The sequence below is a fragment of the Argentina anserina genome, chromosome 5, assembly GCF_933775445.1.
Source record: "Argentina anserina chromosome 5, drPotAnse1.1, whole genome shotgun sequence".
Taxonomy (NCBI): Eukaryota; Viridiplantae; Streptophyta; class Magnoliopsida; order Rosales; family Rosaceae; genus Argentina; species Argentina anserina.
In genome coordinates this window covers 15,904,329-15,975,567 of record NC_065876.1, presented here as the reverse complement: position 1 = coordinate 15,975,567, position 71,239 = coordinate 15,904,329, and the positions used below count along the sequence as shown (strand labels likewise).

Sequence of the window (71,239 nt, the reverse complement as noted above, 5' to 3'; positions counted from 1 at the left end):
ATCTCCCGTCACGCGCCGCCCTAGGCGGCGGTACCTCCCTCCTCCATTCCTCCTCCTATCTCCTCCCAAAACCACCCAAATCCATCACAAACAACCATAATCAATCTATAAGCTAACCCTCACCTTGATTGGTTCTCAAAACCGTCGGATTAGTCGCCGGAAACTCTTGAGAGGCCGGCGGTGCTCGATTCCTCGTGGAGGGCGTGTCGCGGCTCGAATCGCGTCTCAATCGCTCGCATGTGGTGTTGGAGGGTGGAGAGGGGTGAAAGTCGAGAGCTTGTGTCGGCGGATGAGCTGCTCGGACGGCGGAGGAATCGCGCGAGCCTCGGGTCATCGCGCGGCTTCACGGCGGCGAGGGGAACCGCGTCGAGTTTCGGGGTTTGGAGAGGAGAGCCGTGCGACGCTTCTGGGCTAGGCGGTGTGGCCCACGATGGGCTGGTCGGCGAGATCACCGATGAAGTTTCTGAGGGAGGGAGGGAGAATCGGGGAGAGAGCCAGAGAGAACAGAGAGAAAGGGGAGGGGGCGGGGGTGAGGGTCCGAAAATAGAAACCCTAATCCGTCAATTTTTCCTTTTATACCATTTTCCAAATCGGAAACTAACTTCCGTCGTTAATAAATTTCACGTACGACGTCCGATTAGAATGCGTGACATGTCCACAAACTCGTATCGACGAGCTCTATAACGTTCATGAAGGATGTTTTCACAAACGAGCGTTTTCGGAAACCCTAATCCGTCAATTTTTCCTTTTATACCATTTTCCAAATCGAAAACTAAATTCTGTCGTTAATAAATTTCACGTACGATGTCTGATTAGAATGCGTGACATATCCACGAACTCGTATCGACGAGCTCTACAACTTTCGTGAAGGAAGTTTTCAAAAACGAGCGACGAAGTAAAAGTCGATTCTCACGTCGTGGAAACGTAACGTTTTTCTAATTCGCATTTCCGATATCAGTTATATTTTCGATTTCCGACGTCGCAAAGCGAAACAAGCACGTTTAATGAATTTTACAAAATTTTCAAATTTTAAAACAATCCAATAAATTGTTTTGAAAAATCGGGTTATTACAATTTACCCCCCTTAAAGGAATTTCGTCCCGAAATTCAAGTTCTTCACTCAACAAACAATTGTGGATATCTTGTCTTCATATCCGACTCTAGTTCCCAAGATGCATCGCCCTCATCATGATGGCTCCACAATACTTTGACTATCTCTACTTCTTTCCTCTGAAGCTTCCTTGTGGACCTATCCAGAATACGAACCGGCTCAATAACAAATGTGGCATTTTCCTTCACCTCTATGGTGCTATAATTAATCACATGCGACCATCGGGTACATACCTCCTCAACATAGAAATGTGGAAGACGTTGTGAATGCCCTACATGCTAGTAGGTAAGGCTAGACAATATGCTAGTTCTCCTACCTTCTAAAGAATCTCAAAGGGGCCAACATACCTCGGAGCCAACTTTCCTTTCTTGCCACATCTCACTACACCCCTCATAGGTGAGACTTTTAAGAACATATGATCACCGATTTCAAATTCCACGTGTCTCCTCTTTAAGTCTGCATAGCTCTTCTGTCTACTCTGTGCGGTCCGAATTCTATCTCGAATGATCGAGATATTCTCTGTGGTTTCCTGAACCACCTCTGGACCCATCAGTGCTTCATCACCAACTTCGGCCCAACAGATAGGTGATCAACATGGTCTACGATAAAGAGCCTCATAAGGTGCCATGCTGATGCTAGAATGGTAACTGTTGTTGTAGGCAAACTCAATCAATCTCAAATGATTCTCCCAGCTACCTTTAAAATCCAGCACACAAGCTCTCAACATATCTTCCATCACCTGATTCACCATTTCTGTCTGTCCATCAGTCTGAGGATGAAAAGCGGTACTCATATCCAAGGTAGTACCCATAGCCTTCTGCAAACCACCCCAGAACTTCGACGTGAAATGTGCATCTCGATCAGAAACAATAGAAACTGGATCTCCATCAAGTCTCACTACCTCATCCACATATAGTTTTCCTAGCACGTCCACATAAAATACTTCATTGACACTGGAAGAAAATGAGCCGACTTCGTCAACCGATCGACAATCACCTAAATTGCATCGTGACCCTTCTTGGATCTAGGCAGTCCAGTCACAAAATCCATAGATATCTGCTCCCACTTTCAAAGAGGAATAGTCAATGGCTTCAACATGCCAGCTGGTTGTTGATGTTCTGCTTTTACTTGCTGACACTTAAGACACTTCGGTACAAACTCAGCTACATCTTTCTTCATCTCGTTCCACCAGAATTGCCTACATAGGTCCTTGTACATCTTGGTGTTCCCTGGATGAACGGTATAACGAGATCGATGTGCCATGCGAAGGACCTCCTCCTTGAGATCATTACAATATGGGACACACAATCTTGCCCCAAACCTCAACCCTCCATCGGGTCCAACTCTCCACTATGAAGGACATTCATCAAGCGTATCTACTACAAGGTCTGCCAACTTAGCTTGTGAGAATTTATCTTGTGCCTGACTTTGTATGATTCTTGAGATTAATGTAGGTTGCATAGTGACACTACCAAGAAAGACCTTTGGTTCTCCTCCCGATGGTACCAAGTCAAACTCTGATGCCGTTTCGAGCATAAACCATTCTTGAACCAAAAGAGAAGCTATCACACCTCTCGGTTTCCTGCTCAAGGCATCAGCCACCACATTTGCTTTCCCAGGGTGATACTCTAATGTGAAGTCATAATCCTTGAGGAGTTTCATCCATCTCCTCTGCCTCATATTCAATTCTTATGATCAGAAAAGAGTTGAAATTTCTCACCATACAAGTAATGTCTCTAAATCTTCAGGGCAAAGACAACCGCGAGCTCTAGATCGTGAGTGGGGTACTTCTTCTCGTGGATCTTTAATTGTCTAGAGCCATATGCAACAACTCCTCCGTGCTGCATCAACACACATCCCAAGCCTTGGAGCAAAAAATCACTGTAAATGACATAACTGCCCCCACTAGAGGGAATCGTCAAACTGGTCTTTAGTTTGTTGAATGTCTCCTCACATGCTTCTCTCCACACAAACGGAGCATCTTTCTTGGTCAACTTGGTCAATGACGATGCAATACTAGAATACTCTTCGATAAACCTCCTGTAGTAACCTGCCAAACCAAGGAAACTACGAATCTCTGTAGGGTTCTTTGGACGACTCCAACTCTTTACTTCCTCCACCTTTGACGGGTCTACTAGTACTCCATCTTTTGAGACGACATGACCGAGGAACTTGACCTCTTCTTTCCAGAACTCACACTTCTCGAGTTTGGCGTATAATCTTGCTTCCTTCAAGGTCTGCAACACCGTTCTTAGATGCACCACATGCTCTTCTTGACACTTGAAGTATATCAGAATGTCATCCACAAACACCACAACAAACTCATCCAAGTACGGGCTAAAGATTTGGTTCATCAAACTCATAAAGATAGCTGGTGCATTTGTTAGACCAAAGGGCATGACCATAAACTCATAGTGTCCATACTGGAACCTGAAGGCTGTCTTCAATATATCTTCTTCTTTCACCCTGAGTTGATGGTAACCAGATCTCAAATCAATCTTAGAGAACATCGTAGCTCTTTTAAGATGATCGAACAAATCATCAATTCTAGGCAAGGGGTACCTATTCTTGATTGTCACCTTGTTCAGTTCCCTATAGTCCACACATAACCGCAGAAACCATCTTTCTTTTTCACGAACAGAACCGGTGCTCCCCAAGGTGAAACGCTAGGTCTAATGAACCCATGGTCCAATAGTTCATCGATCTACACCTTCAACTCTTTAAGTTCGTTTTCTCCCATTCTATAAGGCACCTTTGACACAGGTGCCGTACCAGGTACCACATCAATGCAGAAATATACCACTCTTCGAGGAGGTAACCCTGGTATCTCTTGGAATACCTGACTATACTCAGATACTACCATAATATCTGCAATAGTTACTTTCTGATTTACTGATTCCACATGTGCCAAAACTCCGGTTCTCATGGCATTATCTGACTTGAGGCAACGATAACGAAACACTGGTTCCCCGGGTCAATGAAAGAACACCACCATGTCAAAACAATCAATCACCGTGTGTTGCGGCCTCAACCAATCGATTCCTAGGATCACATCATAGGTGTCGTCCGGAATCACTATCAAAGAAGCAGAGAACTCTCTACTTCCAATCACAATATGACAAGTCTTGCAGATTGTCTCCAATTGGAGGGACACTCCAAGGGGTGATGTGACACATAAAGAGTTTCCGAGGTGTAGGAATCAATCCTAACATCTCCACTACCGAACTAGCAATAAATGAATGTGATGCTCCCGTATCAAACAATACTCTAGCAAGGTAGTCAAAAATAGATAAGGTACATTCCACTCCTGTGTCTCGCTGACCCACTGCAAACACCCTACCTTGGCCCGCTAGTAACTGTCTCTACTAATGTTCTTGTCTATCCTGAGGGGGTCAGGTGCAGTCTCTAGCCTTATGTCCCACTTGCCCACACCTATAGCAGCATGTTCTCTTTGGTTTCGAACATGTCGTGGTGTAGTGCTCCATTTCGTTGCAAACGAAGCACCTCACTGATGCCAACGGTCTAATAGGTGCAGTCCTAGCAGATGGAGACGCTACCTTAGCCGGAATCTGTTAATAGGGTATTGGCCTCTTCCAAGATCCACCCTTCGGTCCTAAGGCCCCGCTGCCTAAACTAATTGCCTTGCCTTTTCCTCTAGTATCTCTATCTTTCACGTCTCTTCCGCGAGTCTTATCTGCCTGTTCGAAATGCATGGCACTCTCATACATCAACTCCTTGGTAGACAGACAAAGCGTTGATATGATGGTCTTGTATTCTTGTTTAAGCCCCCGTAGAAACTTTTGGGCTAAAGAGGTTACACCCATTGGCCTGACATACCGGTACAACTGTGCAAATCGACCTCATACTCCCGGACAGTCATATCCCCCTGTGCTAGCTCAAGGAACTCAAGTTCTAAATTCTCCTGCATTATAGCTGGAAAGTACTTCTCTCGGAAGAGTGCCGTGAAACCATCCCAGGTTAAGGTAGACACATCTATCGTCCGCCTCGCACTCTTCCACCAATCTAGTGCATCATCTTTCAGAAATAATGTGGCTATCATCCTCTTCTCTATCTCAGAGCACTCCATCATCTCAAAGTAGGTTTCCCTGCTCTCGATCCAGTGGTCCGCTACCATATGATCCAGGCCTCCATGAAATGACGGCGCTGACAGACCACTGATGTCCCTAATCAGCTTTAGCACACGACCATCGTCTCTAACGACAGTAGCGGGGTCAACCTGTTCTTCTTGTGGTGCCACCTCCTCGTAAAGGTTCTCCACATTACGGACTCGGCCTGCAGCCCTACCTCGGCCCTGTGCACGGCCCTTCTCCAAATTCATCACCTTGAAACATTTAAATACTTAGTCAATACATGTGAAGTCTTGAATATGAACAAAATAGATCCAATATATATTGACATGAATTTTCAGAAGAAGGTGAATCATCGAAGTATCGTCACAATACTCACTAGAGGACCAAACCTTAAGGTGTGGCTCCTAACACTCTTGCGTACCTCGCGTCATATCAATACCAAAGAGCATGTGATGGGGGCCTGCTGCAATCGGGTCATTGCTCCTGGATGATATTGATAATCGCCAAATACACACTGAGGCTCTGATACCAACTTTCACGACCCCAAAATTTCGAGTATGAAACTCAAATTTCAAAGTCATGAAAAACTCTAAACCAATCTCAATAAATCGAAATCATTTTAATGTTACAGGGGATCATTACTGAGTTTAAAGTACAATTCAGCCAAATCGATTATTACAAACCAAATATATAATTCAACATTACATCAAATGGAAATGTAAAAATCCTCTCAAATTTTCACCACAAGATAGAAATAAACAACTTCAAGTCTTCAGAGTTATCCGTCGATTTCTGCTAATCCACACATGCAGAATTATCCCCTACACCATCAAATAGGTGCACCGGGATTGTAAACACAAACCCGGTAAGCTTTGCAACTCGTATGAGTAAAACAACAATACAACTCGCATAAAAATATATAAGAAAATCCACAAAACATCAATTATAAATGCACTCATGACTCATTAGACGACCCATCTAGTTGTCTAATAAAGTGAAAATATATGTGTTCATGAGAAATTGGGCAACCCCTCTGTTTACCCAAATGCATTTATAATACGAGTACTCGTGAGCGCTGATACACCTCTGTTACCCCTCATGATGGTACGCCGCCGACATTGGGCAACCACCTGCTACCCAATATCCAAAATATGGGTACTCATAAGCCAATAACCCATTTGTTACCTCTTATACAGTACCCCGGTAGACAGACTAGAGCTCTAACTGTATCGTAACTTTTGCCTGGCCAAGGCTAGGTTCTGACATGCCAACACGTCCGAAGACTGGTCCGAAGACAAATCACACGTTCGAAGACATATCAACGTCCGAAGACAGAAACACGTCCGAACACATAACACACGTCCGAAGACATAAAATGTCTTAACAAAACTCAATGTTAAAACCACGTATCAATAATCATTACATGATATGGTACAAATCAAATCAACATGCTCAATAAATAAATCTCAACACCAAAATGAACTTATTCGCAATGGAAAGTATGACTGTATATAATATAGCAAACCATATATATGTACCTATTTTACCATTTATAAACATACACAATCCACTATATCATATACATATCATAGTTCATTCTTTAAAATTTAGCATATTCCTGAATCTCCGCAAAGGTAGATTCGTCACTGTGAGATTTTACTCACCTTATAATCCTGAGCGTAATTTCCCCGATTTCGAATGTGAATCATTTACTTGAAGTATCGATCACCTATAATAGATAAGAAGTAAATTTAGAATCGTTACGTAAATCCTTAAATGCTGAAACAGTAATAATATTTTACTGTTAAGCAATTTCGGGTTTTTACGAAATTACTGTTCACGTAGTAGTATTCACATATTACTGTACAAATACATATTAATTACGTATTCTTGTACGAGTACATACTGTTTACGTATTTCTATACATATGGATACTATTCAATTGTAAATACTATCTCAGTAAATAATAATTACGATTTACCTTTCCGAAATTACTTTTACATTTACTGCACGTAATTTACATTTACATTTACTGTATGTAAAACAAATTCACATTTACTGTACCTAAATCACTTTTTACATTCACCGTACGTAAAAATAAATTTTAGAAAATTACTGTTTCAAAACACTATTCACGCGCCGCCGCACGTGGCGGCGCATGGGGTACACGCGCCACCTCCGGCGACCGCGCGTGGCGCTCATGCAACACTCACTCTGGCAGCGTGTGGGGCCCACACGCCGACTCTAAAACCGCACACCACTGCCGCCCTACAACTCTTCCTTTCTTCTTCCTCCACCCTCCTACGGCCTCAAGCCGCCTCATAACCACCCCATCTCCCCACACGCTCCGCCCTAGGGGGCGGTACCTCCCTCCTCCATTCCTCCTCCGATCTACTCCCAAAACCACCCAAATCCATCACAAACAACCATAATCAATCTATAAGCTAACCCTCACCTTGATTGGATCTCAAAACCGTCGGATTAGTCGCCGGAAACGCTTGAGAGGCCGGCGGTGCTCGATTCCTTGGGGAGGGTGTGTCGCGGCTCGAATCGCGTCGGCAGAGGAGCTGCTCGGACGGCAGTGGAATCGCGTGAGCCTCGGGTCGTTGCGCGGCTTCACGGCGGCGAGGGGGACTGCGTCGAGTTCGGGGTTTGGAGAGGAGAGCCGTGTGACGCTTCTGGGCTAGGCGGTGTGGCCCACGGTGGGCTGGTCGGCGAGATCGCCGGTAAGTTTCTGAGGGAGGGAGGGAGAATCGGGGAGAGAGCGAGAGAGAAGAGAGAGAAAGGGGAGGGAGGTGGGGGTGAGGGGTTTCCGAAAATGGAAACCCTAATCCCTCAATTTTCCCTTTTATACCCTTTTCTAAATCGGAAACTAACTTCCGTCGATAATAACTTTCACGTACGACGTCCGATTAGAACGCGTTACGTGTCCACGAACTCGTATCGACGAGCTCTACAACTTTCGTGAAGGAAGTTTCACAAACGAGCAACGGAGTAAAAGTCGATTCTCACGTCGCGGAAACGTAACGTTTTTCTAATTCACATTTCCGATATCGGTTCCGTTTTCGATTTCCTACATCGCAAAGCGAAACAAGCACGTTTAATGAATTTTACAAACTTTTCAAATATTAAAACAATCCAATAAATTGTTTCGAAAAATCGGGTTATTACATTAATTGGTAAAAAGGGCATGATAATTTTTACCCCAGATAATCCAATGGTGAGAGTCACTTCACCGCATATGCGTGGAAATGTGGAATCAAGCATGATCGTGGAATCAAGCAAGAGCAACTTATATGCTGCATATTTATTTGGTAAACAACCAAGTATGCTTTAATTAATGTTGTTGCTTTCATGTAATTTCAATTATTCTGAATTTTGTCTTTCATTGGGGACTTTCAACATCCCTTTCCTTTTCAACCTAATTTTTTCGCTTCTCGGGTGGTATAGAAGGATATGATTCCCCTTGTAACAAGTTTTAGGGGTGGCTGGGAGTGCCGCCAATACCATCCGTAGCCGTTGTGTGTAGCTACAAGTTTGAAAAAAAAAAAGAAACATTGGTTTGCGACGGGGTAATTGTCGCTTACACCATTGATTTGTGACTAAAATTGTCACTTATACCATTGTAACAAAATTTGTCAAGATTTATTGAATTGAGTTACTATACTTTGGGGTTTAACCTACAATTCAGTACTTGGAAGTTGTATCGGATATTGATACTAATGAATCTTCCCTCTTGTTGACCGCAACATATGCCTGAAATTTGGCATATTTATGTTAGATGTGTTTATGCACCTAGTCCAGATTAATTTCTTTTGGTGTAAGATCATTTCATTGAAAGACAGAAACATTATGATAAAAAATCTACAAGAGTTAAACATGAGAAGTTCTTAAAATAAAACACTCACTATATGGAAGAACATGAGAATATCTTCTCACAATTACATATCACAAAAGCATAAATGCTTCGGTTAATTGTCTGAATGACTAGAAATCCATTTAATCTCAAGTTCAATGTGACTAATGTTACTTAGTCAATACATTTTTAAATTGATTCATAGTCAAGATCTCAATCTAATTGTTGGCTATACAATTCTCATGTAGTTCAAGTAAATGAACATATGAGAATGTTTTGATGCAAATATGATTTGATACGTTAAATGTATATAATATGCAATGTATTGCCATGTGCACTTTATATTCCACCGATTCAAAATATGGTGATATTTTTCTCAACGTTTGAATTCAACTAACGCTCGTACAAGATTAGATGAGTGGCAAACTATAACAGGTTCGCGAGTTACTGTCTTGGTAATGTCGCAGAGATGTTTCGTCCGCCACCCAGTTTTACCCCTTATGGCATCAAAAATTGGCTGATCTCTTGTCTCGGCCCCTAGGCATCCAGAAACCCCCCCTGCGCCCCCCCCCCCCCCCCCCCCCGCAACCCCCCCTTGCAGCCCCTCTGAGGCCCCCTGCACGGCCCCATGCACGCCCTTGCACGCCCCCCCACCCCACAGGACCCCTGCACGGCCTGTTTACGAACTCCTAGCCTTTTTGGCTCTATTTCTTTGACGCCGGCAACCCTTTTTTGGGTATGCTTAGGTAACACCGACCTTTGTATTTAGATCTATGGTGTATATGCATGATATTTACATGTCAAAAACACTCGTGAATGACGTTTGAGGGTCCAAAAACCCTTAAGTAACGTTAGGCGGTCATTCGAGACTTCATTATTGCACTTTCCGAGCTTTATATTATGATGTTTATATGTCTTAACATAAGACTACTTGTCTCTATATTCTTATTTATGAATATGTTCAACAGACATTGAGTGCAAAGCTAGAAGAACTTAAAACTATTAATGGATTTAGTTTTTAATCCATTGTGACTACGATGACTCGATCATCACATAGAATCACGAACGGTTTAAATGCTCAAGTTTAAATGCCTTATAGTATTATGATTCAAATCACACGCTTTTTTGCATCAAAAGAGCAATTGAACCTCTGAAATGGTTTTTGTCATAGTAGTTGTCTACATTGATGAATTAACAACGGAACCATGAAATTGGTGAGACGATAAACGAATTGAAAGCAATATTTATGCCAACGTGTATTACCTAGAAACTCATTTTGAAATAAGTTCTTATGTATTTCTTCTAATGAGGAGCACATCTCATGAGTTGACATAGTGCGAATTGTATTCTTTCACGTTACTATGATTCATAATAATGAATCGATGACTCATATAGGCAATTATTTTTAGCAAAGATGTTATACGGATAAATATAATTCCTCCAAAGTAATGGAGATGTAATCTATACGTTAACAAGTGCATAAGCCCCTCCATGATCCTTCATTGACTATGCTCAATCTCCAAACATATTCTTTAGTAAAATTAAAATTTAAGAGTGACATACACCCTCATATACTAAAAAAAAAAAGAGATATAAGATGAAAACCTAGATTGGCTTATCATGATTCACTTTGAGGATAAAATATATTGTGGTAATACATATACCATGGTTAAACTCAAGCCATAACACTTAAATGTTAAGGAGCACCCAAACAATGACAAAAGTTGTAAAAGCCTAAAATTTCAGGATTTACATATTGCATACTTGTCATTGTGAGGGCCGGTTCACATACGTTTAGGTGGGATATTGAGGTGCTACTTGCGGTCGCTGATTCCTAACATCCAAGGCTACATACTCATAAAAGTTGAGCCCATTTGGAGACCTGTAACATGGTGAACCACTCGACACAAGTGGTTACTGATCTCCGGCGAGTATTCCGGCCGGTTCGGTGCTTTTCTGATTGGTTCCGGCAGTGAGGCCGATAGCATTGGATTCTTAACACCCATGTTTACTTTCTTATATAATTTTGTAATATTCAGGGTTAGGAAAGTCGTGAACCATTCAAGGAAGTATAAAACATGGATTTAGTATTGGTTGTTGACGAAAACATGTTTCCAACGATAAACCAACGATTCGAACCATAAGGTACAGCTTGTAGCGTGTCTTTTTTACAGTATCCATCTATACCAAGCAATTTACTAGTAAATTGAAGCATCCAAATGGTGCTAACTTATATTTATGAACTCAAAGTACACTGAGGTTTATACTATTTAATATTGTAAGGATTGACTTTGCTCATGATAATCTTTCCCAATATTTGATGTTTTTTTTTTCAGGTAGAATTAATTGAACCAGCTGTTAAGGGGACACTTAATGTACTTAAAGCATCTCTTGAAGCGAAAGTCAAGCGAGTTGTTTTTGTGTCCTCTGTTCCTGCTGTTGCGCTGAATCCCAGCTTGGCTGAAGGTCAAGTGTTGGATGAGACTTGTTGATCGGATAAGGAATACTGCAGAAAAACTGAGGTATCTGTTGAAAAAGTTTATATCGTACAATGACCTTTGTGGTAGACAAAAAATATAGGGCATAAATACACAACTCTTCAGTAGAAGTTAGGATCTGTTGATTTTTTGATGATGATACACGGAACATGCTTACGGATTTTAGTTTTTTCAAGAACTCACAAGACAATAGAATAAGATAGTGAATACTATGTTGTTTTATGATATTTGAAGCTTCTACCAGCATCGGTATTGATAAATCCGAAATTGGAATCATGATAATAAAAGAAGTATGAAACTACCCAATGGGACCATTTTTGTATCGCTAACCTTCATGAAATTGAATCCACATTTTGCAGTCATATTTCTCAACTTCTTCGGAATGCAGAAGTTGAATTACCTGTATTGTAAAATCTAATCTGTTGTTGTCTGAGCACTGCAATTCTGTTTCATGTCCATGTAAACTACGTATTCAGATGTTTCCAATTTAGATACAACTCAGCTGTTTCAACTCGGCAACATTTGGTCTCCACTGTGTGTTATATAGCACCCCTTTTTCTTATCTGTGTGGCGATAAACTATGCAGGCTATCAATCTCGTTACTAGTTTGCTCCATAAGTTATTTTTTGTAGTTATACTTAGGGACAAAAGTATCATTTAGTAACATACAGTATGCAGTTCAGTTTAACGCAAGAAATTTACGTCTGTCTGTGATTGATTTTGCCAGAACTGGTACTGCCTTTCAAAAACTGAAGCAGAATATGAGGCTCTGCATTTTGCAAAAACAAACGGGATTGATCTTGTGAATGTTTGTCCTACACTTATTCTTGGCCCAATTCTGCAGTCGACTGTAAATGCAAGTAGCTTTGTCCTCATCAAGCTTTTGAAGGGTATTACTTTTGCCGTAATGATACTGCATTCAAAGCTATTGAACTTTTCATACCTATAAAAAAAACATCTAGTTAGTAGAAAGGTTATATCTTAATTTATAGTTTGTGCTGTTTGTTTCTGTGGAGCTAAATCTAGGTGTAGCCCCATTCATGACTGGATGGAGCTTGTATTTCTCATAATGTTGGTAGATGTATTAATTGCTTTTTAACAATGTCCCCATGCAGAAGGGAAGGAGTTCACTGGAAAACAGACCCCGGTTGATAGATGACGTGCGGGATCTAGCTGAAGCACTTCTTATGGTATATGAGAAGCCGGAGGCTGAAGGAAGATGCTTATGCACATCCCACAATGTTAAGAATAGGGATCTAGTTGAGAAGCTAAGACTCCTTTTTCCTAATTACAAATATCCTGACAAGTTAGGGTCTCCATTATATTTGTAGTTAGAGTGGTGGGATCTACCTGATTCATCATCATACTAAAATGGTCATGAATTCCTGTTATTGTGGTTTGCTCTCTTTACTAATGTGACTATTGTTTGTTTGCAGCTTTGTTGAAGTAGGTGGAGAGAAACAGGTGAGCTCAGAGAAACTGCAAAGGCTAGGGTGGAGTTACCGGTCACTGGATGATACTCTAATGGACTCTGTTGAAAGCTACCAGGCGGCTGGACTATTGAATTGATACATTGCAGATCGTAATTTGTCTTTGCTGCATCATTCATATCAATAAACTTGAAGGAGGAAAGTTCGGGCTGTTGCAATGCCAATAAGATTTGGTAAAACCGAAACCTACATATTAGTGTCTAGTACCAGTTGGTTTGATAGCACAAGTCTCCCATTCATACTTATAGTGAGGTTATGAGTTGTATTCATGGAATTGGAACACCAGTTGTATCTCTCAGAGTTGGTGTGATGTCAGTAATGAATGAATGAAACACATAATAAGTTCTAATGACATCGTAGTGGAGAAAATCAACCAAGAGGTGTAAGTTGTGGGACTATCTATGAATGGGAGATTATGGTATGGAATGGGAATCTGTCACATTTGAGTTCCTACACGCACTGGAGTTGAAAATTCACTTTATTGTTCCTCATAATATCTGTTACCGGTAGTTTCACCACATATGATTTTTAATTGAGAAAATTAGAGTTAAACCCAATAATGGAGCACATTTTTAGATCTAAACCCACATCCATTTTTTCTTTCATTCTACATCCAAAATTATTTATTATTATTAATTTTTATTTTTGTATAAGTCTAATCTACCCTTCTAACATATAAAAGGTTATATTAAATTATTTTCCTAATCTTAGGTTTTAAAATTAATTTTGAATGTAAAACTCGTCAATTGTATCCATAATTATTTTATTGTATTTAATTCATACTGCTAACATCAATGTGTATATATATTCACAAATTTCCGTTTTGCAACTTCTTATTCTTCTTCTATCAATTCCATTTTGTAAAATTTTACACTAATTATTATTTTTCAAACAATAGGAGCTAGTCATATGAAGATTATATGAGAAATTCTTATGAAGGTATATAATGTACCAAACGATCTTGATTCAGTAAGTGTTTCTCATCGTGAGGTATATTTTGTTTTTGTTGAATTATCTTTTTTTCCTTATTGTTAGGTATATTGTCACATTAATCCATTGTAAGAGGTATTAAACAATATTCTGAACAAGAATCATAGGTATATACATACACTATAACATCTAATAAAGAGGTATATGAAACTTCCCTTATATATTGTCTTCCTCAATAATAGGTAGATTTTTATAGATGAGACATATATATCAATGAACTAGGAATTCTACATGAACCTTCTAAATATATATGCTTCTCATTCTCAGGTTGTAATTAAAGAGACACCTACTAACTAGATTAAACACTTAAAGTCACACATACCTTTAATTTAAGTTATTTAATAGATGAATAAAACTTAAAAAATCAGAAAAAAGACTATGATATAACAAAGTTCTTCAAGTTAACAACCCGATCGAAATCTTAAATCACCAAAATATAAGTTTTACATTTATTATCTTAAGGTATTTTAATATAATCTATTGATAATAATGATGAGTTAAAAAGGAAACTTGCAAAATCGTATTCAATCTATAATTAAGGTAAAAATAATAATAATACCAAAGTTGACTAATTAGAGTTAAATAGTGGCAATATGTAATTTTTGTTAAAACGAAAGACAATTTAGTATCTTATTTGACAATATTTGAGTAAAAATTATAATTAAATATAGGTGGGTTTATTTTAAAAGCATGCACCAAAAATAGGTATGAAATGAAATACCCCTTTTTAATTTCTAATATTTACTTTGATTGGTATTTAGGAAATATACTGGTCTCAGGTCTTCGATTCCTCCAAACACTATCCATAACGTTCCAGTCAACCAAGCAAATTCCGGGACTTGTATTTCCTTATCAAATAAGGAAAATGCCAGTGTTGACCATTTGAACCAGAGAAAGCGTTTTAGTACAAGGAAAGCCCCCAAGTGCTCAACCAGGCCTGTCCATGGCACAAACTTGGCACTCATCTATTCAATCTTCTACTGTCAAGAATTTTAACTAATGCAAGTAATTAAATGCAGTCTTTGGTAGTTCTTTCCTTTGTTGTCTATATTAATTGTACTTTAGACCAGCTGTATTCATGTAATCTGGGAAATAAGACTCTTGTGTGTTGTTAGAGGGAAGTTGTAACGATCCCAAAATTTCGAGCTTAAAACTCAAAATTTTAAAGTCGCTAAACACCAAAACAATCTCAATGAAAATCAAGATCATTTAAAATGTCACAGCGGATCATTACTGAGTTCTCAATACAACTCAGACAAACCAATTATTACAACCCAAATTTATAATTTAACATTACATAAGATGGAAATGTAATAATTCTCACAATCTCTCACAAAACTCACAAATAAATTCTCACAAGGTCTCACACACAAATCTGTAATAAATCCCTCACCACAAGCATGAAGATGAACGACTTCGAGTCTCCGGAGAAGTCCTTCGATTTCCCTCTAATCGACACCTGCAGTAGTATCCCCTACACCATTGAATTGGTGCACCGGAATTGTAAACACAAACCCAGTAAGCTTTACAGCCCGTATGAGTAAAATAAAACAAATATAACTCGCATATCAATATATATGTCAATCCAAAATCAACAAATATAAATGCACTCATGAGTCAATGGACGGCCCATCTGATTGTCCCGAAAATATGAAAACGAAAGTACTCATGAGAAATTGGGCAACCCCTCTGTTTGCCCAAATGCATTTATAATACGTGTACTAATGAGCGTTGGTACGCCTCTGTTACCCCTCATATAGTACACCGCCGACGTTGGGTAACCTCCTCGCTACCCAACGCCCGGCATAGGGCAACCTCCTCGCTACCCTACGACCGACATAGGGCAACCTCCTCGCTACCCTACGCCCGACATAGGGTAACCTCCTCGCTACCCTATGTCCAACATCGGGCAACCTCCTCGCTACCCGATGTCCGGCAGACAGACTAGAGCTCTAACTGTATCGTAACTTTCGCCCGGCCAAAGGCTAAGTTCCGACTTGCCAAACACGTACAATAATCTCACATATATTGTACCAAACATCAGGTCCGAAGACGAATCACATTTTAACAATCTCCATGTTAAATCACGTACAATAATCTCACATCATATTGTACAAATCAAAATCACATGCTCGATAAAATCTTGTCATCAATATGACATCATCACGATAAAATCATAACAGTATATTATATAGCAGACTATATATATATGTATTTATTTACCATTATTACAATACATATATACTCCACTATATCATATACACGTCATAATTTATAAACACGTCCGAAGACAAAACGTTTCACAAACTTCATATTAAAGTCATGTACAACTAATTCACATACTCGTCATCGAAATGACCAATTTCAAATGAATTCATAACAGTATATAATATAACAAACTATATATATATATACTTATTACCATTTATACAATATATATGTAATCCACTATATCGTATACATGTCGTATTTCAATATCTAATCTCTTGCAAAAATCTTGAAATCACCACAAGGGTGGATTCATAAATATGTGAGATTTTACTCACCTTATCGACTCGAGCGTAATTCCACAATTTCCGAAGGTAATTCCTTTCTTTGCTTTATCGATCACCTTGAAAAGATAAGAAAAGAATTTAGAAACGTTTCGTAAACCTTTAAATGCCGAAATAGTAATAATCGGTTACTGTTAAGCAATTTTCGATTTTACGAATTTACTGTTCACGGTTACTATTCACGTATTAATGTACAAATACATATCCAATACGTATCGTTGTACGAGTGCATACTGTTTACGTATTTCTGTATGTATAAATACTATTCAAATATACGTACTGTCTCAGTAAATAAAAATTACCGTATTACCCTTCCAAAATTACTTTTTACCTTTAGTAAAAGTAATTTAAATTTACAATTACCGTTCGTAAATAAAATTTACATTTACCGAACGTAAATAAAATTTACATTTACATTTACCGTACGTAAAAATAAATTACAAAATTACCCTTCTCGGAATCACTGTTCACGCCGCCGCACGTGGCGGCGCGTGGGGTACACGCGCCACCCGCCGGCAGGCCGCGCGTGGGGCACACGCGCCACTCACTGTGGCAGCGCGTGGAGCCCACGCGCCGACACCCACCAAGGCGCGTATGACGCCACCGCCACTCCAAAACCATCCTCCTTTCTTCCTCCGCCCTTCCCACGGCCTTAGGCCACCCCTACACTACCTCACCCTCTCACACGCGCCGCCTAAGGCAGCGGTGCTCAACCCTCGCCACCTACACCTCCGATTCTCCCCAATCCTTCTCCAATCGATCTAGAAATCTCCCAAATCAATCCCAAACATCCAACAATCACAAACCACAATTCAATTACATCAATTTTTACCTAATTCGAACGATGGAAGCTCGATTTGTCGTCGGTGATTGCGTGAGAAGCCGGCGAGGTCGATTCGAGCAGCGGTGAACTTGAGGGTTGCTGCGGAGGTCACGCGGTGCTCCAGGGACCGGCTGTGAGGAACGCGACGGCTTGGAGGCGGAGGTCGCGACGAGATGCAGAAGGCTCGGAGAGAGGGGGGAGACTCTTGGAGGCGAAACGGGGCGGCGCGAGCTCGGGGTTTGGTGCGGAGGGCCTCGTGATGCCGTAGGGAGCGGCGGTGCACGACACGGAGGTCCAGGGAGGCAGATCGTACGGAGGCGATTTTCTGAGGAGAGGGAGAGGGTTTTCGGGGAGAGAGAAAGAGGGAGGGAGGCGGAGAGAAGAGAGAGAATGGGTTTTCCTGAAATGGAAACCCTAATCACTAAAACATCCTATTTATACTCGTTTCCAAAATCGGAAACTAACTTCCGACGTTAATATCTTCCATGTACGACGTCCGATTCGAACGCGTCACATACTCACGAACTCGTATCGACGAGCTCTACAACTTTCGTGAAGAAAGTTTTCGCAAACGATCGACGGAATAAAAGTCGATATATACGTTGCGGAAATGTAACGTTTTCTAATTAACGTTCCGAGATCATTTCCGTTTCTTGTTTTATAACGTCGCTACCAATCACATTCATTCTAATTAAAATTCGCCATTTCATAGAATCCAAATCAAACTAATATTGTTTGAAATTTTAGGGTTATTACAGAAGTTCTAGGATATAAGGAGTCTAACAACTCTGGGAACAATAATCCATCTCAGATTCGTCTAACAATGGAAGGAAAGGGAGGAGAGAAAGAAATAGTTTGTGTTACAGGTGCTGGGGGCTTTGTGGCATCTTGGCTCGTCAAGTTGCTGCTTTCTCAGGGTTATAGAGTTCATGGCACTGTTAGAGACCCATGTAAGTACTCCCCTTTTCATTTCTACTGATTAAATATAACTTACATGTTTGTGCTTAATCATCAACAAATTTTTCTGGTCATGCCAGTTTAAATTCCAATAGTTTATTTTTGTCTGAGTGGATATGGATTTGTTTGATGGTGCATTTAGGGGATGACAAGAACTCTCACTTGAAAAAGCTTGAGAATGCATCTGAGAATCTGAAACTATTCAAAGCGAATTTAATGGATTATGGCTCCCTTCGAACTGCCATTGAAGGGTGCAGCGGAGTCTTTCATGCTGCCAGTCCAGTTCTCTCCACAACTGTGCAGAATCCGGAGGCAAGAGTCTCAATCTCATTATTTATAGTTAAAATGCTAGATGAATTATATTGCTCTTATGATAGTTCATTAGTTCATACTGTTACTTCACATAAGAATGGTTCTGGTTAATAATGTAACTGTTGAATGTGCATAACTATCTGTAATCAGTCTATTTCGCGAGTCAATGATGAAAGCAGAATGCATTTTCTTACCAATAAGAGTGCTAATTAATATGATATATAATTATATATGCTTGTCATCAAATGTTGATTTTATGTAACATGTGATTTATTTTTCTGCAGGTAGAGGTGATTGAACCTGCTGTGAAGGGGACAATAAATGTACTTGAAGCATCTCTTGATGCAAAAGTCAAGCGAGTTGTTTTTGTGTCATCTCTTGCTGCTGTAACCTTCAATCCGAAGTGGGCAGATGGACAAGTATTGGATGAAACTTGTTGGTCAGATAAGGAATACTGCAGAAAGGTTCAGGTAATGAGAGAAAATTCATGTTAAAATCCAGGTAAAGCTGTAACGACCCCGAAATTTCGAGCATAAAAACTCAAAATTTCAAAGTCGTGAAACATCAAAACAATCTCAATGAGTCAAAATCATTTTAAATGCCAGCGGATCATCTCTGAGTTCAAAATACAACTCAGTCAAACCGATTATTACAAACCAAATTATAATTCGACATTATAACAAATGGGAATGTATAATCCTCACAAAAACCTCATAAGAAAGTCACACAAAATCCTCACACAAGCTGGAACTAAATATCTTCAAGTCCTCTGAGCGGTCCGTCAATTCCCGCTAATCCACACCTGCGGAGTATCCACTACACCATCGAATTGGTGCACCGGGATTGTAAACACAAACCTGGTAAGCTTTACAGCTCGTATGAGTAAAATGAAAATATAACTCGCATATCAATATATATACGAAAATCCACAAATCAACAAACATAAATGCACTCATGAGTCAATGGACGGCCCATCTGGTTGTCCCAAAAATATATGAATGAAAGTGCTCATGAGAAATCGGGCAACCCTTCTGGTTACCCAAATACATTTATAATACGGGTACTAATGAACGCTGGTACACATTTGTTACCCCTCACGTAATACACCGCCGATATTGGGCAATCACCTGTTACCCAACATCCAAAAATATGAGTACTCATGCGCCGATAACCACCTGTTACCTCACATGCAGTACTCTGACAGACATACTAGAGCTCTAACTGTATCGTAACTTTCGCCCGGCCAAAGGCTAGGTTCCGACTTGCAAAACACGTACAATAATCTCACATCATATTGTACAAAAATCAAGTACGAAGACAAATCAACATTTTAACAATCTCCATGTTAAAATCACGTACAATAATCTCACATCATATTGTACAAAAATCAAGTCCGAAGACAAATCAACATTTTAACAATCTCCATGTTAAAATCACGTACAATAATCTCACATCATATTGTACAAAAATCAAGTCCGAAGACAAATCAACATTTTAACAATCTCCATGTTAAAATCACGTACAATAATCTCATCTCATATTGTACCAATTAAATCACTTGCTCAATATATAATTATCGTCATCGAAATGACCAATTCATATTGAATTCATAACAGTATATAATATAGCGAACTATATATATATATGTACTTATTACCATTTATACAGTATATATGTAATCCACTATATCGTATACATGTCGTAATTCAATATTAAAAACTCTTGCAAAAATCTTGAATCTCCGCAAGGGTGGATTCGTAAATATGTGAGATTTTACTCACCTTCCTTCATGCGTGCAACTTCCACGACACTGAAAGTAATTTATTCACTTGTTTCGTCAGTCACCTAATAGCATGATAAATGCTTAGAAAATGATACTAAAAATACCAGGTGACGATTCCAGTACAACTAAATGTTGTTCATAAAATATTGTCCACAGAACACTGTTCATGATTTACTAATAACAGTTTTTTTTTCTAAAACACTGTTCACAGTTACTGGTTTACCAAAACACTGTTCACAGTTACTGTTTGTCATGGGAATGTTCGATGCTACTGTTTTACCAAAACATTGTTCACATTTACTGTACAGAACACTATTCACAGTACTATTCATACGGCGTCACTGTTCACCTACCGCCATCAATCATCACCAAATTTCACCACCACAACCCAAACAACATTTCCAACAATTTTCTAGTTGACACCAAGGTCTAAATCCAAACCTAAACAGTCCAAACGACGAAGAACATAAATTCGGCACTATTCACATACCCTAGAAATTGAAATTCTTGATTCGGGTACTTACACTTCGATTTGGCTCGATTCCTTTTGTTGGAATGTTGCTGGGACTGAGACAAGCAAAACCCCCCAAGAATCTCGAGCTATGGTGGCCGGAGGAGGCGGCGCAGACACAGCAGAAACTTCCTGCAGTTGCTGCACCGTGTGTGGTTGTCGCCGGATTGCAAAGCGTAGCCCAAAAGATGGAGATTGTCGAGCCGTCAGTTTGATATGTGGCACGACACGAGGCGACGTCGGATGGTGGAGAAATCGGCCGGAGAAGATTTTTGAGTCGGGTGAACAGTACCCGAGCTCGGGTGAACAGTTCCCGAGCTGTTTTTTTGGAAAAAAAAAACTGATTTTCTGATTTTTAATCTCCTCTCCTTCCTTTTATACTATTTCCAAAATCGGAAACCAAACTTCCTTTACTAACAACTTCCACATACAACATCCGATTAAAGAGTGCTGCGCGTCAACTAATTCGTATCGACGAGCTCTACGACTTTCGTGAATGAAGTTTTCACAAATGATCGACGAATAAAAATCGATATTCACGTCGCGGAAACGTAACGTTTTCTAAATAAACGTTCCGAGAACGTTTCCGTTCTTGTTTCGTAATGTCGCAAACAATCAAATTTCTTTTTAAATGAATTTCACAACTTATAGAAATTAATCCAACCCAAACATCGTCCTGAAAAAATCGGGTTATTACAAGAGCTAAGCTTATGCATATCTGAAATCATGGGCGTGTTAGTTATGCTGCTTATGCACACTGCACTGCTACTTATCAAGTTGTTCATGTGATTTTATAGTATCCTTCTTCAATTATACGTACAGTCCAACAGTAATTTGCCTCCAACGCTAGATTTTTTAAAATTTATATGTTGACTGTCTAGTTCTTTCTTTTTCCAGCACTGGTATCGCCTTTCAAAAACTGAAGCAGAATCTGAGGCCCTTGAGTTTGCAAAAAGGAATGGACTTGACCTGGTAACTGTTTGTCCTACACTTATTTGGGGGCCAGTTCTACATTCTACTGTAAATGCAAGTACCTTGATCCTCATCAAGATTTTAAAGGGTACTTAATTAATTTAAACCGCACATTCAACTGCTTTTAGAGTACTCTACATGCTAAAAACATATATGAAATAATCGATTGTAGATTCATTTAATCGTCTACACATGGTATCTTCAGTCAAACTTACATACTACTTACTTGCTACGGCTACCAATATCTACATGCACCAGGGAGTGCTTCAATGGAATACAGGCCACAGAGATTAGTTGATGTGCGGGATTTAGCTCAAGCAGTCCTTCTGACCTATGAGAAGCCTGAGGCTGAAGGAAGATACCTCTGTGTGTCTCACCATTTTAAGACACAGGAGCTGATCGAGAAGCTGAGGAGCTTTTACCCCAAGTACAATCATCCTACAAAGTAAGTTTTTACCTGATGGCTATAATGTAATCACAGACTCACAGTGAATAATATTACCTGATTGACCAGCATACAAATGCAAATTTACTTTGGACTGGATTTTGTTGGAATGATTTTCTCTTTTCAATATTTTGATTAATCATGTGTCTATATAGTGCCTGCTTCGTTGAAGCGGAAAGAGGTTTAAAGGTGAGCTCAGCGAAACTGGAAAAGCTAGGTTGGGGTTACCGTGGATTGGAAGAGACTCTCATAGACTCTGTTGAAAGCTGCCTTGAGGCTGGACTATTGGAATAAAATGATGATCTTGGAGCTTGCTCCGTGTTGCTGTATCGTTCCAATGTAATAACATGAAACTGGAAATTTTGATGAAGCCAGTATTTCATCTTGAATAAATGCACTTTTGTGCTTAATCTGGCATTAGCTTTGAATTTGTTACTATTTTCTGTTTCTTTCACCTTGTCTAGCTTGATGAATGTCCTACTCTAGTTATCATCAGTACATACAGATATGGATGCTGATCTGCAAGGGAAAATGACCAAAGCTTTTCATCATATTTTAATTTGAGTGTTCAATTTCTTGTACACTAGCCTTCATCTTCATCCTTTATTTCTATCTTCTTCTTTTTTCTAGAAGAGAAGACATACGGTGAAATAATTAACAGTACACCACCGATGACCATCATGGCTAGCTCTTCTGTTTCTCTCAAATCATAATCGTTCTATGGTTATGATGTGATAATTGATGTCAGCTAAACCATTTCTTTGATATCTTCTGGAAGAATACTACGAGTTAAGTGGACTAGTAGCTAATTAATTAATCTGTTAGTCTAGTCTCTCAATATTTATTCCCATAGTGTCGTTATTTTATTCGGTTGTTTCTATTGTCACATAATTCAAGCTGCCAATGTTGATTTATGGAAACACCGTTAATGAACCTTTGTCCTACCCCAAGAAAAGTCCTAGCTACATGACCTGCATACTCTTAATAGTTTATACGTAAGATCTGAAACCCAGTATATTATAGAGTAATCAAGTCAAGAGAATCAAACTAGAGGCTCTTTCTTAATAAAAAAAATTGAATAAATATAACACGAGGAAAAGAGGGCAATATCTTTGGTAGAAAGAAAGGGAGTCAGTGAGTGAAGTGAAACATAGACGCACAAAATGGAGGGTGAGAGTGGACATGTGTGCGTAACTGGAGCTGGAGGATTTGCTGCTTCTTGGGTAGTCAAGCTTCTTCTCTCTCAGGGCTATATTGTACATGGAACCATCAGACAACCAGGTCAAGCTTTATTTGCTGTATTATTATCTATAATTCCGAGTTAAATGTTTTCTGGCTATGATCAGGAATTCAGCATATAAAGTTCGGTGAAATGACTCAAGAAATGGTGAATTGCATGATATGACGTTCTTGTATTTGCTTGATGTATATGTTATATAGCTGGTAAATCAATTTTATAGGCTCTCATAGTATGTGTATTAATTGTGCAAGCAGGTGATAGCAAGTACGAGCACTTGAACAAGCTTGAGAAAGCATCAGAGAATCTGAAACTGTTCAAGGCAGATTTGCTGGACTATGATTCTCTATGTTCGGCGATTTCGGGTTGCAGTGGTGTGTTCCATGTTGCCAGTCCTGTATTAACAACCGAGGTAAAAGACCCCAAAGCAGAAGTACTTGAACCGGCCGTGAGGGGAACACTTAATGTGCTGAAAGCTAGCTTAGTGGCCAAGGTGAAGAGAGTTGTTCTTGTGTCCTCTACAGCTGCTGTTGTGATGAACCCGAACTGGCCCAAGGACCAAGTCAAGGACGAGAGCTGTTGGTCTGATGTTGAATATATTAAGAGTCTAGAATCCATGAAAACGTCTAAGAAATGGTATTATGTTTCGAAAACACAGGCAGAGAGTGAGGCGCTGGAGTTCGGGAAAAGAACTGGCCTTGAGGTTGTTACAGTTTGTTCTTCTGCCATTTTGGGGCCAGTTTTGCAGTCCACCCTAATTTCCAGTAGCTGGCTCCTGCCTATGGGTCTCAAAGGTACAAAACATTCTTGAATGTAGATATATAAACTATATTCTTGTAACAATCTGCAACATACTAGTGTTAAACTGTCTAGCATGAGAACACTATCCGATGGACGAAGTTTGTGAACTAATCGAGAGAAATGTGTTTGTGACAATGAAAGGTGGATTTGGATCGTTCGGATACAATTACTGGACAGTGGTGGATGTTCGCGACTTAGCTGAAGCACTGCTTCTGGCATACAAGAAAGCTGAGGCTGGAGAAAGATATATATGCACATCACATGCAATGGGGGTGGAGGAAGTGGTGGAGAAATACTTGAAGGTTTCACATCCCAAGTACAACTATTCCGACAAGTAAGTACTTCTATGAGTTTAATTTATAGTTTTATACCAACCCAGCAATGATTGCATAGAGTCAGTGATCTGTTTGTCGAATTGTATGATTTTGTGTAAATTTTTTGTTTAATTTCGTGAGATTGTGAATTGGTGGATTAGTACTGAGATGAAGTAACACACCTCACTATACGTTGTAATCGGCAGGCTTAGTCACACAGATGAAGAAGAAGAAGAAGAGAAAGTGAGTTCGGAAAAATTGCAGAAGTTGGGTTGGAGTTACCGGCCATTTGAGGAAACTCTTGCTGATTCCATTGAATGCTGCCGGAAAATCGGGGTCCTGGACTAGACAAACTAGGCATCTTATGACCAGTATTGATGCTAGTTTCACCTATGATAATCCTTCTAGTCCTCAATTTAGTGGTCCTTATTACATTGGCTCCTATCTATGTGTACTTCTATTATACAAAACAAAACTTTTAAGTGTTTTCTCTTCCCATGTCTTGGTAAAAGCTCATATAGAGTTAATTTTCCTTCTCTTTGGTGATTTTCATTCAAATTGTATCATCCATTGGACGTAAGAACATTTTTGCCTAATTGCGATTAACTGAAGCAAAGTAGCAAACAAAGGGAACTAATTCAAATGGCCTGGGCACACATAAAATCCCATCAGGCACCATTCTATAATTGTTTGGATCAAAACTTAAATTAAAGAGAATTTTCTGGCCATTGCCAAGCATTCCTCCCACTTATCATTTATTATTTCAATTACTCCATGCATTAACCTACACCTATAGTGATATTATAGTGATTACTTTGTTTATCTACATTAATCATGTGCAAACGATTATACTGAAGTACATTCAAACAATTTTTTATATCATATGATACTATGCATCATCCATGAGAAACAGAGAATGCCCCGCACATCCATCCACACAAGATGAAGTGGTATTTACATGTATATGTGCAGTCCTAAAGAGTTCCTGCCCTCATTCCAGGGCTGCTGTAACAGAATCGATCTAGTGAAACCTGATTGTGTTCTAAGTCCTAACTAGTAACAAAAGCGTAAATCAGATGATCGAGGGAAAACATGAACATAGAGCACAGCTAGAATTTCCAGAATATGAAGGATGATACTAACCACTGTCTTTATTTCAGCCGGTATGTTACTGTGCAGATTCCAACAGTTCTACTTAAAAGAGGAGATTGTTGAAACGAGTTTGCCAAATATAGTTAATATACTATAATGAAGCATCCTCCCTTGAGTCTTTACCAACGTTGGCTAGATTCTTCGTAAGAATAGCTTGGTCTCAATGGTAGCAGGTTACATGATTAACCTGTCCCGCAGAATCAAACAACTCATTAGAAGCACAGTTGAGAGCAATTTTAAGTCTTAGGAACATAATGAAACCATATACAATTGCATAAGAAAAATACCTTTTACGTGATCCCACTGGTGGTCCTCTTCAACATACTTGAAGCTCCTTGGATGCCAGTTTGGCAGCAAATTTCTGAACTTTATGAATGTTCTCAATTGTGAAGGACTGTGCAACTTTAGTTTTATACCGAAATGGCAGAAAAAAGAAAAGACTGTTACAGATACAAAAACTAAAAAGGATATCTTGGCTTCATAGATGGGATGGTTAAGCATCAGTAGATTATTGTTGTTCACAACAGCCCTTACTAGTATTGCTTTGGCTTCCTCATGTTTCTTTCTCAGCATATATCTGCATGGGAGAGAACGAGAGACCACTTCAGCACATAATTGTTCGCTGTTTTACATTAGTAAACATTACTATATACTGGACTGATGACCCCTGCATAAACATTCTGAATGCTACCAAACCAAGATGCATATGGTTAAAAGTTTGGAAAGAGCAATCAACAGATGCCTCTATTTTCTCCCTCATAACATGACATACAATCATACCTTTGATCAATATGCCTTTAAATGACATAACAGAACTCAACTGTATCAAATTATATGGTTGACTATTCCATAATGTAACATATATTATGTAAATCAAATAAGAGTTGTACTTGTACGGAATCTTTTGTTTCTCAGTATATTATGTAAATCATCTCTATTCCCTTTATTAATGCTCCTATCCCAACTAGGTCTATGAATTTCTCTATCAATTCGATTATCTTCTGCTCACCAATGAGGTACCAGCATTTGATTATTAACTGATATGTTATGTATATATTAGACACTTGCGATGCCTTTTCAATATTTAACAGCAAGTATATAGAGCTTAAGTTTCTCTTTCCCACTAGGTTTGGAAGTCGTGACGCAGTGCAATCCATTATTTTTCGGTAAGTTGACTGAAGTTATTTTCAAGTGTTAGAATCCTCTGTTTTATGTTAAAAAAGCAAGCTAGTGCACTAGATGTACTAGTGTTACTCACATCTTCAAGCTCCTTGGTATATGCTTCAGCCTTTTCAACATTTTCATCAGTTTCCATTGTTGAAGGAAGTTCAAGTTCCATTACATTCACCATGTTAGCCTTGTTCTCCAAATGGTGCTCTTGAGGACAAACCTATGTAAAAAAAAAAAGATTGTATTAAAACAGTTTGGATAAAACTTCCACTTACAAAACTTGTAGGTATTTAGCAGTCAATATGAAACAATAATTCAACAAAGTGATTAGAGATTAACCTGTTCAATAGTTCCTTCTGAAGGTTCTGCGGAATTTGTGCATGTGTTTTGGGATAAATAATGTGATAAGTCAACAAATCACTGCTACATTAGTAATGTGTCTCTTTTTAAAGAAAAGAAAAATAGCAGTAACATATTTTTCTACAGCTATTGAAATTACAAAAGTAATTTGCCAATATAAGGACCAGTAGAAGACAACCTGCTTTCTCTTGGTGACAGTGAGAGGCGTTTGAGAGGCTTCAAGAATGCTAAACCTGAGTTCAATTGCAGCACATTAGCTTTACATAAGATATTTGGAAAAAGCAGTAAAATTATTCATGAAACTTTTTCACAGAATAGGCTAAAGCTCCAATTTGAAATGTTATGGTCATGATATCTGAGACAACACCCTAAGTTGAGCATATAATTTTAAACAATATGTAACTCAAATGCTTTTCGTTTCAGGGGAAGGTTTTGTGGTACTTTCTCAATGCCATCAACAATCTTCCTGGATTCCGATTCCACATTGTGTTGCAGCCCCTTGTTTTGCTCTGAAATCATCTGGGTTTTAGCTTCTTTTTGAGGTGCAGCACTCAAAGAACTTTTATTACCACCAATATTCCTAAATATAAATTCATGAAGTTTCAAAATGACAATCGAAACATTTTCCAGAGAAACAATGATAGAAGCATCATTTATGAAAAAAAAAACAATGATAGAAGCATCATACTTGGATAATTTCCATGTTGAAAAGTCGGTTTTCTTCTGTGCAGCTTTGTCAGGACCATCTTTTCTCCACGCTTGGGAGCTTGATCTTGGGTTTTACACTGTCTACTATCTTTTCTTGTCTTATCAATTGAGCTAGAAGAACTCACTTGAACCCTGCAAGAAGTAACACGCGGCCAGAGAGCTTATGTCACCAATCGGATGGTTTTGTTGAAGGTTCTGTGGACAATCATGTTGCAGTAAACATAGTAAAAGAAAAAAATGTCATAAGATGAAGATAATCTCATCTTTGAATGATGTTACTCTTCTTTTCAATTGAAAATAAAAAGTAGAGAGAGAGAGAGAGAGAGAGAGAGACTTCAAGACCAAGTATAAAGATATGGCAGTATCATACCCGTCTCAAAGAGACTATGGTAAGTGGAACATGCAAAAAAAATCCCTTCTTAAAATATGTCGTCAAACTGTAAAAAGACTCAGTTTAAACTATTTGGCAATAATAAAATCACAATTGATCATACATCATATCGAAAACCTTGCACATAAATAACTATTGCAGTTCAAATTGAAACAGTAACAACAAATTGTAAGATGGAAGAGGATCATATTCAGATACCCCACCTGATATCTTTAAGAATTTTTCTTTGCTCCCTTCCTGCTCCGGGTTCCGTTTCTGTTACTTCTTTGTCAAACACTTGCAAATCCCCAACTAGTTTGGTCTCATTTGATTTACCGTCTGAATCAGAGCTCTGCCTATTGATGATCATGAGGACACAGTGAGCATTAACAATGAACTCATTCTAGTTTCTAATCGTAATGAGACTACCTTTCTGTGTAATTCACTTTCTGTAGAATGTGAAAGGTTAAAAACTCTAGATATTTTTTTTTTTTTTTGAGAAAAAACTCCAGAATGTTTTTCTTATAATCTGAGCCTCAAGCTCAAATGATATATTATTAATATTACTTTAATTAACATTCTTTACCTTCCATCTATTACATGTCTGACTTTCGTTTCTTTATCTATCAACACTGGGGCAGTGAGTGATTTGCTTCCATGTTGTACAGCATCAGCATTAACACTCACCCTGTCAAAGACTCAAATGTAACTGGAACAATTTATAGCCCTAAACATCGACTTCTGTGATTATTATAAAAGAACATCACTCACCCTTTCTCAATTTCATGCTTTAGATACATGGAGCCAATTTTTTTGTTTCCAGACAAGAGAGATTTTGCTCCTATTAATGGCGATTGACACAACTGAGGTTGTCTTCCAATCTCTTAGAAATCTTCAAGCTGAGTTCTTCAGCTCCACTTTCCTTTGTCAGCGTAACTTTATCAACAGCGAATTTACTGCAACAATCAAAATTGGAAAAATATAAAGATTTTCTTTGATGCTGAACTCATATATGATGTTCAATGAAGAGTTGATTACATAGTTCATGAACATACTTGCTGCATGCAATAAAGAATTTCTTCCTCGTAAGTTTTTAAAGAAAAAAACATAGTTCTACATGGACACACTCACAATTGAAAAGACCACGCAATCATTACCCGGATATAAAAGACTACGAATTCAAATTACTTTTTTTTCTCATCGTTTTAATTGGTTTAAGTAACAGAACCAAAATTTAAAAAGCTGGCAATTGGTAGAGGTTTAGGGATTTCTCTAACCTAGCCTCTGTGGACAAAGGACGCGTTATGGTTGAGTTTTGGCTTCCCTTGATCCTGTTGATGTCATGTGGTGTCTTCCTGGACACCACTGTAGCTAAAGTGTCTCCATTATCCAAATCAACTTTGGCTGGTTCATCATTTTCCATCAAAGTATCACTGTCTGACATTATCCTATCACCGTAACTGCTCCCCAATCTACCAATATCTAATGGATATGAATTGTCAAGAGACAAGTCCTCATTATTGGGACCATCATCTATCAGCATTTTGTCATTAGCAGCTTCATTTCCACTAGAACTTGTATTTACTTTTTTTATCTGACAGTCGCCATTGTTTCCATCTACACCAGCATACCCGTTTGAATCAATTCTTCCTACGAGTTCAGCAGGCAGATCAAGTAAATCCTGTTCAGCATATGGTTCTATAGACACTTCCTTCTCAGGTACAAGACTTTGTTGATTTGACACTTCTATGTTCTTAGACATTATACTTTCTTGACATCTTGGACCAGGTATCAATTCAAAGTTTCCAGAGCTCTCAGACTTTGCTGCACAATCGTCTGTAGAGTTAGTATTCCCCCGATCAACTGTCTCAAATTCACCGTCAAGTGTACCCTTTCGTTCAGCAGCTTGATCTTTAGAGCCTTCACACCCAGCTCCATCAGAGAGAACCTCTTTGCTGCTGTCTTGGTTCTTAGAACTCTTCTCTCTTCTTGACAAAGTTGCATCAAGATCAAAGCTATCTAATCTATTAACAAGAAGTAACAGGTCAGGTAACTTGTTGTGATTCAGAGTAAATAACATTTAACTTAAAGTAACTACAATTAGGGAGATCCAAAGCTTACTCATTAAAATCAAAAGAGAATTTAAAATGATCTTGTTTCCCTTGACAGCTTCTAATGGATGGTTCTTCTTCGGAGCTTTCCTCGGTTTTTGCAGCTTTTTTGGGAGGGCTTGATAAATCAGGGTCAGACAGCTAAATTTCCTTGGATTCTGCATCCTTCTTCGGAGGGCTTAATAAATCGAGGGCTGCCATGTCGACTTCCTTGGTTTCTGCATCCTTCTTGGGAGGGCTTGAGAAGTCAAAATCAGACATGTCCAACTTGAACGATGATATCTTGTCCAAGTCACCATCTAGATTGAAATCCATATCCCTGAATAAAGATATTGTGAGCAGCGTCTGGATCTTGGACTTGCACCCATGTACATAATAGGGGGGATTATAAAACAGTTGCTAAAAGAATTATTATATCTCAGATTTGTATAACCCTTTTCAATGCAGGGTTCAAGGATAAAATCAGATACACCATATATTCAAAGCTACACAGCAGAAGAAATGAAACTCACATAAAAATGTATCGATTTAGGGCACTTACAGCTTATCAAAGTCCAACACCCTTTTTCTTGCTTTTGGACCCTTTATCAAAGCTGAAATCCATCCCGTCATCTTTCATTACTGACATTGATTTCCAGGAGCCAAGGAAATCATCACCAATTTCATCATCTGTAATCAAAAGGAACCAAGGGATTAGACTCTACCGTTAATTTCTAATGAAAAACTCAACGCTGGTTACTTCTACTTCCACATACTAGTAGCATCCAATGACTGATACAGCAAAGGGGTAAGGAAAACCAATAGACTACCTAAAAATGAGCTCTTCTTCTTTTGATCAGCCGAGGATGGTTTCCCCTTTGATGGTTCTGCCATTTGCACAGCCAAGTAGATATTACTAATCTCTCATATAGACAGCAACTTGTCATTGTAGATCCGAAAAGAAAAAACTTACAGTTTTCTTCTACATTACAAATTTTCCATTGCTATCCATATCGCCAACAATAACCTTATGTTTGAAATCATTTACGTCTTCAACACACACACACACACACACACACACACATAGATCTAACCATTTCTGAGCTTAACTAATATAACTAGAGATAAAGTCAGCACCCAAAATTCATATATGTGATCAATGATGACAAATTTTAGAAATAAATTACATGATAAATCCTATTAGACAACCTAATGAGGAACAGGAAATTGGAACCAAGAATTGGAAAACCTAAATCCCAGGCTTCATATCAAACTAGTATAAAAATTCTTATAAAACCATTACGCACTTAATCATTATATTACAAAAGAAGCCAGAAAAAACAAAATTCAAAGCAAGATTTGAGTCAATAACAAATCAGGCAAACTGAATACAATACCACACCAACCAACAAGGATGATGCAGGTGGAAAACAAAGACAGCACTATCAATCATGTCACCTCAGATATTATACAGTGGAAACGGTGCGAAAGAAAAAGACATTGAGATGTGCAAACAAAAACAAAATTGAAGGATGATATGCTTATATATAGAAAGATTAAGTAAGAATGCGGGTGTATACACTAACCTCCAAGGGAAGACTCAACACTTTAATAAATTACAGATGGTGTCCCCAAAGAAAGATCCCCATCAGGACATCCAGTCTGGCTCTTATGTGTCCTCTCAAGAATTCAGATTTGTCAGAATTCCACACGCACTCCATAGTGATGAAATCCTCTTGTGTAGGGTAAAACTCCCTACAGACCTCAACTCCTTCATGATTGATTTTAACTAATTGCTTCTTTTCGGAGAGAAAAGAAACCATGTTGAATACTGAAACTACATCAAGCAAAATCTGTAGAATATAATCCATTAAAGAGAAGTTCAGCAAATCAGTCCCGGAATTTTGGAAAATTTAGACAAAGAGCAGCACTGCACAGTAAAGGGTCATGGGATCACCTGTTGAACCAAAACTCGAAGTCAAGCTAGCAAAGCTAAGATAGCCAAAGAGAATCCCATGAAAAAAGTTTGAGCCAGCAATGTAGATATCTTACTATAGAAAAGTTAAGTGTAACAAATCCACATAAAGCATTGATTCATGCTAGAAGACCTATATATTAGTGTGGAAAGAAGTGTCTGGCATTGTCACACTTCTTTGCATACTCATGAAAGAATTTATTGGCTCGGAAACAGTGCAAGATTATCAAGGTCTTGGTCAATTATTTTCAAGAATTTTACACATGGCTCTTCTCTTCTAAGATATACCTAGCTTTTAACTCTACTCAAATTCCTTCAGGTCAAAGGGCCAGTAGAGAATTGAAAATCCAAGTATGGATACGAGTCATATGACAGAGGCAAAGCAAGAAATTATGATGGGAAAAAGGAAACATGAGGCCGTAAAAAAGATACTATATCAACAGCTTAATATCATCCAAAACTCTTACAGCGTTCCGGAAAGCAGTCTTTAGATGTAGATTATTAGTCCAAGATTACCAGGTAATAACCTAGAGAAGACTGTCATTATTAAACTAATGTCATAGATGAGAATCATGAGATCTGGAAGCCTAAAAAATATGGAATTCTGTAGTCCGTTGGATAGCCACATTAGTCAAACCATTAGTCCATTACATCAACTTTCAAATCTTCTCTTCCATCTTACAGTACTAGACATTTACCATATGTGACCAATAACAGAAAAGGATACATAGCTGCCTTCAACATTGGTTCAACCATCTGCAACAGAAACAGAACACAGATTAATACTTCAAAAAAACGAAATTCCTCAAAAGATGAACAATTCTAGCATTTCCACCAAGGCCCCTCTTGACAAAAATATGTTTTGGATTCAAATTATGATCAGTTAATTAATGGGCAAGTTAGATATCAGGATTTGTCTTATGACTCCTATCATTCACCGTATATGGCAAACGGATGTAAAAACATAATTATTCGAGTTCACCATGTTACAGACTTACAGACTCAGTCTACAGCATTCACCCCCCAACAACAAATCCAGATAATGCATTGATACATCGATACTTGAATTTAGTCAATTTACTGATGTCACCATGTCGGACACTTCTTGGCATACTCATGAATGATTTCATTGGCTTAGAAACAGTGCAAAATTATCAAGGTCTTGTTTTTTTTTTTTCAAGAACTTAAAAGTTAAAACTAAAACAAGTGTCTTGTCCTTTAAGAAATATCTAGCTTTTCACTCTACACATTCTTCAGGTCAAAGGATCAGCAAAGAAAACATGACAGATACCACAGTTCACATTATGAGATCATAATTAACTGCTAATGAACATCAAATTACCATTCAGGTCAACTATAATGGTGCGAGAACAATATATTATTCTGCAAGGTGCATTAGAAACCTGAAAGTTTTCAGCAGTTGTATCAAACAGGCAGCAATCAACAATGCTTATGTGAAACCAATAGTGAATAATACAATGTGAAACCATAATAGAAGTCCATTTCAAGTGGACGAAACTGAGATCATATGTTAAAGCAAGAAACACATGTGCTAGAAGCCTAGAAGACGTGCAGCTCCCAGAAGTCTCTCCATAAAATTATATTTTTTGTTTTCACATTTTCTTCTTTTCAAAATGTGACACAAAGGTTTGACAAGTGATAAATATTAACAATTGATCAAGCCAGACAAAACTGCTAAGCCTATCATGGATCAGTTAAGTTTCCAAACTATGGAAAGCAAGTTTTTGTCATAAAAAGACAAACAAAACTTTACTATTATAAGTTTATTCAATATTGTTATGTACTATAGTTGTTTTCCCTTTGAAGAATTACATCAACACATTTCTAATGTGATTTACGTCATTTACCTCTTTCAAAAAAGGAATAGCTTTATCTATATAAGACATGTAATGACAAGTAAATAGATGCACTTTTTGCTTCGGTCTCTTCCCGGTGATACTTTGGAAACAGCATCCCAAAATCTCCTCCAACTTAGTTGATTGTAAAAGTTTCAAATCCTTCCTTACCTGATTTACATGCACACATTTAAAAGTTTAAAGAAAAGTAAATTTGAACTGATTTTGATAAGCTTAGAAGAGATTATATCTAGTCATTTTGACTTGTTTGTTCTCTTAACTTCTCAATTTTCGACAAAAAAATTGACGAGAAAAAAAAATCAACATTACAAATAGGGTGTAGAAATTGTCAACCTTCATTAGGTACTGGAAGTAGGAGGAACGTCTATGCTGGTTCTTGTTCTTGTGGACCACTCTTTCAAGAATAGCACACTCAGCTCGGAGCTGACTGAGCAGAGACGTCAACTTCTCCTCAAGAGCTTCTGCTTCAGACTCCATTGGCTACCTGAGGATTATAGCTGTCATTATGCTTGAAAGTTAAACAGACTAGCATGAGATGATGAGAACACTATCCGATGGACGAATTTTGTAACATAATTGAGAGAAATGTGTTTGTGACAATGAAAAGGTGGGTTTGGATGATTGGATCGTTCGGATACAATTACTGGACAGTGGTGGATGTTCGCGACTTAGTTGAAACACTGCTTCTGGCATAGAAGAAAGCTGAGGCTGGAGAAAGATATATATCACATGCAATGGGGGTGGAAGAAGTAGTAGAGAAATACTTGAAGGTCTCATACCCCAACAACAACTATTCCAACAAGTACTTCTGTAAGTTTTATTTACGCCAACCCAACAATGGTGATCTGTCTGTCGAAATAGTATAATTTTGTGTAGAGGAACAGGAAGTTGGAACCAAGAATTGAAAAACATAAATCCCAGGCTTCATATCAAACTAGTATAAAAAATATTATTAACCATTACGCACTTAATCATTATTTTACAAAATAAGAGGATTTGAATCAATAACAAATCAAGCAAACCACAATTGTCTTCTTCATTTCAAAATTTGAACAGCACATTACAGAATACAAAGCACGAAATCTTCATATTGAATTAGTACTGGCGAATACGAACTGATCTAGCGAGCAAGAACAGTAGCGATTTCACACTAACACTAAGCTCGAACCATAATCTACAGAGCGGAGCTACACAATTAACTACGTAATTTTTGATCAACTTGAAAGGAGGAATCAATCACATCATACTAGCTACTTGTATGTCGAAATTTCATAAAACCTAAGCCAATTTTGAGCAAGATAAATCGAGAAATGCAGAGCGACTGGATTCGAAATCGAAATGATAATCTTAATTGCCGATTCCAACACCCTAAGCATTACGAAAAGGAACAGATTATTACCGAGAAGACTTACAGATCTCAACGGCGGGTACGAGAGAGATTGCAGAAGACGAAGAGAGTGAGAGCTCGTCTTGAGTATTTATAAGACTCTGGGAGAAGGATTAGATTAGCGCGCTCTTTAAAAGTAAATCAAATACACAAATATAAATACAAATACAAATACAAATACAAATACAGATCAATTGTGAAGGGACTTAATTTAGTTTTATACGCAATTCCATGAAATACCATGAAAACCCAAATCATTGATGAGCAATTGCAAGTGCAACAAGATCATAAATACCTACATAAGAAAATAAGATAACTAATTTAGCAAAAATAGAGCAACAGTCAATTAAATGTTATAATGAGATATGAACAATCTCGTTCACACGGTCAATATCTGACTCTGGAACTCATACTCAACTATTGTTAATCTAAAAGTGGGGAGAATTTTTTTTAAAAATGAGTTATTTTGCTTTATAACACATAACTGGTGAGAAGTAGTCAAGATCAACAATGGGGATCTCTGGAGCAGGAAAATTGGTACTGATGGAAGGAAGATTACCATCTTTTATGAGTCCTCCTCATTATTTCTCAATCTCAGATTTCTACTTGCTTTGTTTATTGATAAAGAAGACTTGAAGAAACGGGCAAACGGTTGTGTGTTGTTGAAATTGGGGAAATCTCATCTAATTTAGCTTGAAATGGACGATTGTCGGTGGCCGTCGTTGAGACTTGAGTACAGTCAAGTAAACAGAGCTCAGCAGTCCACATTATTTATTTTAATTATATATTGTGATTGTTTGTATTTGTTTCTAACTTTGGTCTGGGTAATGGGTACTTGGGTAGCCATTTTTTGACAAAGAAAAAAAGAAATCGATCAATAAAAAATTAGAGAGAAATCAGGCAATGAATAAGGTATTGTGACTACCTACTAGTTGACTAAAGAGGGTTAGTCATGTTTCCTTATTTTGTTATGTTATTGGTAATTACTACTACATCTGCTCCCCAAGAGATTTTTACAAGCAAAATAGCTCCCCGGCTTTTGAAAAAAAAAATTTTAAAAAAAACACAAAATCAGAGATGAAGTGACTAGTATTGCTACTATTATGACATAAATCTCATGGAAGGATGTTACATTATATGTTACATTTGTGTCACATTATATGTTCCATTTGTCACATAAACTTGCTAGGTTACATTTGTCATATAAAATTAGATATGTGTCACATCATATGTTGCATTGTCACATAAAAATATATGTGCTACAAGTACTTAATACTAATATCATACATGATATAGTTATAGACTTCTTACGTTTTCATTAAACTAACTTGAACATGGTTTGTTTTCTTCATGGGCTCTTGTTTTGGGCTAGTGCTATGATGTCTATGAACACTCACCCTTTCTCTGTTTGTAGCTTCCCCATGAGGCCATGATTGATTCATTCTTATCAGTGTTTCATGAATTCCTTATTGTTTGAAATCTAGTTATGTAATATAGATCTTAAGTTTTATTTTATTTTTTGTTGGATTTCAGCTAACATTCTCTTATTCATGGTGAGCTTCCCGGAGCCCCACATAACAAGACAACTTATACAGTGAAAGAACTGAAAACCTTTGTTGCCACTAAACTGGTATGCTTGACTTACAATATCATGCTTCCATCCATGTCTGCATTGAATGACTCTTACTTCTTTTGCGCAAGTTGACTTGTCCCAAACTATTTTTCGTCTAGAGTGATGTGCAAAGGATTTTAATTGATAATGCGCATTGAAGATAAACTAGCTAGTTTTGTAAACCATCTTGAGCTCAAATGGGGCTGCATAAGGTCTTATTCCTTGTTGATTCAGTTACTCCATGCTCTTCTTTCTTATTCTGAAATGATTATTTGATTTCAATCTAATGATTACAGTGTAGAAGGCTTTGAATTATTCCAAGAATTGAGATATTCGATGACTTAGATATTCCCATGCGCCATGATTGGAAGGTTGTTCCTAAGGTTAGTACATTTACACCTCTTATCTCACTTAGCATGATCATATTATGTTGTTTATGTTGGACTTCCTTTTGTTGCCATCCTAATATAGATCGATGTCATATGTTACCATCATCTTTATAAGTTTTATTCCGAGTATTTGGCCATATAAGATCATTTTTATCTCGACTAATGCGCGTCTATGTGTGTGAAGATAACAAGAAAATTATGTAGTCTTGTATGCGGCAATTGAGTTTAACCTGATGCAACCCGATTATGTTAAGTCGATTTAGTTCTAACACATGCTCGAGCACAAGGATGTGAGGGGGTTCTTGTCACGCCCTCAAATCCGATACCACTATTATATGAAAATATGGTTTCTGAATTAGAGATGTGACCTTAAAATCAATAAAATTCATTAATAAAACTGATAGAAATATATGTCTGAATAATATTTTTATTAGGAAGCAAAATCAGAGTTATTTTACAATACAACGGATTTAGAAATACTGAAATTTAGCGAAAATACATGAGTCTCGCATTTATTGTCTTGAAATAATATTTGAATAAAAACAATCATTTTATTTAGTAGATTCATCCCATTCCCAAGCATCTACTCATTACCTGAAAATAAGATTGTGTAGCATCATGAGTAATATAAACTTAGGAAGTACATAATACATTCTTATAATAATTTGGCTAATGAGAAATTCAAATATGAACAAACAAGTAAAATATACTAAGAACCAGATGTATTTGGTCACACGAATTCTTACTTATGCATGTAGATATACATATCAACATCAATATATTCAATTAATTGTTGTGAATTTTCAAGAAAACTGGTAATTAATCACAAAGTCACATGTTAGGGTTCACGTTTACCCAAAATACGGATAAGCCTCAGCATACCGAGACCAACACCAAATTATATATACTCAAGGTCAATTTTCTTATGAGTATAATAGTGCACTATCTATAAGGACTAGAGTCCAAGGCTAAGTCACAAAGCACAAAACAATTTTACCAGCAATTCACTTAAGCACGGAGTAATACTAATCACCCGGTTTCACGCCTTTAACTCAATAACGTCAATAGAATATCACAAAGTTTAGTAATTAAGACAATATTTAAATACTAAATATATATATATATATATAATCTTACACTAAGATATAAATACTTATCAATAACTCAATGTATGCATGAAATAAACAAGTTAATAAACTTGAAAGTAAATGTGCAAATAAAGTAAATGTATTTTAAATTAAAAGTAATTAGATAATATTAGTTAGTAGTCAAAATATTAGTAATCATTTCTCCCATAAATAAGAAAAGTCTTTGTTCAAAGTAGCAATTGTCATTCAAATAATAGTATCAAAGTCTGTCAACTTTCCGTATCGTATCGATAACGCAATCAATAAACGCCTAAATTAAACAAGTGAGGAGTCTATGTTCAAGGATTCTTCGTAAGGAATCCAATAGGATAAGTCATACAGTCCAGTTCAAAGTCATTGAGTCTAAAAAAAGTTCAAACACAGTAGTAGTGCAAAAACCGATCATCAAGTTATCATCTTAGATGTCTACATATTTTCCTTGTAACAAAATTTTATCATTTCTTCTTAAACTTTCCAGATTAAAATTAGAGGAAATTTAATTTAATTTGATAGAAATTTTGTGGAAAATGGTTAAGAAATGAGTGAGATATGAGTTTTAAAAGTTGTGAGTGTTACAAAAGATTTTTAGTGAGTTTATTTACTCTAACTTTGATTAACCATAACTTCTTCATTTCCAAACATTTTTGAGTGATTCAAAAGCCTAAATTGAAGAATTTTTCATGATGAATTTAATTCTATTGTTACCGTAGACAAAATCAGATGTTATAAAATACGAAAATATAACTCTTACCAAAATATGGTATTTTCCATTTTATCCTTAGCTATGCACTTTGATAAATCTAAAGAGGCAAAAATTTATAAGGATGTAAGATGTACTTACCAAGTTTTAGGGTTGAAATGAAGCTTTTGATGTGGATCCAAAGTTGGACTACTTTAGTAAATAAGAAACTTGTTTAAGAAAGAAAGAGTGAATGCTAGAATTTTAGCTTGAGAAACATTGGATGGTTGAGTTTTCTATCAACTAAGGAAACTCTAGACTTGCATGATTTCTGATTTTGAAGTGTGAAGAAAACTTGAGACAGCTCACAACTATAAATAGGCCAAGAAAGAACACAAAACTTCAATTCTCACATACTATTCTAAAAAATTAATATTGAGTGATTGCCTAGCTAGTTAGTGTGGTGGTTGGCAAAGAAAAAAATAGTATGATGGGGTAAAACATAAAAATAAATCAGCTAGGTTTAAAAAATATTGACAAAAAGATTATATATATATGTGTGTAGATATATCAAACACATTTATATGTGTTATTCTAAAAAGTAAAAGAATTTAGTATATTCATTTCATAAGGTTTTCAATATATTTGCACTATCTAATACTAATATAATGCATAAAAATAATACTATTAGTATTAGTCTTAAACTCGATTATAAAGTATCGAGTATACGCAAGAATACAAACTAACGTATTCAAATCGTGGTCTAATACTTACAAAAAGAAATTTTCTATCTTTGAAAATATGTACTTTAGCATTATTGGTTTCTAAAGAGAAATATTATAAGAACAATTGAATTAATTCTAAGTTAATATAACCTTAAACTACTAAATAGTAAATACTAAATTTCGGGTATTATAGTCTACCCACCTTAAAAGAAAATTTACCCTCAAATTTTACGTACCTTGTTCCATTTGTTCTATGAACAAATGCGGGTGTTTCTTTCTCATTTCTGATTCTAACTCTCATGAAGCCTCGTTTTCATCATGTTGATTCCATTGTATCTTCACCATTGGAATCTCCTTAGTGCGGAGATTTCTTACTTCCTTGCCTAATATACGAACAGGTGTTTCGTCATATGTGACATCCTCCGCGAGTTCTATGGTACTATAGTCTATCACATGGGAATTATCTGGCTTGTATTCCCGTAACATAGATACATGGAAAACGTTATGCACGTTGGACAAATGTTGTGGTAGATCTAGTCGATAGGCTAAATCACCAACTCTTTCTATAATTTGGAAATGTCCAATAAACCGCGGTGACAACTTGGTAATCTTTTTTCCAAAACGGACAATGCCTCGCATTGGTGAGACTTTCAACAAGACACGATCTCCGACATGAAACTCTACATTCCTCCTATGTCGATCGGCATAGGTCTTTTGTCGACTCTGTGCAACTTTCAAGCGCTCCTTGAAGCAACGACCTCCGCAGAATGCTTAACTACATCAACTCCAAGAAGAACAGCTTCGCCTACTTCAACTCAATATATTGGCGTACGACATGGTCTCCCATACAGAGCTTCAAAAGGCGCCATCTTTATGCTTGAGTGATAACTGTTGTTGTAAGCACACTCAATCAAATATAGGTGATCTTCCCAACTCCCTCCAAAATCCCAACTCCAGCAAATTTTGAAGGGTTGGTTTCTGGAAGCAATTCTAGGTTCAGGGTGAGGTTCTTAAGAGGAAATGGCTAAGAAAACTTACAACTTGAAGGCATGAGTTCATGAATGCTTAGGCTAGGTTTTTGCTTGAAGGAATTGGATTCTGGTTCCAATCCTAACTCCCTCTTTTTATAGGCTCACAATTGAGGTATTGGGTGATTGAAAACTCTCCAATCTTCTAGACAAAACAATCTTTCATCAATCTACTCCTAATATATGCATTGAAAACATGGAAAAGAGTGTTTGCTTAGGGTGGCTTTTCAAACTTGCTTAAGATGGTTTCTCTAGAAATTTGAGATTTGTTGTGGTGGTTGCTGCTAGGTGGCCATGGCACTAAATTCGATATCTAGAAACATGGAATACAAGATTGGAAGAAAATATAAAATTGGGAATTCATGATTTCATAAGTGATTGCTACATGGATGGAGATGCTGGGTGTTTGAGAGGTGTAGAGAAAAATAGACTTGTAATGCGTGTATATTGGAATAGATTTAGAAAGAATGGTCTAGCCAATTTTGAGAGGAGAATGGTGTTGGGCTTTTGGTCTTAGCTTCAAGGTTAATATCTAAGAGGAGAATGAGGAGGCCCAGTTCTCTTATTGCCGCCATACCTTCACCGATTTACACCGTTGGGCTTGAATTTCGGGCACAAGACTAAAACTATCAACAATGATAAATCGATAAAGGAGTGTTCATGTGTTTCCATAACCTTCCACACCATCGCCAAGATAGAGCGTTGATTAAAACGTCTATAATAAACCATGTAAAACATCATCGTTAGTATAGAATAAGCAGGAATCGTTTTTTTTTTCGGGAATTGAAGGGAACTCTAAACTTTTAGTGTTAACAAATAATGGGGGGTTTGAAATTGATTATTAACTACTAAAATAAAACCTAAATTACTATTTACATGATCGACTTCTCTTTAATAAAGTTAAACCAAATTTACCATTACACCACATAATTACAAGTTTAAACCTATCATGCATTCTAATTTGATAAATTACATACTTTTTAGACACCAATACAATTAGAGCCTTAGGGAATCATCTAATCATGCAAGATTTCAATTAACATTTAGATTGACTTAGGGCCTAATCTAAATGTGTATGCAATCAAATTCAATAACACTTAGAGTAAAAATCAAATAAGATTACATTTAAGCATCAAATCTTTGTTGGAGACATGTTTCATGTATGGCGTCACCCACCATGGTTTCACATGCAAATTTTCTGAATTTTTACCACTTTTAATCAACACAAACCGAACCTACGTAGGGCATGATTCGATTTGTGTCAATATGGTTGATGAATCTAGCACTCAAACACAATCTTATGGACTGCATCCAAGCATTAAATTCATATGCACATATCTAAAAATTATCTAAAAGTATGAGAAAGATGATTAGAACACAACAATAGAAATACAAACTTCAATAATTATAAGAACATAGATTCGGCATAGTCTCAAAAACATAACAAATACAATCTGAAAATTCTAAAACAAATACCAAACCAATATTTCCACATAAATAACAACTTACAATCTTCATAGACAAAGAATTGTAGATTAACACAAATAGACGAAGCCATGGAGATGAGTTGCGAGAATCACACGTTGTATGAACCTTGGAGGTGTGTCTTCAATGGTGAAACTCGGTGGAGATGATAATAGTTTTGGGGTGGACGGCTTGGCTAATTTGTGAGAGAAGTTTATGGTGGTGTTTTGGTAGAGTTTTGGCTCTTGAATGCTAATGAGAAGTAATCATATTTGAGAGGTGAAATCATGTATATATAGAGGAAAGAGAGAGGGTATGCTTGGTTTGAACTTGCCTCTTTCTTCCTATTATAATGCCATGCTTTAATCTCCTTAAATCATGTCATGCTTGATTTCATAAATCATGCCATGTTTTATTTCCTAAATCATGCCATGTTTTATGCCTTTAATGATCATCTTCTATTTAATTGTTGCATGACTTGGTTTCATCTCTTCTTCTTTAATTATCTCTTTAATCTAATTTGAAAATAAGAAAATAAAATCATAAGTAAGAGATAATTAGTTTCAAAACCTAACACGGATTCCTAGTCAAACTAGGACTTTAGACCAATTATGCGTTTTTAACTCATGTAAGCACAAAAATGCATTCAATACCGCTCAAGATTATTACTACGACTCAATGATTCAATAGTACAACAATAAGGGCTAAACAAAGTACAAATTGAGGTAAAAACATGTTAAGAACGTCGCACAAAATACTCATATTATGCCACTACTACAAGCCCCAATAATGCATGAATGCGGCTTGGGTTCACATTAATGGGCGTTAGCTTGGCGAATCAGGATTAAGAATACATAAAATCCTATGATTTTATGTGAATTGCGTAACGCATTTGGCTTTTGGCTTAATAAAAACGTGCTTGTCAAGTTCATAATACTTTGGGTACCAACAAACGACAATAATAAGTTGAAGATCACATACAAGTCGGCTTTAAGAGCACGAGGAAGAACATGGGCATATATAATAAAGCCTTTCATATTTTGTAGCACGGCTTGATAAATTAAAAGAAGGTTAAAAGAATATACAAGCCTGTGGTTTAACTTAGAGATTTAGTGTCCTTTTGCTATATTGTTGTTTTATGATGTCATGTTGACTTCACTAGTTTACAACATGATTTTTGAACTCAGTGATTGCCTTTTTCTGAGAAAAAAGAAAAGAAAAAAAAGACACGTGAGATCAATCAGCAAATGTTTTTAACAACAAAACCTTTAGAGTCAAAATCAAAATTTCTGTCTCCAATAAAGTGTTTGGGTGACGAAAATTTGTTCCGTCCCACAGACAATATTCTATAAATGGGTTATCTCTAGTAGTGTTAGTTATAGTGTGTACATGGGAGATTATGCAAGTAAGAATGAGTGTAGGAAAGATGTTTTTGTCACGACCCTGAAATTTCGAGCATGCAACCCTAATTTCGAAGTCATGAAAAACGCTAAAATAAATCTCAATAAATCGAAATCGTTTTAATGTCACAGTAGATCATTACTGAGTTCTCAATACAACTCAGACAAACCAATTATTACAAACCAAATTTATAATTCAACATTACATCAAATTGAAAAGTAATAATTCTCACAATTTCTCACACAAATCCACAATAAATCCTCACCACAAGATGGAAAATGAACGACTTCGAAGCTTCAGAGTTGTCCTTCGATTTCCACTAATCGACACATGCGTAATTATCCCCTACACCATCGAATATGTGCACCGGGATTGTAAACACAAACCTGGTAAGCTTTACAGCTCGTATGAGTAAAATAACATATACCACTCGCATATCAATATATACGAAAATCCACAAATCAACAAATATAAATGCACTTATGACAATTTAGACCGCCCATCTGGTTATCTAATGATGTGAAAATATAAAAACTCATGAGAATTGGGTAACAGCTCTGTTTACCCAAATGCATTTATAATACGGGTACTCATGAGCGCTGGTACACCTCTGTTACCCCTCATTTAGTACACCGCCGATATTGAACAACCATTTGTCATCTAATATCAAATGTATATGGGTACTCATAAGCCGATAACCCATCTGTTACCTCATATGCAGTACCCCGGCAGACAGACTAGAGCTCTAACTGTATCGTAATTTTTGCCCGGCCAAAGGCAAGGTTCCGACATGCCAAACACGTCCGAAGACTGGTCCGAAGACATAAACACGTCCGAAGACAAAACTCGTCCGAAGACATCAATCACGTCTGAAGACAAAAACTCGTCCGAAGACAAAACATGTCCCAAGACTTCACACGTCCGTAGACAAAATCACGTCTGAAGACAATCACGTCAGAAGACAAAAACATTTTAACAATCTCCATGTTAAAACCACATACAATAATCATCATGTCATATTGTACAAATCGAATCACATGCTCGATATATAATCTTGTCATCAAAATGACATATTCACAACGAAATCACAACAGTATATAATATAGCAAACTATATATATATGTACCTATTTACCATTTATACAAATATATATATACTCCATTATATCATATACATGTCATATTTCATTCTCTAAAATTCTGCATAATCTTAAATCTCCGCAAGGGTAGATTCGTAAATGTGTGAGATTTTACTCACCTTATAATCTCGAGCGAAATTCCACAATTTCCAAAAGTAATTCATTTCCTTAATTTATCGATCACCTTGAAAAGATAAGAAAAGAATTTAGAATCGTTTCGTAAACCTTAAATGCCGAAACACTAATAATATGTTACTGTTAAGCAATTTCTGGATTTACGAAATTACTATTCATGTATTTACTATTCACGTATTTCTATACAAATACTCATCAATTACGTATTCATGTACATACTGTTTACGTATTTCTGTACGTATAATACTATTCAAATATAAATACTATCTCAGTAAATTATAATTACTGATTTACCCTTCCAGAATTACTTTTTATATTTACTGAAAGTAATTTACATTTACATTTACCCTACGTAAAATAAATTTACATTTACAGTACGTAAATCACCTTTTTACATTCACCGTCGTAAAATAAATTTTTACAATTTTTACTGTTTAAAACACTAATCACGCGCCGCCGCACGTGGCGGCGCGTGGGTACACGCGCCACCTCCGGCAGACCGCGCGTGGGGCCCACGTGCCGACACCACCAACAACGCGTATCACGCCACCGCCGCCCCCAATCTCCTCATTTCTTCCCCCTCTTCCTCCCCACGGCCTCACACCACCCCTAGGTCACTCCACGCCCCCACACGCGCCGCCTAAGACGGCGGTAACCTCCCCACCTTCTCCAACCTCCGATCTCTACCAAAACACCACAAATCAACCCAAGAATTCAACAATATCATCACAACAACCAACCTAGGCTAACCTCACCTCGATTCGAGCTTGAAAACCACCGGAGATGGGCTTTGATGCGGCGGAGGAAAACGCAACAACTTGGCGACGTTCGTGCGGCTTCACGGCGGCGAGGCACGGCGCGGCGAGCTCCAGGGTAGATGAGGTGGGCCGTGCGGTGGTCTTGAGACTGGCGGTGTGTGACACGGCCGGTTGGAGAGGGAGATCGCCAGTGATGAAATTTTCGGAGGGAGGGAGAGAAAAATCGGGGTGAGAGAGAATGGAGGCGGAGAGAGACAAGAGAGAGAATAGGAATTTCCAAATATGGAAACCCTAAACTGAATAATTTCCGTTTTATACTCGTTTCCAAAATCGGAAACTAACTTCCGACGTTAATAACTTTCATATCCGACGTCCGATTGGAATGCGTGACATGTCCTCAAACTCGTATCGACGAGCACTACAACTTCCATGAAGGAAGTTTTCGCAAACGAGTGACGTAATAAAATTCGATATTTACGTCGCGGAAACGTAACGTTTTTCTAAATAAAAGTTACGAGAACGTTTCAGTTCTTGTTTCGTAATGTCGCAAAAAACCAAATTCATTTTAAATGAATTTCACAACTTTATAGAATTTAAATTAAACCAAACATCACTCTGAAAAATCGGGTTATTACAGTTTTCTTGGTAATTGGGTATATCATAGCACTTGTTTTGTGGCTAAAAACCATGTAATCAGTGATAAATTACTAACCCTGTTTGTTGAGGAGAATTTGCTCGATTTACACATGACAGTAATGATTGTCTCTGAGTTCAGTCATTTTTGGGAATCAACAGGGGGACTTCTTAAAATACTTCTCTTCTTGGGGTCTTTAGGTCTTTAGGTCTTTGTATATAGCAGTTATACATTGGCATCAATACCTAGTAGTAAGAAGCAAATTTGCCTATTATCCTGAGTTTGTCCACCTCACAAATTAATGAAATGTGTCTTTTTGTTTAACTATAGTTTAGCACAAGTCAACTATTTAAACAAAATAGTTTTTTTTTCTGAATTTAAAACCCAATTGGTTTATTAAAACAAAAATCAACCTTATTAAAACTCAGATGAACAGTTGCGGAACTCTAGCCTTCTCTCTTGTCTCGTCGTCAATGTACCAACACAATGAGAAGCAACATCTTGACCAGTGACCAGTCTTTCATTCTCAATGAATTGAAATGCAAGCTACTGAGGGTTTTTTAATTGGTTTTTTGATTGAGGTGACGTTGTGGTTGGGGTGGGATGTAGTAACATGAAAATTCGAAGTCAGAGACATGGTTTCAGGGAAGGGTTTTTATTGGCAATATGTTGATATAAAGATCTGTTTAATCTGTGAAGCTATGGTGTCATGGACTCATGGTGTGGCTTCTACAATTTGGTTTAGTTCGAGTTTTTATTTTTATTTTCTCCTTGAAGTAGAAAAATGTATGAGAATCAAATTATGAAATGGGGCTCGTGGAGTGTGTGAACAATATTTTTGCAGAATAAGGTTTATTGAATAAGAACAATGGAGCTCCTCCCATGGTGGATAGAGAGTTTTACCAATGTGAAAAACTCAGAATGAGTTGAGTTTGTTTTTTGTTTTCAAAAATAAATGAGTTGTTGTTTATATAATATATAATGATAGTTAACTAGTGTTGAACCATAGTTCAATAAAGAGACACATGTCATTAATTTGTGAAGTGAGTACGCAACGGGTAAATTTAAGGTGATCGGTAAATTTCGTCTAAACTAATTGAAAGACAATTGATAATAATCTGTCAGCTATTAATTTACTCATTAATCAACAAACCGTATACACATACACTTGATGGTTGATACTTCCCAATTTAAGTGGAAAATTGTTGTCCAACAGCATTGATATACGTTAAAGATTACATAATTTGATATTAAACAATCTTTATTTGAAGATTCAATTACCCTGAACTTACATCATCAGTCTTGGGAGCCCTTTACTATAACTAGACAAACGAAAATTAAATTGTTGGAGGAGATAGATACAAATTAAATTGGTATATATTGGAGAATATGGTAAATTAAATTGGTATTGGAGAAGACGATATAATTAGATTGAATCAACTAAGATAAAATACAATCAATAGGATTATTCATTTCATTCATCAGTAAGCTTAGATATATGATCAGGCAAAGTATACATACCACGAGAAATACGCAAAACAAGTCTGTACGATATATCGAGGCAATTAATTATGGGTGCAGTTGTTTTGAGGATTGTGATTTTAGTGAGCATGATTATGCTTGTTTCAGCTCGATATCAACTCACTGACGACTTCGTGTATCCAGAAAATGAAGCATATGATCATGTTTCCTCCAACAATGCTGAGGCCTTATCATCACTACATGCCGAGTCCAAAACAAAACAAGAAGATGAAGCATTGAAGCATTTGATCGTGTTTTCTCGAACAGTATTGGTGATTTCTCATCAACATCACTGGTTAATTTCGATTCTAATTACCAGAAGGAAGGGATTGTTCCAAACAGTATGTTAGGTGCGACATCAAAATGTTCAGCCAAGTGTGTACTCCCTTGTATGTGTCATACATTCAGATTCAAGAAGTGTGTTGTTAAATGCATTGCGATATGCGTGGCTGAACGATTTGTGCCTCCTTCATCTCCTACAGTAGATTAAGGTAATGTATTCTAAAAAAAAAAGAGTAGATTAAGGTAATGGTTGATTAATTACTGAGGATTGTTGCTGTCCAAATGTCGATGTTGCTACAAATAGGAATTAATTTATATAAATAAGGTCATATTTTTTGCACCCCTTTTTGGGTTGTTTATTATTATTATTTTTTGTCTGGGATTTTTTTAGTGAAATCCTTGTTCACTTCTTGTAATAATTTCAATAAAAAGTTAGACTTATGAACAGAGGATTGGGACGTTTTGGTATGGATACTAGTGGAAAAAGCGTCATATACATTTTTGCATTTTTTCATGGAAAACTACTCTGGTCTTATATAGCACATATATTATCTCGTATAGTCTTTTAAAATAAAAGATCGGAAGATTGAGAGGCTATTTTATCGAAATTAAAATAGTAAATAAGGTGAACAACTATGAAGTATGATTCGGTATAATGCATCACAGACGGCTTTGAATGCATTTCCAAATTTCAAATATCAATGACTTTTCCTATACGCAAGTTTTATCACCTCCGCGCACAAGTTAGCCAGCTTCTTCCATGACGTACATTTTAGAGATAAACTTGATAATTAGTAACACTACTCAGGGATAACAAATAAAGCTGAATCTTTCTCAAGCGAACCTACATTCACTTCCAAACGAGCAGATAGATTGACTTTTTAAATTATGTACTGTAATAACCAGCTATCATGAACTAGCAGAGACCAAGTCTTCCATCGAACTGCTAAAATTATCCAGACACCGAAGTTTCATATATACCCATATTCATCGATCGCCAAAACAACACTTGACAGATATGAATGCAATTTTTTACTAGGGATTCAGATACAGTGCACAAGTCAATAAACCAAGAACCAATATGTATATATACTATATATAAACAGAGGATGCAATGCTTCTGTATTTCTGTGTATAAGTATAACTAAGGTCAACAAAACATAAAGAACTCAAAGGAGATCTCATCCTGCTCATCTGCATTTACTTTTATACTTAGTAATGAGAACGATCTACCACAAAAAAAACCTACAGTATAAATAAAAGACAAAGAGTAGTTCTACCATAAATACAACATAAATTACAGATTTCTCATCTCCAAAGAATTAAAGACCTTGAGACTTTGCACAAAATTAATAGAATTCTCTCGCACATAATGAAATTGTCTCACTTATTAGTCAATGAATCTCCAAATTCAACGTTTTCTCTCTCAATATCAATTGACCAGTGGAGATCAATATCAATCGACCAATGGAGACTGAATTGAAGGTATTTTTTTTATTGAAGACTGAGTTTGAAGGTTGTAGTTAGTCATGAAAATTTGGAGAAGATATGGACAAATTTGTAGTTATTCATGAAAATTGAACGCTTCGGATTTGGCTCAAAATTTTACATTAAGCTGAGGAGACTTGTGTCTTATGGTGGATGCCGTAGCCTAGTTGGCTGAGAAGTGAGTGAGGCGAGGTTAGAATACAACCAATCCGCGTCAGTCGCGCGTAGCAATTCTAACCATGGTTTCAGTACAAACCACACTCAACCTCTGAGCTTTCCTCCAACTTAAAAGTCGCTCACTTTTCTTTTCTCTTTCCCCATATATTTCCAACAAATTACAAAATTCCCCCAAAAAAAAAAAAGAAAAACAAAAAACATTCCTTCTTTCAACGATTAGAGAAAGAGTAGAGACGCCAGCCCTAGTCGTACTCTCCCACACTGTCAACCTCACCGACCTCCGATTCCGATGGCCTACCAGCAGCCACTTCCGGGCCGGAACTCCGTCTCCAGCACCAGCTCCGGCGCCTCCGGATTCCACTTCCTCAACTCCTCCCCCTTCGGCGACACCACCTACACCAAGCTCTTCGTCGGCGGCCTCGCCTGGGAAACTCAGAGCGACACCATGGCTCGCTACTTCCAGCAGTTCGGCCCGATTCTCGAGGCCGTCGTCATCTCTGACAAAAACACCGGCCGATCCAAGGGCTATGGTTTCGTGAGTGTCCCCCCATTCTTGATCATTATAGCTCTACGATTGTGTTCAATGAGGTTTTTGTGCTTCGTTTTGAGGTTCTGATTGACTTGGTTTTGTGGAGGATTCAGGTCACTTTTCAGGAGCCGGAGGCTGCTGCGAGGGCTTGTGCTGATCCGACTCCGATTATTGACGGCCGCCGGGCGAACTGTAATCTGGCTTCACTCCGCCGCCCTCGGCCGCCTATGAGTTATGGTATGCTGCATTAAGTCCTCTCTCTTTGTTAATTTCGCATTCGTAGCCAGATTATTAGATGTAGTTTGTTGTGTGGTTGATGATTGTGACATTGATTACTTGCATTGAATTTTCTTTATTGTGTTAAGTTTACTGTTAGACTTGGTTGAAAGAGCATTTGTCCATTTTAGACAGGTTTTCTCTCAATGTACCAAATCTTAAATAGTTCTGTTTGCATTTGTAACTTGCAGTACGTACACGGCCAGCTTCTCCATACATCGGAAGCATGCAACCTACTCGTGGGGCGTACGTTGGAGGATATGGCTACCGGCAACCTCTTCCGTACAACTATCCACAAGGGATGATGTTCCCTCCTTATGGGTAAGTTGTGCTTTTAAGGATTATTCTTCATTAGATATTCTCGAGCAGTGCAGTATATTGACAGCATTGTTTTTTTTTTTAAAAAAATTTATGGGATAGGTTGGTTTTCAAAGTTGAAGAACACAGATTCTCTGTTAAATATATTTATGTGTTTGGACTTCAGAACAATCAAAGAGTAAATCTTACTTAGTGTTTCTCTCTCTTCCATTGATACTCCAATGGTGTTGCTCTACTCACATATTTAAATAATTTTATTACCATTTGATAAATCACATTGAAAACCTGCATGATATTGTGACTGGTGCAGACTTAAAATGGTTTTTCTTGAACTTTTTTTGGTAATTAATTTTAGGTGTACGTTTCTGTCATCCAGTTGTGACATTTCTCAGATGTTGATGCCTCTGTTGCCCAAGATTATGTCTTTGAAAAATAATCCAAGGATAGAATAGATCAAGACTAGAATAGCAGCTTATGGCTGCTTTAGTTCTAGAGAAAGAAAATAAAAGGAAGAGAGGAGAAGGTAGAGGAAGTACCAAGGCACTAAGGCTTCACTAACACTTAATTTATGCATTTGATTTTGGGATTGAAATACATCCTCAACCAAAATAAAATTGTGGGCTTGTATGTTCAAACTACAGAGATGTCACATAGTGTAATGGTGATTGGAGGCAGTGTGGTTTTTGAGGAGGTACTCCCAAATAAGTGGTATTGAACAAGCAGACCTTACACATGGTGTTTAATTAGGGACCAATGGATGATTTGTTAGTCTCACCATTTTGTTGATATATACTATACACGAGATCTCTTAAGGTGTGTAACCATCTGATCTTTAGTATGAAACCTTGGATATTTCATTGTGAAAGGTACTGGTGTTGGGCTATATTTCTATACAATCTCATGTATATAACTATCATTCACTTCTCATCTAATCATGAACTATTCTGAATTCTTTTATGTCCAATATTTATTAAAGTATAAATAGTGATGGTCATTTTGTCCCTGTAGGTATGCAACTTATGGACCCGAATACGTATATTCACAGGTACCTACTTTTGCACAGTCAGGCTGATGATTAGTGTTGTATTTCTGTCATACGTGTGATGACATGTTGTTACCTTATGAGTAAGGATGTTGGATTTTATTGGTATTCAAATTTATGATCCCTATTATTTGCACTGTCATGTCTTGTAGGGTGCTCAAAATTCTTACGCGGGTCAGCAGTATCTTCCAATATATGGAGTTCCAGGGACAGTGAATACTATGTATCCCCATGCACAACTGGGTCAAACCATTCCTGGTGGTCAGGGTTATCCAACAGTAGAAAGATATGCCATGCCTGCTCAGCACATAATCCCATTTGTAGCCAGTGTTAATGCAGTAACAACAACACCAGTCCCTACAATTCAAGCACCATATTCCACAGGTACACTTTTATATTGAATTTTCTCTATCTTTTCAGAATTACAGTGAAACTTTATCTATCGGACATTCTCCTGGTTTAGAACATAGCTTACGTGAAATCAGAATATCTGATGCTTGACAACTCTGTCTTGATCTCTCTATGACTATGTACGAGTATGAAAGATTATGATGTGTAGTCTAATTCGTATTTTATTTACAACACCCATCCTGTGTACAGCAAGCATTAAATAATAGGCCGAGTATTCTTTACTAAGCTGGGAAACATTATTAAAAAGTAGCAATAAATTAGGCTTTCCCCCCCCCCCCTTCAATGTGCTTGTTCTGAAAGTATTAGATTTCTAGATTCTGAATTATGTAATAGAAAAGCTTACGAGGATCTGCTGAAATTTACCAAATGACAAGCTGTCTTCCTGTCCAGGTCTTCTGATTGAAACGTGAAGACAGCTTTGTAGCATTTTTTCAGGTATTACAGTGAGTTTTGCAGTACAAACACTTTTCCTATGTTATGCTTTTTCTTTATATGTGGCTATGGTTCTGAAATGATAGTTGGGTAATCAGTTGGTTGAGGTTTTCCATATTGTGGAGATTAAAGGCATAACAAAAAAGAGAGAAAATTCTGTCTGTGATTAGTGTTTGGTATAATGGTATGAGATGTTTGTGTTTTGTGGCATTTAATTTTCTATCAGGTACTCTTTGACTGCAGCAGGAGTAAGAGCAGCAGAACTCTACTTAGGTGGCGGACTTCAGATCTAGCCTTGCAATTTCTTATTTTTGCATTCTAGAGGTAAATTTATTTGGTTATCTGCGCTTAGATGCACTGATGCACATGATTAAGCTTTGGATTAAAAATTATTCTAGAGGGCTAGGTTATATTTCTCTGTACTGTTGTCGGGTCTCTGTTGGTGGCCGGTCAAGATCACGAGGTCTTTTGTGTCAAAACCATAAGAAGGTCACAAATGGTTCCATCTTTTTTTTTTGTGAAATTCAAATGGTTCCATCTGAAGTTGTGGCAACAAAAGTGTGAGATTATATTGCTTGAAAATTGTACTACCTTCTATTAGTCTAGGTGATCTGTCTTTAAATTAGTTAGTGCGTTGGTTACTAGGTGGTTTTACTTTTGATCTGTTAAATCCAATGCAGTATCAAATTGCTATAATTATCCTTATCGAGTTGTAAGACTCTTCTTCTGATGCAGAATGAATATATCTTTTGTAAAAGCATTTTTTTCATATGATGGATTGCTTATGTTGATCTGAATTTATTGTGTGCCAAAAGTTTGATTTATTAATGCAAGGAGTGGCATCCCTGATTTCACTTGTTTGACTATTGCTCAAGTCTTAAACTTGATATATTTTCTGCAGATTCATATTCATGCGCACCAGAGAACTCAGATGTCGGAGTCACTCCAGATAGCAGAGAAGGAAGGCTGTCCTTTTGAGGATGCTTCCTCAACATATCTAAACCATTAATACTTTGTTACTTGAGACAAGTAGCAGGTTATGGATCAGTGGGTGCTGGAATCAGGTTTCTAGCAGCCATATAGTAATTAAGTTCAGTAAAAAATCACGGTAGAGTCAACATATGATTCTTTTGTCGTGTTGTCCCAGCATTTAGGTATATAGTCTCTGGTGTTTATTGGTCCCTTGGGTGGGTCCATCATATTCATAAGTTCATTGAGTTTGTGCATAATAGTGCTAGGTTTTTCATTCAAAACTGAAACGTAGTGCTTGATAGTTTTGGGTGCCTGGCTTCAAAGGAGAGAAGCTTACATCATATTCTATTCATTTGGAACAAACGAGTTGTGTACTGATACAGCAAGACTTGTCTAGCAAACTTCTGATTTGAAGGATGCATAGTTCATTTGTGGTGCTACATTATTAGAAACATTTGATTTGCTTGTCTTTTGACATTACTTCATCGCATCATTAGCCTTTTCTCGATATGTTTTCTCTTGATTTGATTAATGTTGGGGTTCTGAGAGCTGGAAATCTAAACCGAGTTTTTAGCAATCCCATTGTTTTATATGATTCTGTCTCGTTTTCCGGATTGTGGTTTCTTAAGCACTTTTTTCCCATCAAATTGTTATGCTGGGTAACTTTTGGCTGGACCTGAGTCACCTGACATTGGGTGTGTTTGGTGCAGTTGGATTTCTCAGAAAAGCTGACTTTTACTTATTTTCGAAAAAAAAGTTGCTGAAAAGCAAAGTAACTAAGTGTTTGATAAATCGGCTTTTTTAGTACTGTCAATGATAAAAGCAGTGAAAGAGTGTTTGGTAACTCAAAACATGCTTGTGCTTTTTATTTGTACAATGACCAAATTAGACACGAATTGATTTTTACTTGCTTATGAAATTGTTTCTATTATTTAACTGGATCTTTTTGTGATGTAAGCTTACTTTTAACTATCACTTTGTTTTTTTAGAAAATCAAAGGACGATAATTTGATTCAAACATGTATGCATATGAAAATAGAAGACAAAAACGAAAGAACATAACATCATTTGTGTTGTACTATTTTTCAAGCAATCAATAACAAGGATCCATCTTACTCTTTTTTCATATATAAAAACCAACTTTGTTTCCATGACCACATTTGAGATTTTCATTGATAACAAATTAACAATTGTATGTCTAATACATGCTTGTATAAATAAAGGAATGAATGCAGTTCAAAACTAATATAGCTCCATAATTAATTCTTGAGGTCTAATTCTTGAGCCGCATTGAATTGCTGGGATTGATAATATGACAACTCCAAAACATCATGAGAAGCCAATGCTACATCTTGAATACCTCCATCTACAAAAACTATACTTTTGAATAAAATATCCAGTTACATTACAACCCATCAACAAAATTTAGATCTTAATTAAACAAAATGGTAATCAAATGTATTATTAAAGTCAACTCACAAGAACTATTAAAGTAAACATAATAGTAAAACACTTTGCCGCACCTTCTTGCAATCTCTAGCTGTTGTTACTGCCTATATTAATCATCTCTAGCTGGTGTCAATCATCTTTTCGCCTCATCTTTTCACATGCTCTAAAATTGTGTCACCCTCGTGTTAAGATACATGAGACACTAGTGCATTGTATCAATTGGCTTCCCAAACCCTAAACTAGTACTGATTGAAAAATCAAATTGTGCCACTCTCATGTTAAGATACAAAAAGATAAACAACCAAGTAGTTCTTCAACAGACCCTAAACTAGAGTGGATATTGGATGATGAACAAAAAGTAATACTTCTACAGACCCTAAAATATCAACATTATTAACTTCAAAACTGAGAAAAGAAAGTGCTTCAGTACTCATGTTAACAATATGAAATTATTGAAAACAAAATGGAAAACCATCAAAAACAGCAATGCCATAACTCATGCTCGTTAGCTTGTCTAGCAAAACACTAAATCCATTTAGGGGAATAATTGACTCAATGCTAATCTCATACCAGAACCATTATGCTATAAATTTATCAATCTACTTGTATCTTTAATTTCGACAGAAAACTATCAACTTGGGAGAACAGCCATAATAATTCTTGTCAAAAAATTCACAAGTTCATCATTAGCATAATAATAGCAAGAACTGATATATTGCAGAATCAAAAACACCCATAGAAATAGTAATCAAGTTTCACGTTTCATCAGAAAATCAAATCCCATCAAGATTAATCTAATTACAAGCTGATATTGGATGATGAACAAGAACTAGAGCCTACCCAGAGGCCGAAATCTAGCCCATGCCCAGCAAAAATGAAAACTCTAACGACCCAAATCGGGCAAATGAAATTAACAAAGAGAATTGAAATCAAACCCACAAAATCACAAAAATTTCCTGTCACTGAAATTGTGGTAGCCGGAGAGTTCGAAGATAGCTTCCTGAAGGAGAGAGAGTTGATGGAGAAGATGGGGGGTTAAGGAAGAAAAGAGGCGTGTCTTTGAGGTTGAGTACCTCATGTAATTCGTTTAAGTTGTTGAGGGTACCCAATGGAATTTGGAAAATATCATTAAATGTTCGCTACAGTGTATCGCGCGCGCAGCCCTGCTTCTAAAAGGAGGTAGATAGTTGCTTTGGCTTTTACCCTAAAAAGGCCTTGACTTCTTAGAAAAGCAGGCTGTCATAGTGTTTACCAAACACCAAAGGGGGCTTTGCCTATAATCACCTGAGCTGAAAAGCCGCACCAAACGCAACCTTTGAGTTACCAAACACTCTTTCACTGTAAGCGTTAGAATGCATGCTTAGTATTGTTTAATCAGGCAGTGCCAAGGAAGCTACTGCTACGATAGCACCTACAAACCCAAACATAATGTCGAGGCAATTGCTGATATTAATTTACCCCTCGCCCTATATCTGGTACAGTGTAATACAGTAATGAAACATTTCTATATTTGGTTGGGATTGGGATTAAACTTAAACCCCTATAGCGTAGATCCATAACAATTTTAGAAAAACTTTCACAATCCGTGGGTACGTGAAACAGTGGGCATGATCTTCTCTCAGCAGTTGTTTAATTCAAATGTATTACATTAAATTTCAAGAAAGTTGTGTACATGGACCAAATCAAAATTGGCAAACTATACTTCCATTACTTACGTAATTCAAACTCTGCCGCCCAGGAGGTTGTTTATCATATGAACTTGAAGGATTTTACAGCCTGCAAAACCCGATATACATTACATTTCTACTATCTTTAACTAAGTCACTTCTCAGCTCATGTTTTCTCTGAAATGTCTAAAAGTCTATACATGCATTCACTGAACTAAATTATTATGAGAATCATCTTGGTCAACAATAATGCAAAAAATCTCAATTTAAGCTGACCTTCTCAATTTTGGAACGGTATTTATCCGAGTCTTCCTCTACATACTGCATAAAGTATACCCATATCAACATTTGTAAGAACCAAACAAAACTGCAAACTTTTGTGGGAGGCATTTAAGGTAAGAGAGTAGTTGTTCGGAAAAAATGAACAAGGCAGTCAGGGAAACCGTACCTGGCCGGTGACGGTATATAATCTGTTGTACCAGCCGTTATTTGCCATCCCAAGAGCTGAACAGATGTGTTTGATGCTTTCACCGGGTTTTTGTAGCGTATAGTCAATGTAGTAAATCCCCTTGGATGATTTACTATCTATGAGTTTTGCTGCAACTCCTGCTGTCCTTTGCCAGCTCCTATCTAGTCCACTGACCTTTGATATAAAGGAACACACTAGCAAGGTAAGTCCTTTCTCTTTTTACCGTGGAAGATAGACACATACCATACATGAAGGAATTAAGAGGCTACCAGAGTCTCAGCAAATTCTTCAACTTTGCCAAAGGATTCCATCTTTGTAAAATCCGGACCAAGCCCTGTGATTACGACACTGACTGCAGCACGAAGCAATCGAACGACTCAAATTCATGCAATGCAAAAGGCTAAATATTCAGCAATGCAAAGTATTACTTAAGCCTCAGTCACAACCTTGAGATTATAGAGAGAAAGAATACGCACTTGATGAGCTAACACCCTCTTCCGGGTAGAAAGCAGTGACCGACTTGAATCCACTTGGTTCTCCTGCGCCTTCTTGCCAGTCTCCATAAACAAAAGACCAAAGCATTCATCAGTGCCTCGATCCTCATTATAATTCATCCAATCTAAATTAATTCCATAGTAAATGGTAATTCATAGTGGGCATTCACCTAGGGGAATTGATATCTGAAACTTGTTGACATCATCTGTGAAAACACGAAAATCCTCTGCCACAACTGTAAGTTAAACTCCAATTTATGAAGGATCAAATTGTTAGCAATATGAACAAGGAAACTGTAAATTGTTAATCATTTACTACCATTCTCAGCCAATGCAATGTTTGAAAAAAATTGCGGAATAGAAAACGCAGCAAGAGTCGTCCCAAGCAAAACTTGTCTTCTCTTGGCTTGGCATTGCATCCCAAAACTGGAAATGAAGCAAAAACAAGTATATGAATCAAGCAAAACCATGCAATTACTTCCATAAATTCCCCTGTAGAGTTATAACATACACTAGTTTTTCTTCTGGTTCTGGTTGTGGGTCGTGTTCTTTGTTGTTGCAACATTGAAGATAGCTCTTTCTACATATGGCAGTGCCTGAAGAAAGTGAAGCAAGCAAGCAAGAATAAGGTAACTGATTAAGTAAGCTTGACCTGTCAATGGTAGCACGAAATATAGAGATTAGGTGGGTATTGGGTGTGGACTGTGGAGCTGAGCTGAGAGCTTCACCAGTGATGTTCGAGGTCGTGCGAGGTCGAAGGAACAGAGGATGCCAAGACGCAACCGAAGCCATGCCTTTTAGATTGACAAGGGGCTTCTTCCACTTCATATATTTTGCTTTATTTAGCATTATTTATTTATTTTATTTTTCTAAAACAAGAAAACAAACTGACAAATGAACCCCTAAAACAACCTAATTGCAACCGATTGAGAACTAATAGCCCAAGTTGAAGACACAGGATGGGAATCAATCCTAGCTTGGGGTAATATGATTATTATAACCCAACTTTGCTAGGGAAATTAGCTCAGAAATTAGCTTCTCGATGAATATAAGTAAAGGAATGCAATTAAAGTGAACGTAGAGTTTCGATCAATATATTGAAATTTGAAAATAGCTATTGTTAACACATATTTTGCACAAATGTTTTGCACATCATATTTATGCATTGCCACTATATTCGTTGGTTTCGAATTTAGGCATTAGAGAGTTAGCAACTCCAATTTATCCTCAGACAAGTTTCAGGGCGTAGAAAAAAATTGAAAAAAAAATGAAAATTGATGCCTCATCCTGCTAGTAAAAGGATAAATGATTTGTGAAAGGATGTTGGCCGGTTACATTGGGAGTCAAGGCAAGTATATAATTAGACGGGGGTATAAATTTCAAATACTTATGCACGTTGCTGTCAAGTAAACTTAAGGCCTCCCTCCTACCCAAACCACTAACAAATCCTCTAATTGGATTGGCTAAAACCATATGGTTTATGAATTATCAATAATTGCATTCTAATCATTAAAGATTAGAGCCAGAAAGCGCCAGACACAAACTCGAGATCAGCAAACCGAATCTACTCTCGCCACGTTGGCACATTAAAGGCCAGTGAAAAATTAGACCACACTCGAGTAGAGGGGGCCCCAAGTAAAAGCTGAGGAGAGTAAATGCAGATTAAACTATTAATATATTTCTTTTGGGGAAAAACAAACATTTTGCAAACTCGGGCCTCTACTTGTCTTTTACCCAAGCCCCCCATAGAGGCAAAGGCACGATATATAAACCCCAATTAAGATAAATAAAAAATATATATTTTTAAATTTAATTCAGATTTCCCAGCTTTTAGAGAAAAATAAAAACAGGGCTTCGGAGCTCCTCTGCGTTTTCGTTCCGGAACCCTAGAATTCCCGCGTCGCCGTAATTTTTCTGAATTATTGGTAAGCACCTCGTATTTTTGCGACTATTTTTCGATTTTTGTTAATTTTAACTTTTTTATCTAATTTACGATTCTTTTACTGAAAATTAAAATTAGATTATTCTCTTTTTCCCGAAATAACTGTTCGTTGCTGTGAAAATCTTTATTTGTCTGGGTTTAATTTTTAGTGTGAAATACTCGAGCTCGATCTGTGCTGGAATTTGAAATTATGGACTGTAAGTTTCCGTGCAGTGAGCTGTCAGGGTTTAATTTTGATTAAATTGGGGAGATGTGGATTAGCTTAGGGGTTTGGAGATTCTGTAGATACTTTTGCAGAGTGGAGCTTAGCTGGAAATTTTTCTTGCATCATCTTTGTTTTTATGTTTTACCGGTGGTTAATATTCAATACCCAATTTTCTTTTATATTTGTAAATTTCAGAACTTAGAATATTTATTATGAATTTTGTTCCTGGTTTATGGCTGTGTAAATTGTCCAGATATGAAAGGCGGCAAAGTTAAAATATTTGTTTGAATTTGGTGTTTAGGAATTTGTGTTTTTGTTTCTGGGGATTTCAGGGTAGAAATATGTCAGGATCTGAGACGGGTGTGATGACCAGCAGAGAGCCGTTTCTGCAGGCCAGTCCTCTGCAGTCACAAATGCGCATGGACTACAATTCTGGGACCAATGCCATTTTCAAACCCGTCACCGCCGCCTCGCCGCCCTACCCCGGTGCCGCCGGAGCTGCAGCTGCTCCGATAGTGGGGGAGGGTTCAGCTGGTGTAGGTGTAATGGGATCTGGGGGTAACATGAGTGGGGAGCCAATGAAGAGAAAGAGAGGGAGGCCCAGGAAGTATGGGCCAGATGGCACAATGTCGTTGGCTCTGTCACCTTCAGCACAGGCTGCTGTCCCTGTTACCCAGTCTCCACCGGGATTTTCTCCTCCGCCGATGCCAGCTCCACTTGCTGCTGCTACTGGAGGTGCTGCCTCGCCCACTACTGCCACTAAGAAAGCCAGAGGCAGGCCACCTGGTTCTACCAATACTAAGAAGCACCGACTGGAAGCTTTAGGTAATTTGGCTGTTTTTTATAAATCCTTTGAATATTATTGCATCTGGTTTAAATTTTAGAATGCAGGAGGAGTTTTGATTTTTAGTTCTGGGTTGTTGTTTTCTGCGCTAAATTAGATATATCTGCATGTTTGAGCTGTTGGGTTTTAAGGCCAACAATTTTTGACATATGCTTCTATTTTTATTCTTATTTCATATATTTAATTAATTTATGATTATCTGGGACTCTTTCAGAAAATGAAATGGTCCTGGGCATATATTCTATTTATTAACAGAGGAATTTATTCATGGACTCTATGAAGTATGTGGGAGCCTGGTATCTATTATCCATTATATGCCTTTAGATTCTTATATTGAACTTACATTTATACCCCTGATATATGTTTTATTATCAGATATGAACTCTGACATAATTCTGAAATGATTTTGAACTCTGACATGCGTATATAATATGTTATAATGGTATGTCCTACTTAAAAATGGACTCAATTGTTTGAACTTGGTTATGTGTTTTTTTTTTCCCAGCATAAAACCTTTGATCACATATACTCAGCAAATTTCTGTTCTAAATTGATTTGATTGGTGTGTAAGTGTATACTGAACCAAGAATAATTCCATGTGTTGATAGAGTATGTGAATCTTAGCTCAATGTTAATTTGCTTTCGTGTTTGTAGGATCTGCTGGCATGGGATTTACACCACATGTCATTACTGTTAAAGCTGGAGAGGTTTGTTCTGGCCCCTTTTTTCCTGCTCAATTTTGTTCAACATTCCTGCATTCTTGCTTCTGAATAATTAATGAGCTAGAATTTATTGTTTGAACTGGTGGACTGGTAGCTGGAAATTTTAGCAGTCAAATATTGTTTGACCCCTTCCAAGTTGACAACGCTTTCATTTGAATTTTATATTGTCAAATGCGTATTCCCAGTTGAGGAACCTGCACGTGTGTTGCTAATTCATGTTTTGAATCTTGCATGACTGCTGTGAAAAAGTTCTTGGATTGCACATCAAAACCTTAGCCCTAGTGATTTCTTATTATACATGCCGATGGCCATATTAAGAACATCTGATTTGAATGATTATATGCATATTCTCCAAGTATAGTTCCTTTTCTGCAAGCAGTTTTCATTGTTTTGTCATCTATTAAAATCATTTCAATTAATTTTCTTGTGGATTGGCAAGTAAAATATGGAATGAATTTGGCTTTTGGCAATTTTCCTGATTTCAGGCTATTGACAATACAAATTTGAATCTATAATGTAATTGGCCAGTGGTGGACTGCAGTGTGGTGGACTGCAGTCTCCTTAATTGTTAAATTTAAGTTTTGACCTTAATAAATTTACAGAACACACCTTTGAAAGTGGGTGCTCTCATCATATATAGGTTGGCTGCAGTTCAGGAGTGAAAGTCCTTGTCATTTTCTTTGCCTGCTCAAACCAAATTTGCTTTTATCCAGATATGATATCAGAATGACCTTTTTATGTATTTATTTTCGCAGGATGTATCATCAAAAATCATGTCGTTTTCTCAGAATGGTCCTAGAGCTGTTTGTATCTTGTCAGCAAATGGAGCGATATCAAATGTGACTCTTCGCCAAGCAGCCACATCTGGTGGAACTGTGACATATGAGGTCTGTGGGATTGCTACGTAATGGTTTGACATCGACTATGTGATACACTTTCATTGATAATTAGGCATCAATTGTTTGTCCTTGAGGAATGTTGACAAAAAAATAACTTTCTAGGAACATATAGTAAATTTTCATTAGCCAAGGTTATTCTGTCGGTTATTTTTTTCTAATAGCCAAGTTATTGTGTTGGGGAAGGTTATATATTTTCAGATCTGTGCAAAATGTGAGGCAATTACATGAATATCTTGTCTGGGCGGGTGTAGGTTACAATCCTAGTGGCAATACTGTCGTATGCCATATGTAATGATGCCTAGTATCGTAGAAAAAGACAATATTTGAATTGTTCTTGTGATATTTTAGTGATTGAGAATTTGTTAGTCATACTGAAGCTGTAATAGCAAGGACTTAGTTCAACAGAACTCTCATACTCATGGCATTATCGTTCATTGATTTTTTCGATATGTTATTGGTCTTAAATCCTTCCAGTTAGAATATATTTAAACTATTATTTATTTCTGGATATTGCCATTATTTGTACTCGTGAAGTGCCCTTTTCTGAATCCTCTTTTCATTATCAAATTTCATATGACAGGGGCGTTATGAAATTCTCTCACTTTCTGGCTCATTTCTTCTATCTGAAAATGATGGCCAACGCAGCAGAACTGGAGGATTAAGTGTGTCATTATCTAGCTCAGATGGTCGAGTTTTGGGTGGTTCTGTAGCAGGTCTCCTGACTGCTGCTTGTCCGGTTCAGGTATGGCTAATTTGTTTGTTCTAAGCTTTTCCCAAAGAATTAATGAATACTTAGATCTAATGGACATTCTGATTATGGGATTCCAAATCCATTGCAGGTTGTTGTTGGGAGCTTTGCTGCAGATGGTCGAAAAGAACCAAAGACGGAAATGAAAAGAGAGCCTTCATCTGTAGGACAACAGCTTGCACCAGCTAGCGGGCCAAATGGGGTCAGTAGTCCAATGTCACATGGAACTCTCAGCGAATCCTCAGGTGGGCAGGGTAGTCCACTCAACCAGAGTACAGGAGCTGGCAACAATAATAATCCACAAGGCATGTCAAGCATGCCCTGGAAGTGATCAATCTTTCGTAACTCCAGCCAGCTTCTTCACGCTAACTAATTTGTGTAGTAGGCACGATGGGCAATTTGTGTTCGTAGTTATTATGAATCTTCAGGACGGCAGTTTTAGTTTCAGCATTATGTATTATTAGTAGAATAAGGACTCTAGAATACTTACAGCTTGACCATTTAGGATATGGGCAGCTGAAAAGTTTCAACCAGGTAATTTGAGGTGTTTGTGCCACAGAGGAAATTAGATTAAGATGTGTGCGTAATTGGTAGGGTTAGGTTGAGTTGGTGATAGTCTGGCTTGTTGTAATCGTAGTGCAGTTGTAGCTTGATGCACTATTCTCTAATGATAAGATGGTAATGATGTCGTTTTAAGAATGATTTTCTCTTCTGTAATTTCATGCTCTTGATTCATGGACAGGAAAGACGGGTCTATTTTTCAGTGCAGTTTTTTTTTTTCGTTTTTTTTTTGAACTTTTCACTACAATGAACACAGGCTCGGATGACAAACGGTTGACAGATTGTGCAAATCGTTTTCAGAGTCTTGCACTCTTGCATACCAAAATTTACGTATCGAAGTTGAGTATGTGCAGCATGTTCACGGCAAAATTGGTTACGATGGGCATACAATAACTTGTACGTACAGCGAACAAAAGAGAGCAGAAACAAAAGAAATTGGTGACCATAATAGTGACAATATATTGGATGCAGTACTCGATTAAGTGATATTGTTGATCAATCATATACTCGATGCATTGCGCAAGTCACAATTAAATCCAATTGTACGTTTTACCCGTGAAACTTTAGTTATTTATGCTCAAGTCCCAATTTGGTGCACTCTTTTTTCCAGTTGTTCTACCTGTGAAAAATGTTGATCTCCAAGTTAACTTGGTTATTTGGAGGATTTTTATACTATAAGCTGATAGTTTTTTTAGGGGAATAAAACGAATTCATTAGGCATCAAGCTAATACGAGCAACAAGGGTCTACGGTCATAAGGATCATGCAAAGGATGACAAACCACCCTTAGCAGACACTATCTACAGTCCCGTTCAAAGAGAGAAGTATTATTAGAGAAAAATAAAACTACGGACTGGCATAAAATAGAGTCAATAAGCCCACAAAAAAAAAAAACCTTAGCCCACAGTTGACCCAGCCTTGTTCCGAATTGAACTTCTTCGAGCACAATCCCGCCGCACCACTGCCGCATCGGTCCAAGACTTCAACCGACCAGAAGAAGCCGCCCATTCAGGAGATCAAGACGCATGCCTCCCCACTCGAAAGAGAAGAAGAGACTCCAAGAGCACCAAAACACTCCAAAGAGAGAAGTCCAGCGTCCCAGGAGTATCACCACTACCCTGATGAAGAAGACAACCTCCGCCGCCGTCAAGAAGCAAACATCCTCTCGCGCCACGCCCGTAACCAATCCCATGATGCACACTCGAAGAAGCAACGAAAACACAAACCGAATCAAGCCAGCAAAGCCTCGGGCATCACCGATTTACAAAAGCCATATGACTCCAAACTAACAACACCCGTCCGGCGGCCTCATGGCGACGTTGAGGCAAGCCTCACTGGCACGAAGCACCACCGGACGGGAGGACTATGGCAATTGTTGCTGTGGCGGTTCTTTCGACAGGGAGAGAGGGGTTTTTTACTACAAGCTGAGTTTATCCCTTATTAGGCTTGCAACTTCGTTAAATCTTATATATCGATATTAAGTTCCAAATACATTATTACGCTGTATTCAATCTCACCATGATTGGTCGATGAATTCAATCTCTGCAATTTTGACTCTGGTAATCTCCGAGCAATTTTCGGTCATTTCGACCTCCATTTACTGATTTACATCTGTGTGTTCTTCGTCTTCAGTCTCATGCTTCAGTAGATTGAAGCTCGCGCCTAAGGCTATGTCTGAGCTTTGAAGTTTTCAGTGTTGTTTTCTAACTGTTTTCGTTTCTTGTTTCTATTTGGTCGATTGGTTCTTCTTTTGCAGAAAAATGTAGAGTTCCAATCCAACTCAAATTCTGATGTAACAAACTACAATCAAATCTGTTCACGCTGTATATCCTAATCCTTTCCTATCTTGGTTACCAAATATAGCGTAAATGCCGTAAATAAACCATGCATGCTTGATGCTTTAACTTCATTCCATGCTTTAACACAAGGCAGATATGGCACAAGCTAGCTTGCATGGCAAATACACGAGCTGCTATCACTATTACAACCGGATCAAATGAGAATAAGGATCCAAGCAGGTAGTCAAAGTCGGACATGTATGTGACAATCGCATGGCGCCATGGCTAACACTAGTTGTGCAAGTAATATAATTAAGCTTTAATTTGGTCTGGAAGAAAACATTTGATATGAAAAGCAAGCAAAATGAAGTGGAGACGTGTAGCGAAAGTTATTCCCTCAACGGCCGTGGAGGGTCACGGCAAGTAAAATAGTGAGGTGGCAACCAGTGATTGGTTCAGTAAAAATGGGTAAGAAATTTGTCATTAAGCCTGCGCGTGGGATTAGTAGCTTGCGAAAATCACTGTCTGTTATTCCTCCCAGGCCGCCGATTCTCATCACTTTCCCTCTCTCTCCAAACCCAAACCCCTCGCTCACTCCTGCAACTCGTCACCCGGAACCACCCGCCGCCAGCAGTCATCGTTGGAGCTCCAATTCAGGAGAAGACAGCAGAAGAGAGTCGTTGTCCGATCCACTTCACTCCCTAGGAGCGACGTGGCCGTTTCCAATCTCGAAGACGACTGGAAGAGATTAGCAGGTGGCGCCCTAGAGTCCACAACGGTGGTGTCTTCGTTCCGGTGATAGAGGCTTCGGCTCTATCCCTTCTGGTTCGTCTTTTTTATTCTCAACTCATTTATTACTCTATTGGTTGATAATCGATTCGATACGATATGATATCGATCACGAGAGTATTGATTGATGAAGTTGATTGTGATCTATGACAAAAACATTTGTAATGAAGTAGATGAGTTTTTCTAGATTATCAGCCTCGTGTGGTGATTTGATTTTCAACATTTTGTGACTCTATAATTTTCAGGTTGGTCTTGTATTTGGTGGAAGAGGGGACGCTGCAAGCTAGTACTGTTGCTAATCGTATTAAGGTTTGTTTGAATTTAGCACCTATATGTTCCTTTTTCCTGTTATATGGATAATGTTGAATTTGAATTTTGTAAGTACGTACTTATCTATTACTATAGCCAAGGATTAAAATATCGACGAGAACGGAAATATCGAGAGTCTGAAAATTGGAAATTTCGATGGAAATTTCAAGGAAATATCGATTTCAAAAAAATATTAATAAAATTGATGGAAACTTAAAGAAAAACATGGAAATTATAAATGAAACTTTTAAAGATGATTCAATAATCATTATCTATTATATTTCATACGGTAACCTTGTACAAACCCTACTCTATAGAGAGTAGTAGCAATTTTTGGTGAAATAGTTGTTGAGAATTCTTTTAAAAATTAGTTTAAACATCTATTGTTTTGATGCATATAATAGATTGAACACGAAGTTACATGATTGTTTTAAAATGATTTATGACGTACAAAATATTTACTGTCTTCGTCGTCTCTTTGAGTAGAGCTCCGAGTATATTGTGCAACGATTAAACAATGCATCCAAAATGAATGTATTCACAGTAATTTTATTTTTATAAAATAGTTAAAAATAGGCTTATAGTGAATAATTAAATGTAGGGAAAAAATATAGTAAACTTAGTTGAGATCAATGACTAAAATATCAGGTTTAGAAGAAATATAAATCGTTCAATAATTAGAAGTTTCATTGGAAGTATTGATATTTGGAGAAAAGTGTATAAATATTAAATAAATTATCGATCATATATATATATATGGTTGCAAGATATTTGTAAACAAGCATGTTGGCAGGGATGGCAAACTTGAATGTGGGTGGGTTACAACCACCAGGTTCGATTCTCCCTCCAAGCAATCTCTTGTTTTTTAAATACAAGGACCACGTGGCAGAAAAGTAAGAATATTTTATGGAATCTCGAAAATATCCCGAAATATCGGGAAATTTCCGGAATTTCGAGCAAAATTTGTTTCGTACCTCAAAGATAAATCGAACCCTCATAAAAACGAAAATTTCGGCGATATATCGTGGATTTTTTTCGATTTTTTAGTCCTTGACTATAGCTATCTTAGATTTAGATTAATGTAAAACAATAGATACGAACTTGTTTGCTTCACAGTAGAATCCATCTTGATCTTCTACCAGTTCCACTTCTTAGTCTCTTTATTGATGGGATAAATATGAATGAGATATATTCTTAGTGTACTAGCAGGGACCAAAATCAATACTGATACAGCCTTATATAGACTGGTATATATGACAGTTATAAGGCAGTTAACCAAGTCAATTTCTTCCATAAAAAAACTGTTTAGATAACTACCTTTTGTCTGAGTTTGATTTATCTTAATAACCATAACTTTGAATTCAAAATTCTTAACAGATAAAATAGCTACACATCTTAATTGATATTTGTAATATGCGTGTCTGTGTATCAATTTACTAAATATACAAGTATTAAGCTCACAGTCATTTACTGATATGTTTTATAATCCTAGTTCTATATGCAGCAGTGCTGCTTACAGGTTATTGTAAGTCAGTGGAGTGGTGACATTTTATTGCTCAAATGGTTTTGGAATTTGAAAATTTGTTGTTATATCCTGGTGATTCCTTTGCATCTTTCCCCCGGTGACACCTCAATTGAAAGGGACAGTACAAATTGATGGAATTAATGAACAAATTGAAGCTGCCACAGTTGGTGAATGAAGTTATTAGCAAGGTATGTCGACTTGGTATTTTTCTGCATATTTGGGTACTACGTCTACCTGGTTCATATGGTTTTTCTATAGCTTAGAATGGTTAACTCCTATTTTAAGACGAAAACAAAGTAAAGTTTGAAGGAGGCTATATGTGTACAGGGCTGCTGCCATTGCTATGAGGATCCTGAACTGTTCTTTTATTTTGTAATTTAGTAAAATATGCGATTGTTTTCTCCTTGTAATTTGGCTTATAATGGGGTTCTGATTCAACTGTCTTTGTTTTGTTACATCAGCTTGATGATTGCATTAAGGATTATGACAAGGTTGTCGAAAAGGGAAGAGAGGTAAGGGCATACTTTAAGATGATAGCAAAAGCGAGTAATCTACCTAGTACTTAGAAACTTTGAGCTATATAGATTTATGGGTTTATACACAAATATATAATTGCTACTGTTAAGTGGCGAATGATACCAAAAATCTTTTTAGTATTTTGGTGATGCAACTATTACCTATATATATATGTTGTCTTCTTGCTGATGCACTATTAGTTTTCGTCAATTCTGCATTGAATGGATTCCATCTTGTACTCTAAAAATTTAGAATTTTCTGCTCTACTTTTGACCATTCAGAACAATGCAGATTAGTATGAATTACTGTGCATTAATATCAATTCTCTGTTTGATTTTGGTGTAGGGCGGTTCTAGGAAGTGTAATGAACTATTGTGCTCATCATGCTCACTGCAATGTTATGATCGTGAAGAGGCCTAGAATCAAACTCTATAGCCCGTCTAGTTGATTGTCTTCTGCTTCTTGTGTTTGCAAACTAATGTAAATAAACACGGTGCAGTCAGATTTTTTTTCTTTCTGAATAGTGGTGCAATCAGATTAATGAAAATTCAATTGCATAAAGACCATTGGATCAATTACATTGTACAAGTACCATTGGATTAAATAGTGAATGATTTGGAGGCATCGACCTTGCCTTTGGGGTGCATGAAAAAAATTGAATGCAGAGGCAAAGTGAAAAAATGGGAGCTGTTGTGGTGTCGAAAAATTGAGAAAGAAAGAGTGAGTGGGCTGGCAAGCTTAAGAGATGAGAAAAAAGAGAGTTGGGCTAGCAAGCTTAAGAGATGAGAGAAAAGAGAGTTGGGTTGATCAATTGGGCTCGGGTCTTAAATTTTAAAAGAGGAAAGAGCTAAGTTTGGGCTTTCTCAAAGTCTAATAGGCTAAAACCTAATTCATATCTATAAATCAATAAAAAAAAGTTGTCATTCCCAAAAACAAGTTACAAATAAATTTTAGTTTCGGAATATGGTCGATCGACACCAGCCGATGTGATCGGTATATATATTTAGGAACCCGTAAAAATTTTGTCCGTTTTGAACATGGTTTTACCGTCTGTATTTACAGTCAACAAAAAAAGATGCGTTTTTAACATATTAAAACCTTATTGACCAGGGTTTTACATGGCTTTCCTTGATTCGACCGCACACGTTCGGTGAAAAAAATTACCTGATTTCAGATATGCAAACGGCTTTCGGCGTTTGCATCCCGAAAATAGGTCATCTCTTAGACCGTATTAGTGGTGTTTTCGGTTTACCGAAAATTCTAACTATCAGACAAGGTCCAAATTGGATGAAATTTTTATAGGGTCACTAAATATATATACCGATCACATCGGTTGGTGTCGATAAATCCCAAAAAATTTCTTTCATACAGTCGCTTCATAATGCGATAGTTTTATTTTGAACCTAAAATAAAAGTTATGATACATTAGTGAACACTTCAGCGATCAACAACTCCAGTTCGGAATAGGGTTGATCGACATCAGCCGATGTGATTAGTATATATATTTAAGGGATCCCGTAAAAATTTCATCTGTTTTGGACATGGTTTGACCGTCCGTTACAGTCAACAAAAAAAGAGGCGTTTTGACATATTAAAACCTCATTGACTTGAACTTTGCCAAATGGGTCTCCTCGATTCGACCGTACACACTCAGTGAAAACAATTAGGTGATTTTAGGTATGCAAACGGCTTTCGGAGTTCGCATCCCGTAAAGAGATCATCCCTTAGGGCGTATTAGTTATGTTTTCGGTTTACTAGGAATTCCAACAGTCAAACGAGGTCCGAATTGGATGAAAATTTTACAAGGTCACTAAATATATATATATCGATCATATCGAGTGATGTCGATTGATCCCAAGAAGTTTCTTTATATAGTTGCTTCATAATGCGATAGTTTTATTTTAAACCTAATATAAAAGTTATAATACATTAGTGGACACTTCAGCGATCGAC

General features: G+C 37.3%; 6 protein-coding genes, 1 long non-coding RNA gene and 1 pseudogene across 13 annotated transcripts; 6 read left to right on the top strand and 2 right to left on the bottom strand.

The window, feature by feature from the left end:
* Nucleotides 1-11,385: 11,385 nt before the first annotated feature.
* Nucleotides 11,386-13,448, top strand: LOC126795605 (cinnamoyl-CoA reductase 1-like; annotated as a pseudogene).
* Nucleotides 13,449-18,234: 4,786 nt separating this feature from the next.
* On the top strand, nt 18,235-22,701 carry LOC126795604 (cinnamoyl-CoA reductase 1-like). The gene is made up of 6 exons (XM_050522413.1): nt 18,235-18,361; nt 18,511-18,680; nt 18,965-19,150; nt 21,872-22,034; nt 22,205-22,391; nt 22,547-22,701. The coding sequence occupies exons 1-6, from the start codon at nt 18,235-18,237 to the stop codon at nt 22,683-22,685; spliced, it is 972 nt and encodes a 323-aa protein (XP_050378370.1). The 3' UTR covers nt 22,686-22,701.
* A 757-nt stretch (nt 22,702-23,458) lies between these two features.
* On the top strand, nt 23,459-25,277 carry LOC126794363 (cinnamoyl-CoA reductase 1-like). Its single transcript, XM_050521062.1, has 4 exons — nt 23,459-23,672; nt 23,886-24,422; nt 24,571-24,763; nt 24,950-25,277. Exons 1-4 carry the CDS (start codon nt 23,555-23,557, stop codon nt 25,089-25,091), a joined length of 990 nt encoding a protein of 329 aa, XP_050377019.1. The 5' UTR covers nt 23,459-23,554; the 3' UTR covers nt 25,092-25,277.
* Nucleotides 25,278-26,211: 934 nt separating this feature from the next.
* Nucleotides 26,212-31,487, bottom strand: LOC126795306 (uncharacterized protein At4g18490-like). The gene is given in 18 exon segments (XM_050522145.1): nt 26,212-26,271; nt 26,367-26,470; nt 27,147-27,285; nt 27,405-27,430; nt 27,590-27,672; nt 27,829-28,005; nt 28,114-28,176; nt 28,178-28,216; nt 28,218-28,265; nt 28,728-28,859; nt 29,090-29,191; nt 29,275-29,374; nt 29,377-29,459; nt 29,781-30,527; nt 30,625-30,933; nt 31,156-31,175; nt 31,177-31,283; nt 31,424-31,487. Coding segments are annotated over 18 exon segments (2,403 nt in total).
* Nucleotides 31,488-50,598: 19,111 nt separating this feature from the next.
* Nucleotides 50,599-53,745, top strand: LOC126794477 (uncharacterized). 3 transcript variants are annotated; one of them, XM_050521206.1, is made up of 7 exons: nt 50,599-50,925; nt 51,033-51,156; nt 51,387-51,516; nt 52,522-52,558; nt 52,708-52,939; nt 53,357-53,401; nt 53,645-53,745. In XM_050521206.1, exons 1-6 carry the CDS (start codon nt 50,680-50,682, stop codon nt 53,374-53,376), a joined length of 789 nt encoding a protein of 262 aa, XP_050377163.1. In that variant the 5' UTR covers nt 50,599-50,679; the 3' UTR covers nt 53,377-53,401; nt 53,645-53,745. The 3 variants fall into 3 exon arrangements, with proteins under 3 accessions (XP_050377163.1, XP_050377165.1, XP_050377164.1); XM_050521208.1 differs by having other exon boundaries at nt 53,642-53,724; XM_050521207.1 differs by having other exon boundaries at nt 53,625-53,724.
* A 2,295-nt stretch (nt 53,746-56,040) lies between these two features.
* Nucleotides 56,041-59,241, bottom strand: LOC126795132 (psbP domain-containing protein 3, chloroplastic). Of its 3 annotated transcripts, XM_050521954.1 has the most exons (10): nt 59,178-59,241; nt 58,961-59,045; nt 58,769-58,875; nt 58,620-58,685; nt 58,432-58,512; nt 58,225-58,307; nt 57,935-58,129; nt 57,763-57,807; nt 57,535-57,595; nt 56,041-56,064 (listed from the first exon to the last, which is right to left on the bottom strand). In XM_050521954.1, the coding sequence occupies exons 1-9, from the start codon at nt 59,239-59,241 to the stop codon at nt 57,569-57,571; spliced, it is 753 nt and encodes a 250-aa protein (XP_050377911.1). In that variant the 3' UTR covers nt 56,041-56,064; nt 57,535-57,568. The 3 variants fall into 3 exon arrangements, with proteins under 3 accessions (XP_050377911.1, XP_050377910.1, XP_050377913.1); XM_050521953.1 differs by lacking the exon at nt 56,041-56,064 and having other exon boundaries at nt 57,410-57,595; XM_050521956.1 differs by lacking the exon at nt 56,041-56,064 and having other exon boundaries at nt 57,410-57,595; nt 58,620-58,676.
* Nucleotides 59,242-60,253: 1,012 nt separating this feature from the next.
* LOC126793794 (AT-hook motif nuclear-localized protein 10) lies at nt 60,254-64,523 on the top strand. Of its 2 annotated transcripts, none has more exons than XM_050520418.1 (6): nt 60,254-60,374; nt 60,945-61,421; nt 62,095-62,147; nt 62,918-63,049; nt 63,642-63,803; nt 63,901-64,523. In XM_050520418.1, exons 2-6 carry the CDS (start codon nt 60,962-60,964, stop codon nt 64,138-64,140), a joined length of 1,047 nt encoding a protein of 348 aa, XP_050376375.1. In that variant the 5' UTR covers nt 60,254-60,374; nt 60,945-60,961; the 3' UTR covers nt 64,141-64,523. The 2 variants fall into 2 exon arrangements, with proteins under 2 accessions (XP_050376375.1, XP_050376374.1); XM_050520417.1 differs by having other exon boundaries at nt 60,277-60,374; nt 60,898-61,421.
* A 2,207-nt stretch (nt 64,524-66,730) lies between these two features.
* Nucleotides 66,731-69,329, top strand: LOC126795307 (uncharacterized). Of its 2 annotated transcripts, none has more exons than XR_007672261.1 (3): nt 66,731-66,972; nt 67,182-67,245; nt 68,750-69,329. It is a non-coding gene; the product is annotated as an uncharacterized LOC126795307 (long non-coding RNA). The 2 variants fall into 2 exon arrangements; XR_007672260.1 differs by having other exon boundaries at nt 68,738-69,329.
* The last annotated feature ends 1,910 nt before the right edge of the window (nt 69,330-71,239 follow it).

Bases quoted from the DNA above. Each gene is read 5' to 3' on its own strand.
- LOC126794363 (XM_050521062.1), top strand. From the start codon at position 23,555: ATGGAGGGTGAGAGTGGACATGTGTGCGTAACTGGAGCTGGAGGATTT. The intron at 23,673-23,885 runs GTCAAGCTTTAT...TTGTGCAAGCAG, and splicing joins TGGAACCATCAGACAACCAG to GTGATAGCAAGTACGAGCAC. The intron at 24,423-24,570 runs GTACAAAACATT...TGACAATGAAAG, and splicing joins CCTGCCTATGGGTCTCAAAG to GTGGATTTGGATCGTTCGGA.
- LOC126793794 (XM_050520417.1), top strand. From the start codon at position 60,938: ATGTCAGGATCTGAGACGGGTGTGATGACCAGCAGAGAGCCGTTTCTG. The intron at 61,422-62,094 runs GTAATTTGGCTG...TCGTGTTTGTAG, and splicing joins GCACCGACTGGAAGCTTTAG to GATCTGCTGGCATGGGATTT. The intron at 63,050-63,641 runs GTCTGTGGGATT...TTCATATGACAG, and splicing joins GTGGAACTGTGACATATGAG to GGGCGTTATGAAATTCTCTC.
- LOC126795132 (XM_050521954.1), bottom strand. From the start codon at position 59,241: ATGGCTTCGGTTGCGTCTTGGCATCCTCTGTTCCTTCGACCTCGCACG. The intron at 58,130-58,224 runs GTAGCCTCTTAA...TTTATATCAAAG, and splicing joins AAGAATTTGCTGAGACTCTG to GTCAGTGGACTAGATAGGAG. The intron at 57,596-57,762 runs GTCAGCTTAAAT...CGGGTTTTGCAG, and splicing joins ACCGTTCCAAAATTGAGAAG to GCTGTAAAATCCTTCAAGTT.
- LOC126795604 (XM_050522413.1), top strand. From the start codon at position 18,235: ATGGAAGGAAAGGGAGGAGAGAAAGAAATAGTTTGTGTTACAGGTGCT. The intron at 18,681-18,964 runs GCAAGAGTCTCA...ATTTTTCTGCAG, and splicing joins CAACTGTGCAGAATCCGGAG to GTAGAGGTGATTGAACCTGC. The intron at 22,035-22,204 runs GTACTTAATTAA...TACATGCACCAG, and splicing joins CCTCATCAAGATTTTAAAGG to GGAGTGCTTCAATGGAATAC.
- LOC126794477 (XM_050521206.1), top strand. From the start codon at position 50,680: ATGGCCTACCAGCAGCCACTTCCGGGCCGGAACTCCGTCTCCAGCACC. The intron at 51,517-52,521 runs GTAAGTTGTGCT...TTGTCCCTGTAG, and splicing joins ATGATGTTCCCTCCTTATGG to GTATGCAACTTATGGACCCG. The intron at 52,940-53,356 runs GTACACTTTTAT...CTTCCTGTCCAG, and splicing joins TCAAGCACCATATTCCACAG to GTCTTCTGATTGAAACGTGA.